The sequence below is a fragment of the Nyctereutes procyonoides genome, unplaced genomic scaffold (genome assembly GCF_905146905.1).
Source record: "Nyctereutes procyonoides isolate TBG_1078 unplaced genomic scaffold, NYPRO_anot_genome, whole genome shotgun sequence".
In the NCBI taxonomy this organism is placed as follows: domain Eukaryota; kingdom Metazoa; phylum Chordata; class Mammalia; order Carnivora; family Canidae; genus Nyctereutes; species Nyctereutes procyonoides.
This window is the reverse complement of record NW_026575147.1, coordinates 17,611,546-17,682,715: the sequence shown is the minus strand read 5'-3', so window position 1 is coordinate 17,682,715 and position 71,170 is coordinate 17,611,546. Positions and strand designations below refer to the sequence as shown.

The 71,170-nt window shown below is 46.7% G+C and overlaps 2 protein-coding genes and 2 non-coding genes across 4 annotated transcripts in view; 1 reads left to right on the top strand and 3 right to left on the bottom strand.

Annotated features, from left to right (window-relative positions):
• Window positions 1-16,382: 16,382 nt before the first annotated feature.
• LOC129501580 (U1 spliceosomal RNA) lies at window positions 16,383-16,546 on the top strand. Its single transcript, XR_008662769.1, has one exon. It is a non-coding gene; the product is annotated as a U1 spliceosomal RNA (small nuclear RNA).
• A 4,475-nt stretch (window positions 16,547-21,021) lies between these two features.
• On the bottom strand, window positions 21,022-21,185 carry LOC129501570 (U1 spliceosomal RNA). The gene has a single exon (XR_008662762.1). It is a non-coding gene; the product is annotated as a U1 spliceosomal RNA (small nuclear RNA).
• A 12,782-nt stretch (window positions 21,186-33,967) lies between these two features.
• Window positions 33,968-53,785, bottom strand: LOC129501227 (neuroblastoma breakpoint family member 6-like). Its single transcript, XM_055312174.1, has 15 exons — window positions 53,747-53,785; window positions 51,547-51,628; window positions 51,092-51,445; window positions 49,329-49,425; window positions 48,351-48,565; window positions 48,113-48,164; window positions 46,913-47,127; window positions 45,860-45,911; window positions 44,958-45,073; window positions 41,770-41,821; window positions 40,558-40,771; window positions 39,468-39,520; window positions 38,524-38,714; window positions 36,366-36,605; window positions 33,968-34,176 (listed from the first exon to the last, which is right to left on the bottom strand). Exons 1-15 carry the CDS (start codon window positions 53,783-53,785, stop codon window positions 33,968-33,970), a joined length of 2,181 nt encoding a protein of 726 aa, XP_055168149.1.
• An 11,714-nt stretch (window positions 53,786-65,499) lies between these two features.
• Window positions 65,500-71,170, bottom strand: part of LOC129501190 (regenerating islet-derived protein 4-like) — a 9,289-nt gene continuing 3,618 nt past the window's right edge. The window contains exons 3-5 of the mRNA XM_055312143.1: window positions 68,627-68,764; window positions 67,533-67,638; window positions 65,500-65,567 (exon numbers count right to left, since the gene is read on the bottom strand). Coding sequence (XP_055168118.1) covers window positions 65,500-65,567; window positions 67,533-67,638; window positions 68,627-68,764 — 312 coding nt within the window. The remainder of the gene's footprint in view (window positions 65,568-67,532; window positions 67,639-68,626; window positions 68,765-71,170) is intronic.

The window sequence follows — 71,170 nt, the reverse complement described above, 5'->3', positions numbered from 1 at the left end:
AGTAAAACCCATTTCCCATTTGTTCCCTCTCGGGCTATTTTTTGGACTTCCCTTCTGGGAGAGTATTTGGATTGTTAGCAGAATTTCTTTGCTCTTCAGATCACCTGAGGGCCCACATGGCAGGGAGGAGGCACGGCCCCGACTGAAGCTGACCTGCTCTGGTGTGAGGGTGTTGCAAGTGTCTGGTTAGCCCCCTTTCTGAGAACACATACTCCCATCACAGTGGAAACCTGAGCGTGTTTGATTACGGAGTGCTGCCCACACCTCCCCGAAGGGTGTGTGATGCTGGGACTGGGTGCTATGTGCCCTCCCTGAAGACCCACAGAGTCTGACCCTGGAGCACTTCTGGCCCTGGAATTTCCTACGGGACTCAGACCTCTGCTACATTCCTCACACCTGTCAGCGCCTCCTCCGGGTGGCAATAGAACATACAGGTGTGGGTGGGTGGAAGGGCAGTCAAAAATTGTACATGAGAAAGTTCCAAAGGCTCCAGAGCCAAGAAAGGTGCTCCTGACTTGGTCCATGGTACTTTTTCCCCCGAGTCCCTTTTCTAGTGGTACCTGAAGCCTCAAGGCCAAACGTCTTCCATTGTTCTGTTATCTTTCGGGTACACACTGACATCTCCTTCTCCCCGTGCCCCCAGGCCTCTCTAGAATGTTTTCTGTAGGCTATAGGACGAAGGTTACAGGATAATAAGCATGAGTTCCTGCGCCCATCTAAAGGCCCTCTGGAGTCAAGGGGGTGATTTTTGCTTCTGGGACTTCGCAGCCTGGGCACCTGCCGTCCCAGCGTTCCCAGGCACAGACATAATGGTGACATCTTCATACACATGATATCTGCTTTTGTGCCCGCTCCCGGGGTGATCTCACGGACGGGCGGGGACGTCAGAAATGGGTGTTCTGGGAGTGCTCAGCTAAGGAACACTGGGGTTTATCCCATTGACATCTCTTCTTGCTTCAGCTCCCATGCAGGTGCCCTGTCACCGGGGGCTATTGAGTGGAAACTTGACTTTCCTAAGGGCAGAGGTGCAAACTTCAAGAGCACAGCCACAGCCCAGCACCAAGGAGGCCAATTCTCTGCAGTTGCAGCTGGGCCAGCAGTTGGATCGTGGTGACAACAGAGCCAGGCTCGACCTCTCCCCCACCATCTGGAGCCTGGCAGCCAAGATGGGTTCTGGGGACCAAAGGCCACTCTCCCAAGGTGAGAGGGAAGGGAAGTAGGAAGCTCTAGTCTCTATGTTGGACTCACAGGCTTGTGGCTGGAGGCAACAAAGGGGGTAGGTCAAATCTCACGATGCTCCAATACAGGGAGTGAGCAAGAGCCTGGTGTTTAGTATCCATTCTGCCCCGTGTCCAGGGGCTCTTAAACTGGACAAGCTATTCATCTTCTTATGTATTTTCCCTTCAGTACCTTCATCTGAAACCCCTGACAATGGTGTCCCACCCATCGAAGCTGGGAGCGTGATACAACATTATTTTTAAGGGGCCTGATCCAACAACCACTGCTTGATAACATCTCTGAATTTGTAATGTCTAATTCTTGTGTCTCTGTGGTGCTTTAATGCTTGGGAAATGGTTTCATGGCATTGTTACACGTGGGGTGGAGCAATTTTTCCCCGGCTCCACTTTGGCTGGACCCCATCTTCCCTGGCTTTCTCAGAGGCTCGTGTGCCAATTTTTCTCCTCTTCCACATCTTCAAGCCAATTTTCCCTGTTAAGCTTTCACAGCCACAGTGGAAATACTGACTCACAACACAATCTCTTGTTTATTTTTCTCTTTTTCTAAAGAAATAAGGGACCACTCTCTTAGATAAAGTGCACACGTCACTCTCTTCTCTCATCTTCCCTCCAGCTCATCATCTCCTCTCATCTCCATCGCCTCCTCCCCAGACTCCTGCTCATAGGATCCACCTCTGTTCAGATTTCCTTAAGACCGAACTTTTCAACCCTCCCCTGGGTCATGGTGTCTTTACCCTCCCTCCCTTTACGTGTCCCTTCCTGGAGCCTGGGGTGTCCCGGGGCTCCCCTGTCAGGCTCAGAACTCATCTGAGAAATGAGGTGATCCAGTACCCATGTGGAGGTAACAAAAGGAGCAGCACTGTCTCACCGGGGAGAGGCCCGAGAGAAAGAGCTCAGTGAGTGTTTGGGGAGGCACAGCTTTGACAAGGGCCTTAGAAACTGAGGTACTTATTGTCTTCTCCCTCTAGCTTCTCTGTCACCTCTCCTTGGCTCCCACAGTCCTGGCCCTGACTCCACCTGCTGGCTTAGTCCCTCTCTCTGCGACTCACTTTCCACAGAGACCTGAGCAGGAAACCAGGGTCATGCCAGATTTTTTTTTGTCCATTCTGGCTTTTATAACAAAAAATGCCCAGACAGGCTGGCTTATTAACGTCAGAAATTAGTATCTCACTGTTCTGGAGACTGAGTAGAGCCACAATCCAACAGGTGCACATTCAGTGCCTGGTGACACTTCCTGCTTGGTTCACAGGTGGCTGCTTCTAGTTATGTCCTCACTGGGTGGAGAGGTGAGGCAGCTCTGTGGGGTCTCTTTTATAGGGTAGGAATCCCTTTAATGGGGGGCTCTGCCTCCCACGGGTTCACTCCGCAATACCATCATAGTAGGGATCACGTTGCAACATATGAATTGGGGGCAAATACATTCTATCATTCTATAGGCAGATGGTTTTACTCTGTGTTGTTCCCACTTCCTCCACCTCATAATTCTTCCCCGATGTTTAAAGGCTCACCTGTTTCTTGCAAAAGCTTTTCTCATTCTTCTTGAATTTGTGTATTTTTTCCAATTTCAACTGCCAAGAAGGGAGGTTTCACAATACTCTGTTGCATGTCCCCCAGCCCCTATGTAATCATTTACTCATTAAATACATACGGACATACAGATACACACATTTATATCTTATGGCACAACAGATGGGTATTTGGTGTGTATATGATACATAATGTACATATATGAAATATATGTTGAGGCATGTTGGAGAGATTCCCTAGCTTTCTCATTCCTTGTTGCTTCCCAAAGCTTCCCTTCATCTTTGACTTTGGGTGAGATCTCTACAATATCCTCTCTAATAGTACAGACATGCTTTCCTTGCCTTTGTCCTCTCTTCCCCGTAACTCTTTGTTTTTACCAATTCTGCTTTTCCCCATTTCGCTTTCATCCATTGCGAGCCTATTGACCTCCTGGCCCTCTTGGTAGGGTAAGAAAGATGAACAAAACAGGAAATAATCAAAATGTGTCCATTGGCTTCTCCTCACTCGTGAACATTCAGATGGCCTCTCTCGTCCTGCCCACTGGCCTTCTTTGACGTCTTATTGGTGGAGGCTCAGAAAGATCCTGAATGACAACGGATCCTGTTGATGTGCTTTTGTTTTCAGAGCTGGGTTTGGATGCATCCGTGGGCATGACAAACCACACTCTCAAGCTGGAAGGTGAAACTGCTGAGGGCTCGGTGGCCAGTCAGTGTGAGTGTCAAGTCTTTGACCCCGTGAAGGCCCTAGGTGTCACGAAACACAGGATTATCAAGAGGAAACTGCAGTTCATCCAGGGGCAACTTGCATGCAGATTTCCCCGCCTTCAAGCTTAGGGCGCAGAGGTTATCACATCTGTGTTGTTGGGGCATGGGTTCCTATTGCTCTTCTTCAGATTACAGCGCCATCCTCTCCACCCCTGTTTGTGCTCTTCCTCCTTTGTTCGCTCCCATAGCTTCTTTTGTTTGCTCTTATCTCTGTTTCCCACAAGGGCTGCCGCCCTGCCGGCCCTTCCATCTCCATCACCTGGTTGCATCTGAACTCTGCTGTGTTCCTGCTGGGGCTGTCCTGAGGTACAGCCCTCTCCCCTCTCCCCTCTCCTCATGACAAGGGGGCAGCAGGCCCCATGGGCCTCCTCAGCAGAGCAGCGTCATCTACACATGTCACCAAACACGCAACAGTCTGCCGGAAATCACACAGTTTCTTGGCTTCTTTGCCACCACCCCCACCCCCCACCCCCAAGTCCCCCCCCCCCCCAACCCCGCTTCCCCAACTCCATGGCCTCTTTCTCCCAGGAGCATTGTCTTATTGAGCCATTACGCAAGGATTCTCCTCCTGGGTCTTTCAGGGAATCTGACCTCGGATGACACTTAACCCGCATCTTCTCCATGTGAATAAGAAGTATGAAAACAGAGGAGAAAGATCCCCCAGGACAAAAGCTAAATGAGAACCTGAGTCACAGCTGGGAGTGCCACACTGGGCTGCCTGGAGTCAGGTTTCTCCTCAGCCCCAGATGAGAAGGGAAGTCCCGTATGGGGCTTCCGGGAACTTTGTGTCCCCCACCTTAGGGGGGACATGGTAGTTGGCATCAGGTGGAGGACAGGAATGGCACTTTTCTAAAGAGACATCGGCCAAAGGTAGAAGCTAATGCCAGGTTTCCAAAAGGAATAGAACATGAGGTGCTTAGGCATCAAGACGTCTCCCCTTTTCGCGGTCATCACCATGTCTCCACGCTCAGTAGGAATCAGCGAAAAGGTAACAACTGGGTTGAATTTCAGGCAAGAGAACATACTAGAGCATTGTACTGAATTCACTTTGGGCTGCTTTTGGAAGACCCGGGGAGATGCACAAGAATCGAGTCCAACAGAGAAAGAAAGTCATTCATGGCAGGTTGTCAGAAAGAAGACCAACATTCTTAGGGACAGTGTCCTCCTGGTGGAAGAGATGAGGTCGAGAAAACACTGGTGTGAATTAGGGTAGCTTAGCGAATACTTCTAAATCAATCATGCTAGGATAAAAGAAACACTGAGTCAGCTTTGAACTAACATGAGTGCCTTCACCCAGTACCTTAAGATTCTGATTTCAAGATTGTGAGGTGGAATTTGGGTAACAGGATTTTTTAAAAGCTCCACTAGTATGCTCCTAGAAATTAGAAGGGCCATGGATCCAGTAGGGTCTCCGTGAGCAGTATAGAAGGGCCCCGTGTGGGTTCTACTTCCTAGAAAAGCTGTTTATCAGCCATTGACGGAATTGGCATTCCTCCGTCAACACCGCAGCCTAGAGAAAGCAGAGGAAAAAGATACGCAGAGGAACTAGATGGATGATCTCTCTTTCGGATCTTAGTTTCCCACAAATTTTATAATATGGGATACAGTAGGAATAAAACCCTGCGTAGGAACCCAGTGTCCAATATAGAATCTCTTCCCTGATCAAAAGTAAAGGAATTTAGTGCTTTCTTTGCTCCTCTGACATTGAAAACGCCAATTCACTAGTCACTAAGGGGATTTGAAAGCCCCCGTCAGAGTCACTGCAGCTTGCAACAAAATATTTTAATCAAAGTTTGTGCTTATACAAAATCTCAGTAGGGAATTTTAGGTCTCATTCTCCTGTGTTAATCCACTTGCAGGCCCTTCTGCACACCAGTGTAAACACTGAGAAACTTTTTTACTTAGGGAAAGTTTGGAAAAGAAGGGATGAGAATCTAGGGAGCTAAAACTAATGCTTTTTCATTTTCACTTCAGAATTTGGTGAGTCCATCTACTGAGGATATTCCTGGAAATGCCCTAAGTTCTATCCTGTGGGACATTACCTTCAGAGAATGTTGGTGTACCTGAGTGAAAATGAGTAGGGCCTTGGTTACATGCCCTGATGTTTTTGTTAATTCCCCTTGAGTCTCTCCTTCTTGGGATCCTCCCTCAGCCCCTTTGGGCGGCTTCCTGTCAGGCCACGTGACCAACAGCATCTACTGCTTGCACACACCTCCAGAACTGAGGCTTTCTTCTCCCTTCCCCCACATGTTTGGGCAGGGCCTGAGCCTGTGTCTCAGTCTCCAGGGTTTTCAGGAACAGGTCACATGGCTCGGGTGGTCCTTAGCCTCTTGGACCACGTCTCCTCATCCGCACATGGCAAAACTGAACTTGGGGACATTCTGAGGCCCCTTCCGGCTCTCACATTCTAGGACTCCTTCTATAGCCTGGCCTCCTCCTCAGAAGACTGGGACAAGGGTGAGAAGGGGGAGTGTTTGTCTGCCAAGGGTCCCCTCCTTCCTATGGAAGACTGTTTGTGCATATGTGTGTTAGGTGCTGAGTGCCTCCCTCCCTGGGAAGCATGAGAAAGCCACCACTTGGCTTCTGCTGAAGCAGGTTCAAGCATGAAGTGGCTGCTGAGGAGGAGGTAGTCAGGATCTGGCAAAAGTTCACAGCAGCCTTGAGCTTGGGTTCAGCAGGTTCCTTCTGGGTGGAGCACAGGGGTCCCTGGGTCCTGCAACACAGGCTGGCTGTAAGTTTAGTGAGGTGTTACTTCTGACCTGTGGCTCCTACTCTCCAGCTCGGCCTGCTTGTGGGTCCCCCTTCAGCTTCTTCTCTGCACAGGAGCTCAGCTTGCTCCTGGCCTCCGTGACCACGTAGCCACCCCTCCAGGCTCAGCTATCAGCAGCATCTGACAAAGACTCACATTCCATTTCTCTCTCTCTCTCTCTCTCTCTCTCTGTCTCTCTCTCTCTCTCTGCCAGACACCAAGTACCTCAGGAAATAAGAGAAGAGATTCCTCATGTGAATGAAATCCTACCATAGAACCCCATCATTTTCCACTTGATGAAAAGAAATCTAAAACAGTGCAGCAAGGAAAAGCCCCAATAGAGCACGGAAGGGATCCTTTGCTGAGAATCAACATCACAACCACAAGCCACTCTGTGATTTTGACTGCAAAACATGGTTTGACGAGAGAAATTTTAGCCCTTCAGCCTCCACTCGTGATAAATCGCCAAGGAGACCAATGCCTGACTGGATCACGTGCAGTTTTGAGAGACCTTAAGTCTTGCTCCTCTCAATTCCATCCTGCGATGAACCCGAGGACTCGGGAGCAACGTGGAAAAAGAGCACATGTCAACCTGCACATTCTGGGCCAACGGATGGGCTGCGCTAGGAGCAGACAGCATCAACTTTGCAGTGTTCTTGCCGCAAAGGGTTAGCCTGAATTTGAGCACAAGGTAGTCATCAGTCAACTTCAGGATGTAGACCATTGAACAAGACGCCTGGCCTGTCTTTCTTCAAACAGTCATTGTCACCACAAATAAGAGACAACAAAAAGGAGAAGAGATCTTTTGGGTTCCAAAGCACTTAAAAAATGTGTCACTGTTTAGTCCTTTCAAGCCCTCTTAAGACATCTCCTCACCTTTAGGTGGCTGTCTCTGATGGTGGTGACATTTCCTTGTTTGTAGGGGACAGGTCAGATATCTGTCTTAATGGTCTACATCCTGAAGTTGTCTGATCCTGATTAGGACCAGGAAATTAAATTCCTCCTGATTAAATTCAGCCTAACCCTTTTGCCAGGGCACTCCATAGTTAAGGCTGTGTGTGTCCCAGCTCAGCCCACCCGGAGACCGAGAGCGCCAGTTTGCTGTCACCGTTCTTGTGAGAGCAGCATTGGTCACGTGCTATGGAGGGGCCTGTGAGATCTGTTCACAGGAACACATGGTTTTCTTTCTAAAACTAGTAATGTGGTGGTGAGTGGAGCTCTGAGAATGTATGAAGATCCTTTTCTGTAACGTTTTTCTCTGAAATGTTGTCATCTTGTAATGATCCCTGTGGTGTGTCATCACCGCATCCGTGTGTGTACATTGGAAGGATTCTAACTTTATCATTCCTATACAACGTGTATTTGCTGGCATTGTGCTGTGGAAAACATTCCCTCCCCGTTCTACATCATTAGAGTTTTTGTTTTGGCGATCACTGTGGCCTTGTGAATTTTTGTATTCGATGCTCTAATCCCTCACTCTCCTGGTTGATTTGGTGGATATGGATATAAAGTGATGTAAATATTCTGGGATTTCATCATATTTAATGCAAAGTCTCCATCTCTTGTAGGCTATACTTACTCTATGGGGAAAAATTTTTGACCATGTTCCTCTCTCTGTGGTATTTTCTGTTTTCTGTGAGTGCACATATGTGGGCCTACATGTGCCTTTGGTGTTTAGGAAGCTTGTCATAGGCAGGGCCGAACATTGCACCAACCGTTCTTGGACACGTTTGGTTCCGTATTAATTTGTCATCCTTTTCACATCCAGTCTCTAAGTTTTAAGTGGTCTCTCAACCTCAAAGTTTTGACATTACTCTGTTTTCTCTTTTCTTCTGTCTTAACCTGCACTCTTATTGTATTGTTTCCACCCAGTAAACAGATGCCATTTACATCCTATTTTTCTCACCTGCTCCATTTCCAGATTTTTGTTTTAGATCCGCACTTAAGTTTATTTAATGTTCACCATCTGTTCGAAAGTCAAAATGTCCCCAGTCATCTCTCCTTGGGTGAAATCTTTAAATGACTCCTAGTGATGGAATGGGGACTCCCTGAGTGTTGCTGGAATTAAAATTTTTTAAAATTTAAGAACAATTTTAAAAAGATGAAACATTGCTTTGTAGATTGCATTGACTTGACTTCATGTCATTGGCCTGTGGTTGTCTTCCTCTAACCAAACATGGGCAGTTCAAGGTCATGGGTCAGTGGTGCTTGATGTCCACGGTGGATGTGTCCGTGCTGTTCAGTGACATAGAAGCTGAGGTTGAGAAGGCAGGGGAAAGTGATGCCCTGAAGCACCTCCTCACTTCTTCAGCATATGTTCCCACCTACTACGTCTTATGAGCCAGAGACTTAGGAGGTCCCTGAGAAAGGGGCCCTGATAAAGGACATTTTCAACTTCTAATGTTTGTGGGTCCTGCTCCCGGGCTCCAGGGAAGCTATGCCTTCACACTTACGGAGGTCAAAATGACTCCACAAAAACTCAAAGCCTGGACTCTATGTCTGCCCCAAGCACACGTTGTACGTCTGCTTTATTAAGGAAGATAACCAAAAAGGACCCTCCTGGGAAAGATAAGAAAACAGGAAGAAGTGTACCTGGTTCCCATAAGATTAAAATTATTATCATATATCATCACTGCATATAATGGAAACTTAGCACCAGGAACTGCAGTGTCTCTGCAAAGTCTTTGTCTTTGTCTAACAAGTTTTAAATTTTTATGTAAAAAATGTAGATAACCCTACACCAAATATTCATTTTCCAGAACACTCTCTTCTTTGTGAAGATTGCCCACCCCAGGCCACTGTCTTTTGGGCTCAAATAAAATTCCCTTCCTTTTTTAAAAAAATAAATATTAAAAAATATTTATTCATTTTGCATGGACAGCTCAATCTCTTCAGTTTATCGTCTGGACTTGCCTGAGTTGAAGGTGCAAGGGTGTGGCCACATGGCACTGAGCGCTCAAGGTAGAGGACAGAGGACTGGATCGATCACTTCTTTTTTTTTTTTTAAGCATCAGTTTTAAAATCTAAATTCAGAGCAATAACATGTAACGTATCATTAGTTTTAGAGGTACAGTTCAGTGATTCATGAGTTCCATATAATACCCAGTGTTCATTCCATCACGTGCCCTCCTTAATGCCCATCACCAGTTACCCTATTCCCTACCTGCCTCTCCTCCAGCAACCCTCAGTTTGTTTCCTTATTTATTTTAATTTTTTTATTTTAATTTTTTTCTCATTTTGTTTCCTATGATTAAGAGTCTCTTATGCTTTGTCTCCCTCTCAGATTTCATCGTTTTATTTTTATTTTTCCCTCTCTTCTCCCATGACCCTCTAGTTTTCTTACGATCCACGTATGAGTGAGATTGTATGAAAATTGACTTTGACTGACTTACTTCACTGAGCGTGACACCCTCTAGTTCCATCCACCTAGTTGCAAGTGTCAAGATTTCATATTTCAATGGCTGAGTAGCATTTCATTCTCTAACCATTCATCTGTCGATGGACATCTGAGTCCTCTCCATAATTTGGCTATTGTGGACATTATTGCTAAACACTGGGGTGCAGGTGCCCCTTCGGATCACTACATTTGTATATTTAGGATAAGTCCTGACTAGTGCATTTGCTGGGTCGCAGAGTAGTTCTATCTTCAAATTTTGATGAACCTCTGCACTGTTTTCCAGGGTGGCTGCACCAGTTTGCATTCCCACCCACAGTGTAAGAGGGTTTCCCGTTCTCTGCATCCTCACCAACATCTGCCGATTCCTGGCTTGTCCATTTTAGCCATTCTGACTGGTGTGGGGTGGGATCTCATTGTGGTTTGATTTGTATTTCCCTGATGCCGAGTGATGCAGAACAGTTGTTCATGAGTCTGTTGGCCATTTGTAGCTCTCTTTGGAGAAATGTCTCTTTCTTCTGCCCATTTCAGTTTTTAAAAAGGATATTTATTCGTTCGTTCGTTCGTTCGTTTATGTGCAGGTACAAGCAAGGGGGAGGAGTACAGACAGACGCAGTCTCCCCTCTGAGCAGGGAGTCCACTGCGGGGATCGATCCCAGGACACTGGGATCATGACCTGAGCCAAAGGCAGATGTTTAACCCACTGAGCCACCCAGGCACCCCTGCCCATTTCTTGATTGGATTATTTGTTCTTGGGTGTGATTTTGATAAGTTCTTTACAGATGTGGGATCCTAGCCCTTTATCTGATAAGACATTTGCAAATATCTTCTCCCATTCTGTCAGTTGTCTTTTGGTTTTGTCAGCGGCGTCCTTTGCTGTGCAAGAGCTTTTTATCTTGAAGTCCCAACAGTTGGTGTTTACTTTTGTTTCTCTGCCTTTGGAGACATGCCTAGCAAGAGGTTGCCGAAGCCGAAGTCACAGAAGTTGCTGCCTGTGTTCTCCTCTAGAATTTCGGTGGATTACTGTCTCACATTCAAGTCTTTCACCCTATTGAGTCTATTTTATGTGTGGTGTAAGAAATGGTCCAGTTCCCTTCTTCTGCATGTGGCTGTCCAATTTTCCCCCCAAGCCATTTTGTTGAAGAGATTATCTTTCTCCCATTGGATGTTCTTTCGTGCCTTGTCAAAGATTACTTGACCATAGAGTTGTGAGCTCATTTCTGGGTTCTCTATTCTGTTCCATCGGTCTATGTGTCTGTGTTTGGGTTGTTTTTTGTCTGTCTGTCTGTCCGTTTGTTTTTTGCCAGTACCATACTGTATTGATGAGTACAGCCTTGTCATAGAGCTTGAAGTTCGGAATTGTGATGTCACCACTTTTGGTTTTCTTTTTTCAACATTCCTTTGGTTTTCGGGTCTTTTGTGGTTCCATACAAATTTTAGGATTATTTGTTCCAGCTCTGTGAAAAAAGTTGGTGGTATTGTGATCGGGATTGCATTGAATGCGTACGTTGCTCAAGGTAGCATAGACATTTTCACAATATTTGTTCTTCCAATCCATGAGCATGGAACATTGTTTCATTTCTCTGTGTGTTCCTCAGTTTCTTTCATGAGTGTTCTATATTTTTCTGAGTAGAGATCCTTTGCCTCTTTGGTTAGGTTTATTCCTAGATATCTCACGGTTTTTGGTGTAATAGTAAATGGGATCGACTTACTTTCTCCTTCTTCTGTCTTATTGTTAGTGTACAGAAATGCAATCGATTTCTGTGACGACTTTATGTCCTGTCACTTTGCTGAATTTCTGTATGCATTCTACCAATTTTAGGGTAGAGTCTTTTGGGTTTTCCATATAGAGAATCATGGCATCTGTGAAGAGTGAGAGTTTGACTTCTTCTTGGCCAATTCAGAAGCCTTTTCTTTCTTTTTTGTTGTCTGGTTACTGAAGCTGGGTCTGGTAGTACTATGCCAAACAACAGTAGCGAGAGTGGACCCCCTTATAGTGTTCTTGACTTTAGGGGAAAGGCTCTCGGTTTTCTTCCTATTGAGAATATTTACTGTGGGCCTTTCGTATAAGGCTTTTATGATATGAAGGCATGTTTCCTCCATCCTTACACTGTGAAAGGTTTTAATCAAGGAAGCATGCTGTAGTATGTCAAATGCTTTTCCTACATCTATTGAGAGGATCATACGGTTCTTGTCCTTTCTCTTATCAACGTAGTATATCCCATTGATTGATTTGAGATGTTGGACCATCCTGGCAACCCAGGAATAAATCCCGCTTGGTCGTGGTGAATAATCCTTTTTTAACGGACTGTTGGATCCTATTGGCTAGTATGGTGGTGAGAATTTTGGCACCCATGTTCATCAGGGATATTGGTCTGTTACCTCCTTTCTGGTGGGGTCTTTGTCTGGTTTTGGGATCAAGGTAATGTTGGCCTCATAGAAAGAGTTTGGAAGTTTTCCTTCCATTTCTATCTTCTGAAACAGCTTCAGAAGAATAGGTATTCATTCTTCCTTAAATGTTTGGGAGAATTCCCCTGCGAAGTCATTCGACCTTGGACTCTTGTCTGTTGGGATATTTTTTGACTGCTTCAATTTCCTTGCTGGTTTTGAGTCTGCTCAAGTTTTCTATTACTTCCTGTTTCAGTGTTTGGTAGTTTATACATCTCCAGAAATGCACCCATTTCTTCCAGATTGCCTAATTTGTTGGCATATACTTGTTCATAATAGGTTCTTATAATGATTTGTATCTCTTTGGTATTGGTTATGACCTCTCCTCTTTCATTCATGATTTTATCAGTTTGGGTCCTTCCTTTCTCTTTTCTGTTTGACGAGTCTTGGCCAGTGCTTTATTAACCTTATTAATTCGTTCAAAGAACCAGCTCCTAGTTTCATCGATCTATTCTAATGTTCTTTTTCATTTCTATTTCATCGATTTCTGCTCTAATCTTTATTAGTTCTCTTCTCCTGCTGGGCTTAGGCTTTCTTTGCTGTTCTTTCTCCAGCTCCTTTAGGTGGAAGGTAAGGTTAGGTGTAGTGGAGACCTTTCTCGTTTCTTGAAAAAGGCTTGTCTGCCCTATCCTTCCCTCTTAAGACCGCCTTTGCTGCATCCCAAAGCTTCCATGAATCTTTAAAATTCTTCTCTAATTTCCTGGTTGAACCCATTCTTTCTTTAGTAGGACGCTCTATAGCCTCCATTCCACGTATATGACTTCTGTCCCAATTTCCTCTTGTGATTGAATTCAAGTTTCAAAGCAGTGTGATCTTACAATAATACGTATGCACGGAATGATGCCATTTTGTGGTACTGGCTGACACCTGATTTATGACACGGTATGTGATCTATTCTGGAGAATGTTCCTTGTGCACTTGAGAAGAATGTGTATTCTGTTGCTGTAGGATGGACTGCTCTGAATACATCTGTGAAGTCCATCTGGTCCAGTGTGTCATTCAAAGCCTGTGTTTCCTTCTTGATCTTCTGTTTAGTCGATCTGTCCACTGCAGCGAGAAAGGTGATAAAGTCCCCTACTATTATCGTATTGTGATCAACATGTGTTTTCAGTTTAATTATTAAATGGTTTATATAATTGGCTGCTCTCATTTTAGAGGCATTAATATTAAAATTCTTAGAGCTTCTTGCTGGACAGACCCTTTAGTTACGATACACTGTCCACCTCATCTCCACGTACAGTCCTTGTTGTAAAATCTAAATTGTCCAATGTAAGGATTACTAAACCAGCTTTCCATTGATGTCCATTAGCACGATAAGTGGTTTTGGACCCTCTCACTTTCTATGTGAAGGACGTCCCTTTGGGTCTAAAGTGTGTCTCTTGCAGAGCGCGTATCAATGGGTCTTGCTTTTTTATCCAATCTGATACCCTGTGCCTTTTGATTAGGGCATTTAGCCCATACATTCAGAGTAACTATTGAGCGATATAAATTCAATGACATTGTACTACCTGTAAAGTCACGGTTTCTGTATATTACATCTTTTTCTTTCTAGTCTTCTAATCTGTTGATTCCACTGCACGCTATCAGGCTGAGAACAGCTATTCTATTTTCATATTTATTTCCTTTTCCAAAGAAAACCGTTGGTTTTAATCGACCTAAGAGTGAATTTGATGATAAATAAAAATGTAACTTGAGGGAAAACATGTTACCTATATGACAGGCATTATGTACGTTTATTGAAAATACTAACACATTCCCCAGCAAGTTCGCGGATTAATAGCAGGTGGCTTGCAAATCAGGAACTAAACCTTTCACATGGACTTTAAAGCTCTGCCACGAGCAATGGGGCCTATTCTTAGGATGGCTCCTTGATGGTAACCTGAGAGAATGCTGATCCCACAGTGTGAAAATGGGGTCAGGCCATGAGTTCACCCTCCCTATTTTTTCTTTTTCATTTTTTCTTTGGCTAACTCCCTTTTGTTCTTCTCTGCTGACTCCTTTCTTTCCTGAGCCTCTATAGAAGAACACTTACAAGATGGTCTCTGCAAAGCCTTGTGGCTGTCCCAGCAAAGGTAACCCTACAGCCCCACACACGGACTGGCTTCTCCTTGTTTGGAAGTTTCCTCTGCACTTCCCAGAGACCAATGGAAAGGGCTCAAGGCCTGGTGTCTAACCCTGGCCCCATGGCTTTGGGTGGCCCCTCCTCATCTCTAAGAGGGGGCACTAGACTCAGGGGATTCTGAGCTCCTCAGTGCATTGCAGCCCCAAGGGGAATAGACGGATCTGACCTTAGACGGGCTTGACATTTCACATGGTTAGCCCTCTACTGACCCAGCCACAGTAAGAAACGCCAGCCTTGTTTCCCCAGGGAGGTGTCAGCCCACTTCCAATTCACAGTTCACCCCTGTGACTTTTAGAACAGCCTTCCAGACTGAGCCCTTTCATCCAGAAAGAAGAGCTTCCCTCCAATTTGTTCTCAGGACTTGCCTATGATCTGGCCACAACTTGTTTGTCCCAGATTGCCTTTCCCTTAAGATTCCCACGGATCCCAGTTTTGCTGGTAAAATACCTGGCGGTCTCTCTTTTTTAGGTTTCCAGACAGTGTGTCCCTTTGCCTGCTGCAGCTTTGAGAGCCCCCCGCCCCCATCCTCGGCCCCAGCAACAGCAGGCAGAGTCCTCCTCACACAGCATCCCCCGACCTCCTATTTGGCCTGTTCCTGTTGAAGGGCCCCTGTCATTCCAGGCAGGGTCATCTCCCCATCTCAGGGTGCTTACCACCATCAGCACCTCTGCAGGGGCCCTCGCGCTGTGTGATGGAGCACCACGTTCCCAGGTTCCCGGCATCAGCGTGGGGACCTCCTAGGCAGGGGGCATTATCGTGCCCACCACCACCCTATTCACTCAGGTGACTAGTGGACGCCCCCTACCCCCCAATCCTTCGTGACTTCAACAATTCGGTAAAAGTAAAACACACCTCAAGGCGCAATCGGAACAAGGCAGATCAGGCCCCTCGGGCGCTCCACGGATGACCATAAGATTGCCCAAGTACTAGTCTCTTCGGAGGCGCGGCTTTGCCCCGTTTCCCAGACCTGGCTTTTTCCCTGGAAGGCTGATTTGATCGCAGAAGTCGCATCCAAGGGGACGCGCCCAGCGGTGGAGGGAGGGAGGGAGGGAGGGAGGGAGGGAGGGAGGGAAGGCGGCGGCAGAAGGCGCGCCTGGGACCCCACTCCCCCCTGCTCTGAACTGTGAGTCTGGTCCCAGGGAGCAGAAGGGATGGTGCCCTCGGCCCTGCCCTTGCCTCTCAAGCAGGGGGACCCTTGTGCGCCTCCCCGGGCGGCCACGAGGGGGCGCACTCCCTCCCCGGATCCCGCCTGGGGAACCGGCAGGCACCTGGGTGTTTTCAGCCTGGGGGACCTGGGGGGCAGGTGTCCGTCAGCCCGAGGGCCCGGAGGTTCCTGACGTTGGCCCCACCCCGGGGGTGTCCCTGCCGGGAGCGGTGGGGGTGGGTGGGCAGCTGGCCGGAGGCTGAGGTCCTCAGGTGCAGGCATCGCAGTCTGTCTCCTCCACACCAGGTTCTGGACAGAGGGAGGGAGAGGGAGAGGGAGAGAGGGAGAGAGAGGAGAGAGGGAGAGAGAGAGAATGTGTCTGCGGCGGCGCTTCCCTGGCTGGGGGAAAGTCCTTCCTCACGGTCCTCTCAGGCTGCGCAGGCTTGTCTGTGCTGAGGGCTGGGTGCGTGCGTGCGTGTGCGTGTGCGCGTGCGCGTGCGCGTGCGTGTGCGGAGGGGTCCTGAGGCCGAGCTGAGGGAGAAGTCGGAGGAACGGTAACAAAATCAGGCTGGAGGGAAGGAAACGGGGGAGACTGGGAAGGTGAGGAAGAAAGCCACGGCAGGGAGGGGGCGGAGGGGAGGAGCTGGGGGAGGAGCAGCTGGAGCAGGAGCAGGAGCAGGAGCGGCAGCGGGAGCCTCTGCTGCGATCCCAGGAGGGACCCAGGCGGGGGGGCGAGGCCGTGACGTCACGAGGGGCGTGTCGGATGCAAACGAGGCCCCGGCGGGCTGCGGCCCCCGGCGCTGGACTCCCCCCGGGCGGTGGCGGCGGCGGCGGCGGCGGCAGCGCCCTCGCTCGCGCTGTGTTCCGCAGAGTTGTGCGGGGGCTGAGGATGCTCGGGCCGGAGTGGGTGCGGAGGGTTTTGGGGTGTCGGCCGGGTGAGCGTGTGTGTAAGGTGGAAGGCGCGCGGGGCTGCTGCGGGGCGGGGCGGCGCGGGGCATACTTACCTGGCGGCGGAGACACCATGATCCTGCAGGTGGTTCTCCCGGGGCGAGGCTCGGCCACTGCACGCGGGCCGCGCTGACCTCTGCGGCTTCCCCCAACGCGGGAAACTCGGCTGCGCAATTTGTGGGCGTGGGGGCCTGCGCTCGCGCTCGCCCCCGGCGGCGGGGTCTAAGTGAAGATGACGCTACTTTTGTTACGGGTTTTTTGATTTTTCATGAGTGGGAAGCGGCTGCTGAGCAAAGAGCCTGATAGGGGCTCCGGACTCGTTTGTTGTGTTCTTCTTGGGTTCTCGCACGGGTGGCCCCTGGGTACACGCAAACCCACATCTGCTTCTCCGGTGGTTTAGTTAAGCTCTGGTTTCCTTTTTTTTTTTTTTTTTTTTTTAATATTTTGTTCGTGAGTGGTCAGCAGAGAATGGAGGCAGACACACAGGTGGAGGAAGGAAGCTCCATGCAGGGACCCCGAAGTGGGACTCGATCCGGGTCTCCGGGTCACGCCCTGGGCTGAAGGCGGCGCTAAACCGCTGACCCACTCCCCGGGCTGCCCCTTGACCGGCGTTTAGAGGCACGTCTGTCCACTCGCAAAGGATCCCCCCCACACACACACTTTTAGATAAAATTTACATATCGTCAACACTTGTTCAGTACCACCTGTTGTTCAGACGCTTTTTTCACTCACCCACGTTCCCTTCAGCGGCTCTCAAGACCCTCCCCGCTGCCCCCTCCAGCCCCCAGCCACTTGGGCTGCTTTGTGTCTCTACACATTGTTCTTGGCTGGATATTTTATGTTAACCGCGTAAGACAGTACGCAGTCCTTGGTGACTGGCTTCTGAACTTAGCATGCTTTGAGGTTATTCCGTGCTGGAGCTTAGTCAGATTTCTCTGCTTTTTCTTATTGCTTATTAGAATTCCATGTGACTCCTAGGCCACACTTTGGCCATTCTCCACTTGACAGACCTTTGTGCTGTTTGCCAGGTTTTTTCCTAATGTCAGGAATGCTGCCCTGGACATTTCTGTAGGACTCTTGAGTGGAAGTATGTTTTTACTCCTCTCAGCTAGGTTTCTAGCCGTGGGATTGCTGGATCCTATGGGAAGCTTTTGCTTAACTTTTAAGGAACCCTCAAAGTGGTTTCCAACGTGGCTCTTGTACGTTATGTTCTCAGCAATAGAGGAGGCTCCCAGGCTCCACATCCTCAGCAACACTCGGTGGTGTCTTTTGAACATAATCTCACTAGCTGGTGTAAAATGGTTCCTGGTCTTAGCTGCATTTCCAATTTACCAACATTTAGTATAACACCCAGTGCTCATCCCATCAAGTGCCCTCCTTAGTGCCCGTCACCCAGTTACCCCATCCCCCCACCCACCTCCCTTTCCACAACCCCTTGTTTCCCAGAGTTAGGAGTCTCTCATGGTTCCTCTTCCTCTGATGGCACAGCTGGAGTCCAGGATCACTGCCAGTGCCTTCCACCTCGGCCGCTGGCAGTTCCTCTGGACTCCACAAGGTGGCCGATGACTTAGGGAGGAAACCTCCAGGTGGCACAAGGAGACCAGGGGGCAGCAAGCAAAGATGGAGGGGACCAGCTCTCTGGAGATTCTGGGAGGAAGTGAGGGCTGCAGGACACACGAAAGCAGTTGGCAGGATCTGGATGGATCTTAAGTAGGCTTGGTCCCTGGGTAGGCTCTACCCATCAACCTTTAGGTTAACCTTTGAGGCTTCCTCCTGCACTAGCTTGAGGCTCCCACCCCACTTCCCCTTCTCATCAGCAGACAGAAGAGTGCCTGTGGCACCATTAACCTTCTCCTCTAACTAGGGGAGTTTGGGATGGGTTTTGGGGGACTCTACCCCTTTCTGGCCACCTCTCTTGGGGCAACTACTTGGGGATGAGCCATCCCCGCAGGGACCTAGAAGGGGCCCCGTGTCCTTCAAATTGGAGCTGGGCTCGCAAAGAAGAAGGGCTCCCGCTGATCTGTATTTCCCTGGCCAAGGCTGAGCATCCTGCTCCAGGACTGAGGGGCTGAGATGACCTAAAACAGAGAACCTCCTAAGGTGGCCTGTGGTGGTGGTGAGGAGAGAGGTAGGGCAAAGAATTCTACACTGTCAAAACATCTTCGAGTGAAGATTTTTAAAGATAGTTAAGAGGGTAGATCTCATATTATCTACTTGGTGGTATAGTTAATAACTGCATGGTGGCAGAGGGTAGCTACACCTCTAGAGACCATAACACAATTTATGGAGTTCTCCAGTCACTGTGTTGTAGATGTGAAATTGATGTTACATTTGTATCAACTAGAAATCGATTTTAAAAACCTAAAGGTGAGGGGAAACATTTGAAGAGGCAGCAATGAAAGTATACTTGATTGTGGAACAACATGAGTTAGAATTGATGTGAACAACGTGGGTTCAATTTGAAGTGAACATACGTCCACTTCTACATATAATTTTTTTGAATAAATACAGTATAGTACTGTAAATGTATTTTCTCTTAGGATTTTCTCAATGACATTTACTATCACTGAATCAAATGAATAAACAACATGCAAAATATAAGTTAATCAACTTTTTTTTTTTTTTTACATGTAAGGCTTCAGTAGGCTATGAGCAGATAAGTCTTTGTGGAGTCAAAGTAATACACATATTTTAATTGTGGGAATCTGTACCCCTAACCTCCAGGATTTTCAAGGGTCCGTTGGTATCTGTATTTGCAGATGACATGCTCCTATAGTGAGAAAAAAATACCAAATACTGACATGGCCCAACTCCATAACCTAATTCTACAGAGTGTCAGGATACAGGACAGACCACATTGCTAGTGTTTCTACACACTAGCAATGAACAATCAGAAAAGGAAATTACGAAAACCATTCCATTTACAATAGCGTCCACCAGAATAAAGTATCTAGGAATAACTGATTCAAGGAGAACAAAATCTGTACACTGAAAATGACACAACGTTGCCGCAAGAGATTCAAGACCTAAAGAAGTGGAAAGACATGCTGCATTCCCGGATGGGAAGGAAGCAAGGTGTATGCGGTTAAGATGGCAATACCGCGGCCCGCAGATTCCCATAGGATTGCTATCAAGCATTTTCCTTCTGCCTTCTCGAATCGCATTCAGCCCTTGCTATACAATTCCTTTCAGACTTTGTGGTTCTCATCTCTTAACGTGAGATTGGATCTTTTTTCACATTTTCCATATATCTGCTGAATATTTTGAACCAAAGGAATGAATGCACTTGTAACAAACAAACACTTTCTAGTCCCGCTCTGGTGGTTCTCACATATGTGTCAGCTTTGGGTTGTTTTCAGAGGATTGATCCTGAAAGGGGGTCGTATCCTGCAAGAGTGCCAGGCCCTGGTCCTATGATTATCCTCAGAGGTGCTGTCGTCGTGTCTCAGGGAGGACCCTGTTGCACGCCACGCAGGCCCCTCCACAGCTCTTCCATGGTTCCTTTCCGCAGTTCTATCCTCCCCGGATGCTGTCCTGGGGTCTCTCGGCTCAGAGTCCTAAACTCCAAGATGTCCACAGGGCTCCTCTTCCAACGCCACCCCTGCTGGCTTGGATAAGATCTGGAGGCAGTACCTTGGAGCAGCTGTAGGGCTCAGGTCACCTGTGTCTCCGTATCTCCAGGAGTACTGTCCTCTTTGCCTGACCCGGTATTTTGGAAATAAATCTGCATTTCGTGCATCTTGTGTGCTTCTGTCCTGTTTTGTTTTGTTTTTTCAGGCAAGAGAGTGAACAAGTCCCTGTAAGTCCTTTTTGGTGTGGCTCCTATGTTAACTTCAAATTTGGAAAACCTCTATGTCGACCCTGAATAGAGAGAGACACCTTGCAGAGTAAAGAGCCCCAGCTCCTGTGAACGCATAAAGCCAGAAACCGCTTAAAACCCTTAAAGCTTGGATTTAGGAAGCAAGGCTCACACAGCTGTAAGGGCAGTTTTTGCTTCAGACCCAGAGGGTGGAGAGGGCGAAACGCGCCTTGCTTAAGGGTTAACCTGCTGTTTGTGAAATTTCTGTGGTGTCAACCCAGTGAAGTCTTTGCGAATGGACACAGGTGCGTCTTTAAGAGCCCTAACGGGGCGCCTGGCTGGCCCGTCTCCATCAGGTGAGCGGAGACTAAACAATCTTACAAACGTAAAGCTGCCGAGCTCGACCGTCTCCATTCCCCCAAGGGCCCTCCGGAGGAAGGCTCTGCGGGTAGGGCAGGAAGGGCCTATCCTCATGAGGGGTAGAGCCTGGAGCTTGGGTGAGGTCCCGCAGGGGGCCAGGAGGAAGCGGGGAGGAGAAAGAGAAACAGACTCGGACGCAGACGTGTGTCCCGCAAAGCTGCGGGGACTGAAGCACCTTTGCCAGACAGCGGGACTGCAAGCCCCGTAGGGAGACGCAGGCAGAGGTGCGGAGAGCTCTGGGGCGCTGCGCTCCCCGCTCTAGGAAGGAGCCCAGGGGAAGCGGGGAAAGCCGAGCTCCGCCTCCAGGCTCGCAGGTAGGAGCAGCCGAGACCTTCCATAGATAAGGAACAAGCACAGCTCACCACCTGGCGAGGCCTCAGAGCAAGAACATCTTCGGCAACCAGTCGCCACAGAAAAACGACAGCAGAGGAGAGCAGAGGACCTCGGTCTTCCCTTAGACCCCGCCGCCGGGGGCGAGCGCGAGCGCAGGCCCCCACGCCCACAAATTGCGCAGCCGAGTTTCCCGCGTTGGGGGAAGCCGCAGGGGTCAGCGCGGCCCGCGTGCAGTGGCCGAGCCTCGCCCCGGGAGAACCACCTGCAGGATCATGGTGTCTCCGCCGCCAGGTAAGTATGCCCCGCGCCGCCCCGCCCCGCAGCAGCCCCGCGCGCCTTCCACCTTACACACACGCTCACCCGGCCGACACCCCAAAACCCTCCGCACCCACTCCGGCCCGAGCATCCTCAGCCCCCGCACAACTCTGCGGAACACAGCGCGAGCGAGGGCGCTGCCGCCGCCGCCGCCGCCGCCACCGCCCGGGGGGAGTCCAGCGCCGGGGGCCGCAGCCCGCCGGGGCCTCGTTTGCATCCGACACGCCCCTCGTGACGTCACGGCCTCGCCCCCCCGCCTGGGTCCCTCCTGGGATCGCAGCAGAGGCTCCCGCTGCCGCTCCTGCTCCTGCTCCTGCTCCAGCTGCTCCTCCCCCAGCTCCTCCCCTCCGCCCCCTCCCTGCCGTGGCTTTCTTCCTCACCTTCCCAGTCTCCCCCGTTTCCTTCCCTCCAGCCTGATTTTGTTACCGTTCCTCCGACTTCTCCCTCAGCTCGGCCTCAGGACCCCTCCGCACACGCACGCGCACGCGCACGCGCACACGCACGCGCACGCACGCACCCAGCCCTCAGCACAGACAAGCCTGCGCAGCCTGAGAGGACCGTGAGGAAGGACTTTCCCCCAGCCAGGGAAGCGCCGCCGCAGACACATTCTCTCTCTCTCCCTCTCTCCTCTCTCTCCCTCTCTCCCTCTCCCTCTCCCTCCCTCTGTCCAGAACCTGGTGTGGAGGAGACAGACTGCGATGCCTGCACCTGAGGACCTCAGCCTCCGGCCAGCTGCCCACCCACCCCCACCGCTCCCGGCAGGGACACCCCCGGGGTGGGGCCAACGTCAGGAACCTCCGGGCCCTCGGGCTGACGGACACCTGCCCCCCAGGTCCCCCAGGCTGAAAACACCCAGGTGCCTGCCGGTTCCCCAGGCGGGATCCGGGGAGGGAGTGCGCCCCCTCGTGGCCGCCCGGGGAGGCGCACAAGGGTCCCCCTGCTTGAGAGGCAAGGGCAGGGCCGAGGGCACCATCCCTTCTGCTCCCTGGGACCAGACTCACAGTTCAGAGCAGGGGGGAGTGGGGTCCCAGGCGCGCCTTCTGCCGCCGCCTTCCCTCCCTCCCTCCCTCCCTCCCTCCCTCCCTCCCTCCCTCCACCGCTGGGCGCGTCCCCTTGGATGCGACTTCTGCGATCAAATCAGCCTTCCAGGGAAAAAGCCAGGTCTGGGAAACGGGGCAAAGCCGCGCCTCTGAAGAGACTAGTACTTGGGCAATCTTATGGTCATCCGTGGAGCGCCCGAGGGGCCTGATCTGCCTTGTTCCGATTGCGCCTTGAGGTGTGTTTTACTTTTACCGAATTGTTGAAGTCACGAAGGATTGGGGGGTAGGGGGCGTCCACTAGTCACCTGAGTGAATAGGGTGGTGGTGGGCACGATAATGCCCCCTGCCTAGGAGGTCCCCACGCTGATGCCGGGAACCTGGGAACGTGGTGCTCCATCACACAGCGCGAGGGCCCCTGCAGAGGTGCTGATGGTGGTAAGCACCCTGAGATGGGGAGATGACCCTGCCTGGAATGACAGGGGCCCTTCAACAGGAACAGGCCAAATAGGAGGTCGGGGGATGCTGTGTGAGGAGGACTCTGCCTGCTGTTGCTGGGGCCGAGGATGGGGGCGGGGGGCTCTCAAAGCTGCAGCAGGCAAAGGGACACACTGTCTGGAAACCTAAAAAAGAGAGACCGCCAGGTATTTTACCAGCAAAACTGGGATCCGTGGGAATCTTAAGGGAAAGGCAATCTGGGACAAACAAGTTGTGGCCAGATCATAGGCAAGTCCTGAGAACAAATTGGAGGGAAGCTCTTCTTTCTGGATGAAAGGGCTCAGTCTGGAAGGCTGTTCTAAAAGTCACAGGGGTGAACTGTGAATTGGAAGTGGGCTGACACCTCCCTGGGGAAACAAGGCTGGCGTTTCTTACTGTGGCTGGGTCAGTAGAGGGCTAACCATGTGAAATGTCAAGCCCGTCTAAGGTCAGATCCGTCTATTCCCCTTGGGGCTGCAATGCACTGAGGAGCTCAGAATCCCCTGAGTCTAGTGCCCCCTCTCAGAGATGAGGAGGGGCCACCCAAAGCCATGGGGCCAGGGTTAGACACCAGGCCTTGAGCCCTTTCCATTGGTCTCTGGGAAGTGCAGAGGAAACTTCCAAACAAGGAGAAGCCAGTCCGTGTGTGGGGCTGTAGGGTTACCTTTGCTGGGACAGCCACAAGGCTTTGCAGAGACCATCTTGTAAGTGTTCTTCTATAGAGGCTCAGGAAAGAAAGGAGTCAGCAGAGAAGAACAAAAGGGAGTTAGCCAAAGAAAAAATGAAAAAGAAAAAATAGGGAGGGTGAACTCATGGCCTGACCCCATTTTCACACTGTGGGATCAGCATTCTCTCAGGTTACCATCAAGGAGCCATCCTAAGAATAGGCCCCATTGCTCGTGGCAGAGCTTTAAAGTCCATGTGAAAGGTTTAGTTCCTGATTTGCAAGCCACCTGCTATTAATCCGCGAACTTGCTGGGGAATGTGTTAGTATTTTCAATAAACGTACATAATGCCTGTCATATAGGTAACATGTTTTCCCTCAAGTTACATTTTTATTTATCATCAAATTCACTCTTAGGTCGATTAAAACCAACGGTTTTCTTTGGAAAAGGAAATAAATATGAAAATAGAATAGCTGTTCTCAGCCTGATAGCGTGCAGTGGAATCAACAGATTAGAAGACTAGAAAGAAAAAGATGTAATATACAGAAACCGTGACTTTACAGGTAGTACAATGTCATTGAATTTATATCGCTCAATAGTTACTCTGAATGTATGGGCTAAATGCCCTAATCAAAAGGCACAGGGTATCAGATTGGATAAAAAAGCAAGACCCATTGATACGCGCTCTGCAAGAGACACACTTTAGACCCAAAGGGACGTCCTTCACATAGAAAGTGAGAGGGTCCAAAACCACTTATCGTGCTAATGGACATCAATGGAAAGCTGGTTTAGTAATCCTTACATTGGACAATTTAGATTTTACAACAAGGACTGTACGTGGAGATGAGGTGGACAGTGTATCGTAACTAAAGGGTCTGTCCAGCAAGAAGCTCTAAGAATTTTAATATTAATGCCTCTAAAATGAGAGCAGCCAATTATATAAACCATTTAATAATTAAACTGAAAACACATGTTGATCACAATACGATAATAGTAGGGGACTTTATCACCTTTCTCGCTGCAGTGGACAGATCGACTAAACAGAAGATCAAGAAGGAAACACAGGCTTTGAATGACACACTGGACCAGATGGACTTCACAGATGTATTCAGAGCAGTCCATCCTACAGCAACAGAATACACATTCTTCTCAAGTGCACAAGGAACATTCTCCAGAATAGATCACATACCGTGTCATAAATCAGGTGTCAGCCAGTACCACAAAATGGCATCATTCCGTGCATACGTATTATTGTAAGATCACACTGCTTTGAAACTTGAATTCAATCACAAGAGGAAATTGGGACAGAAGTCATATACGTGGAATGGAGGCTATAGAGCGTCCTACTAAAGAAAGAATGGGTTCAACCAGGAAATTAGAGAAGAATTTTAAAGATTCATGGAAGCTTTGGGATGCAGCAAAGGCGGTCTTAAGAGGGAAGGATAGGGCAGACAAGCCTTTTTCAAGAAACGAGAAAGGTCTCCACTACACCTAACCTTACCTTCCACCTAAAGGAGCTGGAGAAAGAACAGCAAAGAAAGCCTAAGCCCAGCAGGAGAAGAGAACTAATAAAGATTAGAGCAGAAATCGATGAAATAGAAATGAAAAAGAACATTAGAATAGATCGATGAAACTAGGAGCTGGTTCTTTGAACGAATTAATAAGGTTAATAAAGCACTGGCCAAGACTCGTCAAACAGAAAAGAGAAAGGAAGGACCCAAACTGATAAAATCATGAATGAAAGAGGAGAGGTCATAACCAATACCAAAGAGATACAAATCATTATAAGAACCTATTATGAACAAGTATATGCCAACAAATTAGGCAATCTGGAAGAAATGGGTGCATTTCTGGAGATGTATAAACTACCAAACACTGAAACAGGAAGTAATAGAAAACTTGAGCAGACTCAAAACCAGCAAGGAAATTGAAGCAGTCAAAAAATATCCCAACAGACAAGAGTCCAAGGTCGAATGACTTCGCAGGGGAATTCTCCCAAACATTTAAGGAAGAATGAATACCTATTCTTCTGAAGCTGTTTCAGAAGATAGAAATGGAAGGAAAACTTCCAAACTCTTTCTATGAGGCCAACATTACCTTGATCCCAAAACCAGACAAAGACCCCACCAGAAAGGAGGTAACAGACCAATATCCCTGATGAACATGGGTGCCAAAATTCTCACCACCATACTAGCCAATAGGATCCAACAGTCCGTTAAAAAAGGATTATTCACCACGACCAAGCGGGATTTATTCCTGGGTTGCCAGGATGGTCCAACATCTCAAATCAATCAATGGGATATACTACGTTGATAAGAGAAAGGACAAGAACCGTATGATCCTCTCAATAGATGTAGGAAAAGCATTTGACATACTACAGCATGCTTCCTTGATTAAAACCTTTCACAGTGTAAGGATGGAGGAAACATGCCTTCATATCATAAAAGCCTTATACGAAAGGCCCACAGTAAATATTCTCAATAGGAAGAAAACCGAGAGCCTTTCCCCTAAAGTCAAGAACACTATAAGGGGGTCCACTCTCGCTACTGTTGTTTGGCATAGTACTACCAGACCCAGCTTCAGTAACCAGACAACAAAAAAGAAAGAAAAGGCTTCTGAATTGGCCAAGAAGAAGTCAAACTCTCACTCTTCACAGATGCCATGATTCTCTATATGGAAAACCCAAAAGACTCTACCCTAAAATTGGTAGAATGCATACAGAAATTCAGCAAAGTGACAGGACATAAAGTCGTCACAGAAATCGATTGCATTTCTGTACACTAACAATAAGACAGAAGAAGGAGAAAGTAAGTCGATCCCATTTACTATTACACCAAAAACCGTGAGATATCTAGGAATAAACCTAACCAAAGAGGCAAAGGATCTCTACTCAGAAAAATATAGAACACTCATGAAAGAAACTGAGGAACACACAGAGAAATGAAACAATGTTCCATGCTCATGGATTGGAAGAACAAATATTGTGAAAATGTCTATGCTACCTTGAGCAACGTACGCATTCAATGCAATCCCGATCACAATACCACCAACTTTTTTCACAGAGCTGGAACAAATAATCCTAAAATTTGTATGGAACCACAAAAGACCCGAAAACCAAAGGAATGTTGAAAAAAGAAAACCAAAAGTGGTGACATCACAATTCCGAACTTCAAGCTCTATGACAAGGCTGTACTCATCAATACAGTATGGTACTGGCAAAAAACAAACGGACAGACAGACAGACAAAAAACAACCCAAACACAGACACATAGACCGATGGAACAGAATAGAGAACCCAGAAATGAGCTCACAACTCTATGGTCAAGTAATCTTTGACAAGGCACGAAAGAACATCCAATGGGAGAAAGATAATCTCTTCAACAAAATGGCTTGGGGGGAAAATTGGACAGCCACATGCAGAAGAAGGGAACTGGACCATTTCTTACACCACACATAAAATAGACTCAATAGGGTGAAAGACTTGAATGTGAGACAGTAATCCACCGAAATTCTAGAGGAGAACACAGGCAGCAACTTCTGTGACTTCGGCTTCGGCAACCTCTTGCTAGGCATGTCTCCAAAGGCAGAGAAACAAAAGTAAACACCAACTGTTGGGACTTCAAGATAAAAAGCTCTTGCACAGCAAAGGACGCCGCTGACAAAACCAAAAGACAACTGACAGAATGGGAGAAGATATTTGCAAATGTCTTATCAGATAAAGGGCTAGGATCCCACATCTGTAAAGAACTTATCAAAATCACACCCAAGAACAAATAATCCAATCAAGAAATGGGCAGGGGTGCCTGGGTGGCTCAGTGGGTTAAACATCTGCCTTTGGCTCAGGTCATGATCCCAGTGTCCTGGGATCGATCCCCGCAGTGGACTCCCTGCTCAGAGGGGAGACTGCGTCTGTCTGTACTCCTCCCCCTTGCTTGTACCTGCACATAAACGAACGAACGAACGAACGAATAAATATCCTTTTTAAAAACTGAAATGGGCAGAAGAAAGAGACATTTCTCCAAAGAGAGCTACAAATGGCCAACAGACTCATGAACAACTGTTCTGCATCACTCGGCATCAGGGAAATACAAATCAAACCACAATGAGATCCCACCCCACACCAGTCAGAATGGCTAAAATGGACAAGCCAGGAATCGGCAGATGTTGGTGAGGATGCAGAGAACGGGAAACCCTCTTACACTGTGGGTGGGAATGCAAACTGGTGCAGCCACCCTGGAAAACAGTGCAGAGGTTCATCAAAATTTGAAGATAGAACTACTCTGCGACCCAGCAAATGCACTAGTCAGGACTTATCCTAAATATACAAATGTAGTGATCCGAAGGGGCACCTGCACCCCAGTGTTTAGCAATAATGTCCACAATAGCCAAATTATGGAGAGGACTCAGATGTCCATCGACAGATGAATGGTTAGAGAATGAAATGCTACTCAGCCATTGAAATATGAAATCTTGACACTTGCAACTAGGTGGATGGAACTAGAGGGTGTCACGCTCAGTGAAGTAAGTCAGTCAAAGTCAATTTTCATACAATCTCACTCATACGTGGATCGTAAGAAAACTAGAGGGTCATGGGAGAAGAGAGGGAAAAATAAAAATAAAACGATGAAATCTGAGAGGGAGACAAAGCATAAGAGACTCTTAATCATAGGAAACAAAATGAGAAAAAAATTAAAATAAAAAAATTAAAATAAAATAAAGGAAACAAACTGAGGGTTGCTGGAGGAGAGGCAGGTAGGGAATAGGGTAACTGGTGATGGGCATTAAGGAGGGCACGTGATGGAATGAACACTGGGTATTATATGGAACTCATGAATCACTGAACTGTACCTCTAAAACTAATGATACGTTACATGTTATTGCTCTGAATTTAGATTTTAAAACTGATGCTTAAAAAAAAAAAAAGAAGTGATCGATCCAGTCCTCTGTCCTCTACCTTGAGCGCTCAGTGCCATGTGGCCACACCCTTGCACCTTCAACTCAGGCAAGTCCAGACGATAAACTGAAGAGATTGAGCTGTCCATGCAAAATGAATAAATATTTTTTAATATTTATTTTTTTAAAAAAGGAAGGGAATTTTATTTGAGCCCAAAAGACAGTGGCCTGGGGTGGGCAATCTTCACAAAGAAGAGAGTGTTCTGGAAAATGAATATTTGGTGTAGGGTTATCTACATTTTTTACATAAAAATTTAAAACTTGTTAGACAAAGACAAAGACTTTGCAGAGACACTGCAGTTCCTGGTGCTAAGTTTCCATTATATGCAGTGATGATATATGATAATAATTTTAATCTTATGGGAACCAGGTACACTTCTTCCTGTTTTCTTATCTTTCCCAGGAGGGTCCTTTTTGGTTATCTTCCTTAATAAAGCAGACGTACAACGTGTGCTTGGGGCAGACATAGAGTCCAGGCTTTGAGTTTTTGTGGAGTCATTTTGACCTCCGTAAGTGTGAAGGCATAGCTTCCCTGGAGCCCGGGAGCAGGACCCACAAACATTAGAAGTTGAAAATGTCCTTTATCAGGGCCCCTTTCTCAGGGACCTCCTAAGTCTCTGGCTCATAAGACGTAGTAGGTGGGAACATATGCTGAAGAAGTGAGGAGGTGCTTCAGGGCATCACTTTCCCCTGCCTTCTCAACCTCAGCTTCTATGTCACTGAACAGCACGGACACATCCACCGTGGACATCAAGCACCACTGACCCATGACCTTGAACTGCCCATGTTTGGTTAGAGGAAGACAACCACAGGCCAATGACATGAAGTCAAGTCAATGCAATCTACAAAGCAATGTTTCATCTTTTTAAAATTGTTCTTAAATTTTAAAAAATTTTAATTCCAGCAACACTCAGGGAGTCCCCATTCCATCACTAGGAGTCATTTAAAGATTTCACCCAAGGAGAGATGACTGGGGACATTTTGACTTTCGAACAGATGGTGAACATTAAATAAACTTAAGTGCGGATCTAAAACAAAAATCTGGAAATGGAGCAGGTGAGAAAAATAGGATGTAAATGGCATCTGTTTACTGGGTGGAAACAATACAATAAGAGTGCAGGTTAAGACAGAAGAAAAGAGAAAACAGAGTAATGTCAAAACTTTGAGGTTGAGAGACCACTTAAAACTTAGAGACTGGATGTGAAAAGGATGACAAATTAATACGGAACCAAACGTGTCCAAGAACGGTTGGTGCAATGTTCGGCCCTGCCTATGACAAGCTTCCTAAACACCAAAGGCACATGTAGGCCCACATATGTGCACTCACAGAAAACAGAAAATACCACAGAGAGAGGAACATGGTCAAAAATTTTTCCCCATAGAGTAAGTATAGCCTACAAGAGATGGAGACTTTGCATTAAATATGATGAAATCCCAGAATATTTACATCACTTTATATCCATATCCACCAAATCAACCAGGAGAGTGAGGAATTAGAGCATCGAATACAAAAATTCACAAGGCCACAGTGATCGCCAAAACAAAAACTCTAATGATGTAGAACGGGGAGGGAATGTTTTCCACAGCACAATGCCAGCAAATACACGTTGTATAGGAATGATAAAGTTAGAATCCTTCCAATGTACACACACGGATGCGGTGATGACACACCACAGGGATCATTACAAGATGACAACATTTCAGAGAAAAACGTTACAGAAAAGGATCTTCATACATTCTCAGAGCTCCACTCACCACCACATTACTAGTTTTAGAAAGAAAACCATGTGTTCCTGTGAACAGATCTCACAGGCCCCTCCATAGCACGTGACCAATGCTGCTCTCACAAGAACGGTGACAGCAAACTGGCGCTCTCGGTCTCCGGGTGGGCTGAGCTGGGACACACACAGCCTACTATGGATGCCTGCAAAAGGTTAGGCTGAATTTAATCAGGAGGAATTTAATTTCCTGGTCCTAATCAGGATCAGACAACTTCAGGATGTAGACCATTAAGACAGATATCTGACCTGTCCCCTACAAACAAGGAAATGTCACCACCATCAGAGACAGCCACCTAAAGGTGAGGAGATGTCTTAAGAGGGCTTGAAAGGACTAAACAGTGACACATTTTTTAAGTGCTTTGGAACCCAAAAGATCTCTTCTCCTTTTTGTTGTCTCTTATTTGTGGTGACAATGACTGTTTGAAGAAAGACAGGCCAGGCGTCTTGTTCAATGGTCTACATCCTGAAGTTGACTGATGACTACCTTGTGCTCAAATTCAGGCTAACCCTTTGCGGCAAGAACACTGCAAAGTTGATGCTGTCTGCTCCTAGCGCAGCCCATCCGTTGGCCCAGAATGTGCAGGTTGACATGTGCTCTTTTTCCACGTTGCTCCCGAGTCCTCGGGTTCATCGCAGGATGGAATTGAGAGGAGCAAGACTTAAGGTCTCTCAAAACTGCACGTGATCCAGTCAGGCATTGGTCTCCTTGGCGATTTATCACGAGTGGAGGCTGAAGGGCTAAAATTTCTCTCGTCAAACCATGTTTTGCAGTCAAAATCACAGAGTGGCTTGTGGTTGTGATGTTGATTCTCAGCAAAGGATCCCTTCCGTGCTCTATTGGGGCTTTTCCTTGCTGCACTGTTTTAGATTTCTTTTCATCAAGTGGAAAATGATGGGGTTCTATGGTAGGATTTCATTCACATGAGGAATCTCTTCTCTTATTTCCTGAGGTACTTGGTGTCTGGCAGAGAGAGAGAGAGAGACAGAGAGAGAGAGAGAGAGAGAGAGAAATGGAATGTGAGTCTTTGTCAGATGCTGCTGATAGCTGAGCCTGGAGGGGTGGCTACGTGGTCACGGAGGCCAGGAGCAAGCTGAGCTCCTGTGCAGAGAAGAAGCTGAAGGGGGACCCACAAGCAGGCCGAGCTGGAGAGTAGGAGCCACAGGTCAGAAGTAACACCTCACTAAACTTACAGCCAGCCTGTGTTGCAGGACCCAGGGACCCCTGTGCTCCACCCAGAAGGAACCTGCTGAACCCAAGCTCAAGGCTGCTGTGAACTTTTGCCAGATCCTGACTACCTCCTCCTCAGCAGCCACTTCATGCTTGAACCTGCTTCAGCAGAAGCCAAGTGGTGGCTTTCTCATGCTTCCCAGGGAGGGAGGCACTCAGCACCTAACACACATATGCACAAACAGTCTTCCATAGGAAGGAGGGGACCCTTGGCAGACAAACACTCCCCCTTCTCACCCTTGTCCCAGTCTTCTGAGGAGGAGGCCAGGCTATAGAAGGAGTCCTAGAATGTGAGAGCCGGAAGGGGCCTCAGAATGTCCCCAAGTTCAGTTTTGCCATGTGCGGATGAGGAGACGTGGTCCAAGAGGCTAAGGACCACCCGAGCCATGTGACCTGTTCCTGAAAACCCTGGAGACTGAGACACAGGCTCAGGCCCTGCCCAAACATGTGGGGGAAGGGAGAAGAAAGCCTCAGTTCTGGAGGTGTGTGCAAGCAGTAGATGCTGTTGGTCACGTGGCCTGACAGGAAGCCGCCCAAAGGGGCTGAGGGAGGATCCCAAGAAGGAGAGACTCAAGGGGAATTAACAAAAACATCAGGGCATGTAACCAAGGCCCTACTCATTTTCACTCAGGTACACCAACATTCTCTGAAGGTAATGTCCCACAGGATAGAACTTAGGGCATTTCCAGGAATATCCTCAGTAGATGGACTCACCAAATTCTGAAGTGAAAATGAAAAAGCATTAGTTTTAGCTCCCTAGATTCTCATCCCTTCTTTTCCAAACTTTCCCTAAGTAAAAAAGTTTCTCAGTGTTTACACTGGTGTGCAGAAGGGCCTGCAAGTGGATTAACACAGGAGAATGAGACCTAAAATTCCCTACTGAGATTTTGTATAAGCACAAACTTTGATTAAAATATTTTGTTGCAAGCTGCAGTGACTCTGACGGGGGCTTTCAAATCCCCTTAGTGACTAGTGAATTGGCGTTTTCAATGTCAGAGGAGCAAAGAAAGCACTAAATTCCTTTACTTTTGATCAGGGAAGAGATTCTATATTGGACACTGGGTTCCTACGCAGGGTTTTATTCCTACTGTATCCCATATTATAAAATTTGTGGGAAACTAAGATCCGAAAGAGAGATCATCCATCTAGTTCCTCTGCGTATCTTTTTCCTCTGCTTTCTCTAGGCTGCGGTGTTGACGGAGGAATGCCAATTCCGTCAATGGCTGATAAACAGCTTTTCTAGGAAGTAGAACCCACACGGGGCCCTTCTATACTGCTCACGGAGACCCTACTGGATCCATGGCCCTTCTAATTTCTAGGAGCATACTAGTGGAGCTTTTAAAAAATCCTGTTACCCAAATTCCACCTCACAATCTTGAAATCAGAATCTTAAGGTACTGGGTGAAGGCACTCATGTTAGTTCAAAGCTGACTCAGTGTTTCTTTTATCCTAGCATGATTGATTTAGAAGTATTCGCTAAGCTACCCTAATTCACACCAGTGTTTTCTCGACCTCATCTCTTCCACCAGGAGGACACTGTCCCTAAGAATGTTGGTCTTCTTTCTGACAACCTGCCATGAATGACTTTCTTTCTCTGTTGGACTCGATTCTTGTGCATCTCCCCGGGTCTTCCAAAAGCAGCCCAAAGTGAATTCAGTACAATGCTCTAGTATGTTCTCTTGCCTGAAATTCAACCCAGTTGTTACCTTTTCGCTGATTCCTACTGAGCGTGGAGACATGGTGATGACCGCGAAAAGGGGAGACGTCTTGATGCCTAAGCACCTCATGTTCTATTCCTTTTGGAAACCTGGCATTAGCTTCTACCTTTGGCCGATGTCTCTTTAGAAAAGTGCCATTCCTGTCCTCCACCTGATGCCAACTACCATGTCCCCCCTAAGGTGGGGGACACAAAGTTCCCGGAAGCCCCATACGGGACTTCCCTTCTCATCTGGGGCTGAGGAGAAACCTGACTCCAGGCAGCCCAGTGTGGCACTCCCAGCTGTGACTCAGGTTCTCATTTAGCTTTTGTCCTGGGGGATCTTTCTCCTCTGTTTTCATACTTCTTATTCACATGGAGAAGATGCGGGTTAAGTGTCATCCGAGGTCAGATTCCCTGAAAGACCCAGGAGGAGAATCCTTGCGTAATGGCTCAATAAGACAATGCTCCTGGGAGAAAGAGGCCATGGAGTTGGGGAAGCGGGGTTGGGGGGGGGGGGGACTTGGGGGTGGGGGGTGGGGGTGGTGGCAAAGAAGCCAAGAAACTGTGTGATTTCCGGCAGACTGTTGCGTGTTTGGTGACATGTGTAGATGACGCTGCTCTGCTGAGGAGGCCCATGGGGCCTGCTGCCCCCTTGTCATGAGGAGAGGGGAGAGGGGAGAGGGCTGTACCTCAGGACAGCCCCAGCAGGAACACAGCAGAGTTCAGATGCAACCAGGTGATGGAGATGGAAGGGCCGGCAGGGCGGCAGCCCTTGTGGGAAACAGAGATAAGAGCAAACAAAAGAAGCTATGGGAGCGAACAAAGGAGGAAGAGCACAAACAGGGGTGGAGAGGATGGCGCTGTAATCTGAAGAAGAGCAATAGGAACCCATGCCCCAACAACACAGATGTGATAACCTCTGCGCCCTAAGCTTGAAGGCGGGGAAATCTGCATGCAAGTTGCCCCTGGATGAACTGCAGTTTCCTCTTGATAATCCTGTGTTTCGTGACACCTAGGGCCTTCACGGGGTCAAAGACTTGACACTCACACTGACTGGCCACCGAGCCCTCAGCAGTTTCACCTTCCAGCTTGAGAGTGTGGTTTGTCATGCCCACGGATGCATCCAAACCCAGCTCTGAAAACAAAAGCACATCAACAGGATCCGTTGTCATTCAGGATCTTTCTGAGCCTCCACCAATAAGACGTCAAAGAAGGCCAGTGGGCAGGACGAGAGAGGCCATCTGAATGTTCACGAGTGAGGAGAAGCCAATGGACACATTTTGATTATTTCCTGTTTTGTTCATCTTTCTTACCCTACCAAGAGGGCCAGGAGGTCAATAGGCTCGCAATGGATGAAAGCGAAATGGGGAAAAGCAGAATTGGTAAAAACAAAGAGTTACGGGGAAGAGAGGACAAAGGCAAGGAAAGCATGTCTGTACTATTAGAGAGGATATTGTAGAGATCTCACCCAAAGTCAAAGATGAAGGGAAGCTTTGGGAAGCAACAAGGAATGAGAAAGCTAGGGAATCTCTCCAACATGCCTCAACATATATTTCATATATGTACATTATGTATCATATACACACCAAATACCCATCTGTTGTGCCATAAGATATAAATGTGTGTATCTGTATGTCCGTATGTATTTAATGAGTAAATGATTACATAGGGGCTGGGGGACATGCAACAGAGTATTGTGAAACCTCCCTTCTTGGCAGTTGAAATTGGAAAAAATACACAAATTCAAGAAGAATGAGAAAAGCTTTTGCAAGAAACAGGTGAGCCTTTAAACATCGGGGAAGAATTATGAGGTGGAGGAAGTGGGAACAACACAGAGTAAAACCATCTGCCTATAGAATGATAGAATGTATTTGCCCCCAATTCATATGTTGCAACGTGATCCCTACTATGATGGTATTGCGGAGTGAACCCGTGGGAGGCAGAGCCCCCCATTAAAGGGATTCCTACCCTATAAAAGAGACCCCACAGAGCTGCCTCACCTCTCCACCCAGTGAGGACATAACTAGAAGCAGCCACCTGTGAACCAAGCAGGAAGTGTCACCAGGCACTGAATGTGCACCTGTTGGATTGTGGCTCTACTCAGTCTCCAGAACAGTGAGATACTAATTTCTGACGTTAATAAGCCAGCCTGTCTGGGCATTTTTTGTTATAAAAGCCAGAATGGACAAAAAAAAATCTGGCATGACCCTGGTTTCCTGCTCAGGTCTCTGTGGAAAGTGAGTCGCAGAGAGAGGGACTAAGCCAGCAGGTGGAGTCAGGGCCAGGACTGTGGGAGCCAAGGAGAGGTGACAGAGAAGCTAGAGGGAGAAGACAATAAGTACCTCAGTTTCTAAGGCCCTTGTCAAAGCTGTGCCTCCCCAAACACTCACTGAGCTCTTTCTCTCGGGCCTCTCCCCGGTGAGACAGTGCTGCTCCTTTTGTTACCTCCACATGGGTACTGGATCACCTCATTTCTCAGATGAGTTCTGAGCCTGACAGGGGAGCCCCGGGACACCCCAGGCTCCAGGAAGGGACACGTAAAGGGAGGGAGGGTAAAGACACCATGACCCAGGGGAGGGTTGAAAAGTTCGGTCTTAAGGAAATCTGAACAGAGGTGGATCCTATGAGCAGGAGTCTGGGGAGGAGGCGATGGAGATGAGAGGAGATGATGAGCTGGAGGGAAGATGAGAGAAGAGAGTGACGTGTGCACTTTATCTAAGAGAGTGGTCCCTTATTTCTTTAGAAAAAGAGAAAAATAAACAAGAGATTGTGTTGTGAGTCAGTATTTCCACTGTGGCTGTGAAAGCTTAACAGGGAAAATTGGCTTGAAGATGTGGAAGAGGAGAAAAATTGGCACACGAGCCTCTGAGAAAGCCAGGGAAGATGGGGTCCAGCCAAAGTGGAGCCGGGGAAAAATTGCTCCACCCCACGTGTAACAATGCCATGAAACCATTTCCCAAGCATTAAAGCACCACAGAGACACAAGAATTAGACATTACAAATTCAGAGATGTTATCAAGCAGTGGTTGTTGGATCAGGCCCCTTAAAAATAATGTTGTATCACGCTCCCAGCTTCGATGGGTGGGACACCATTGTCAGGGGTTTCAGATGAAGGTACTGAAGGGAAAATACATAAGAAGATGAATAGCTTGTCCAGTTTAAGAGCCCCTGGACACGGGGCAGAATGGATACTAAACACCAGGCTCTTGCTCACTCCCTGTATTGGAGCATCGTGAGATTTGACCTACCCCCTTTGTTGCCTCCAGCCACAAGCCTGTGAGTCCAACATAGAGACTAGAGCTTCCTACTTCCCTTCCCTCTCACCTTGGGAGAGTGGCCTTTGGTCCCCAGAACCCATCTTGGCTGCCAGGCTCCAGATGGTGGGGGAGAGGTCGAGCCTGGCTCTGTTGTCACCACGATCCAACTGCTGGCCCAGCTGCAACTGCAGAGAATTGGCCTCCTTGGTGCTGGGCTGTGGCTGTGCTCTTGAAGTTTGCACCTCTGCCCTTAGGAAAGTCAAGTTTCCACTCAATAGCCCCCGGTGACAGGGCACCTGCATGGGAGCTGAAGCAAGAAGAGATGTCAATGGGATAAACCCCAGTGTTCCTTAGCTGAGCACTCCCAGAACACCCATTTCTGACGTCCCCGCCCGTCCGTGAGATCACCCCGGGAGCGGGCACAAAAGCAGATATCATGTGTATGAAGATGTCACCATTATGTCTGTGCCTGGGAACGCTGGGACGGCAGGTGCCCAGGCTGCGAAGTCCCAGAAGCAAAAATCACCCCCTTGACTCCAGAGGGCCTTTAGATGGGCGCAGGAACTCATGCTTATTATCCTGTAACCTTCGTCCTATAGCCTACAGAAAACATTCTAGAGAGGCCTGGGGGCACGGGGAGAAGGAGATGTCAGTGTGTACCCGAAAGATAACAGAACAATGGAAGACGTTTGGCCTTGAGGCTTCAGGTACCACTAGAAAAGGGACTCGGGGGAAAAAGTACCATGGACCAAGTCAGGAGCACCTTTCTTGGCTCTGGAGCCTTTGGAACTTTCTCATGTACAATTTTTGACTGCCCTTCCACCCACCCACACCTGTATGTTCTATTGCCACCCGGAGGAGGCGCTGACAGGTGTGAGGAATGTAGCAGAGGTCTGAGTCCCGTAGGAAATTCCAGGGCCAGAAGTGCTCCAGGGTCAGACTCTGTGGGTCTTCAGGGAGGGCACATAGCACCCAGTCCCAGCATCACACACCCTTCGGGGAGGTGTGGGCAGCACTCCGTAATCAAACACGCTCAGGTTTCCACTGTGATGGGAGTATGTGTTCTCAGAAAGGGGGCTAACCAGACACTTGCAACACCCTCACACCAGAGCAGGTCAGCTTCAGTCGGGGCCGTGCCTCCTCCCTGCCATGTGGGCCCTCAGGTGATCTGAAGAGCAAAGAAATTCTGCTAACAATCCAAATACTCTCCCAGAAGGGAAGTCCAAAAAATAGCCCGAGAGGGAACAAATGGGAAATGGGTTTTACTCTGCACTCTTGTGTGACAGGGCCCCCAAGGGGGTCTTGCTCAGCAGGCAGCACTTCTCTGAAGATTATGGAGAGGGGATCGCCTGTGCTGAGGCCAATACCCACCCTAGGCGCACAGGCCACTGATCATTTACACGACATGGTGCCACAGAGAGTAGATACGTGACTGAAACCATATCCACACGTGGAAAAATCACTGATGCTGCACAGAGGGTGCAAAGTACTCCATCCATGGGGGATGAAAAACCAGAGCTAGAGCCTTAGCTTCACTGAAACCACAAGATCCTGGGTGCTCAGGATCTTCTATCTAAATGCTACAGAGGGCAGCTCAGGAGCAAATCTTTGGGATCAGCAAAAATATAATAGATGGTGCAAATATGGAGCTGACTGCAAACCTGTGTGGACAGCAGGAGAGATTATAGGAAGCAACGCAACTGGCAATAGAATTTCATGAGTAGCAGAAGACTCTAGTTGATAAAAGAAAGCGGTCTGTTACCCAGGTGTCTCCAGGTGACATAGTGGCGGCTGGGTTTTTGCCTTTTTCCCTCATTTCTCCTCTCTCCTGTCTTGGTACCAGTGCCCGCACCAGTGAGGGCGCAGGCGGCAGAGGGTAGTCTGGGACAGAAGGAAAGGGAAGTTGTCTGACCCACACGATGCCTTTTCTTATTTAAGGAGGCTCCATGCCCAGTGTGGAGCCCAACATGGGACTTACGTCACAACCCTGAGATCAAGACCTGAGCTGAGATCAAGAGTTGGACACTTAACCAACAGAGCCACCTGGGTGCCCCAGTGTTTTTAAAATTAAATCCAAGAGCAGAGTTCAAAAAAACCAGTATGAGTCTACAAGGCCTGTTGGCAAGCTTGCATGTCTCAGCCTATTTAGGTGGTTGGAGAGAAAGCAGAGAGGCTTCCTGGGGCCTCCCCAGGAACTTTATGGCCCTCACAATGGGAGTACGTACCGTCCACATCCAGACCCAAGAAGAGTTCCTGCTTATCAGATGTGAATGAGGCACTTGTATAAGGCCTGCAGGCGTCTGGCAGGTCATGGCCAACTGAAGGAGTCCAATAAGATTCATCCAGTGAGTCCCGTGGGACTTCATTCTCTTCTGCCACTGGCAGCTCCCTGTGGAGCCTCGTGTTCCAGGGAGTACTGAAGATGCAAGAAGAAGGTTGAGTCAACAGGGAGTCCCAGCTGGTCTTGGTGGTAGGGAGGAGGGAGTGGTGACAGAAAACAAATGGGAAGTCCCCATAAAGGGACATGAACCAGTCTGCCTCCATCTGGGGCCAGAGTGTGGATGCGCTGGGGATAGATCAGGGAAGTGCTCACAGCAGAATGGGAGCTTATGGGGAAGGAGTTTGAACCACCCAGTGCACAACAGTTACCACATACAGAACACTCAGAAAACAATAAAACCAGCATCAAGACGTTTGCAAACATTTTGTTGAAATTGGCAGAAAGCACCATCAGAACCCCAGGCTACGGCAGCATGGTAGATTCCTAGAAAGCTCCTGTGTCCAAGGCCTACTTCCCTAAATACTGAGGCATGAATTTTTTTCTAAATACTGTGTTTGCCATGAGTTCTTGCCAATGTTGTAATGACAAACTGGCAGAGACAGAGGGGCATCTCGGGCTGGACCCAACACAAAGAGACACTGTGAGAGTGCAAGACATCCTCTGATTGCTTAGTATCCTGCATCAATGAACTATATTTTCCCACATTTGAGAGGGATCAACAAAGGGGCCTGTATGAGTACCATAGTGAAACAGAGAACAGGGCTAGCGGATCATTGTGTGGGTGTCTGAATGGGTGAAACAGGTACATGTAGCACTGTCTAGATTTCCCTGGATCCGAGATCACCTGATGTCACCACCGAATTAAAGCCCATGATTCTTCAGAGTTACCTGGGGGCATATCTGGCCTTGGTCTTCTTCCTCCCAACAATCATTATGATTTCCTACAAATAAATACAGACGGGGCCAGGCACAATTAAACAGAACACCATCTTTACAGTAAAATTAAGTATCCAATCCAATGCAATTAGTGCAAGGGCATGTTTATCCTTAGTGGGGCAGCAAGAAATTGTAAGAGAAATCATCCAAGAGGACGCAGGTATTGTCTTGGGAAGAGACCTTGGTTTGCTTTCCTAAACCATGTGGCAGAGGCACATCTCAAGAGTCTGTGTCCAGAGTGAAACATCGGTTTTTCCACAGATTCTGGGGAACAGCTTACCTGCATCCAAAAAGCTTACTGCAACCTTCTCCCATTACCTTCTCCCATGAGATACTCTAGGTGTGATGGTTTAAGGGAATTTATATCCAGAGGCCAGACTGATGGATGGAATCTGCAAACCCTCAAATGAAAAGGAATCTTTGTGTATAATCCTTTGTGCTACATGTGCTACAGACATATGAGCCATGGGTGGGATGGGGCAATGCTCGGGCTCAGCTTGTCAGGGAAACATAACAGGCAAGCTGATGGTGGGGGTGTTTGATGTCCTGAGGCTCCAACGATGACTCATCAGATGAAGACAGCCAACACAGAGGACACAGACACTGGGGATGAGAATAGTCAAACCAGGGAAACAATCATCCAAAGATATAGGTAAAGCTAACAAATCTTTGGACAGGCACAACAATTCAAAGGACATTGTTCGAGTGTGAAAATGTAAGCACTGCAGATGAGGAGAGACACTTAATGGAAATCAGGAACAAAGACAGACTCCCCTGCATGTGCAGCGCAACTGAGTGTGTGCTTGTCACGTCTGCCTTGACTCTAATGTCCTAACTTCTGTGTCAGAAGCCTTAAGCTTGACCTGAGAAGAGGAGAAAAGGGCCAGTCCCTGACTCGCCTGATATCTGTTCTTAAAAGGCTATCCTAGAGCCAGACTCAGATCCTCATGTCTACCGGGCTTATACACAGCGATGACACATCTCAGCATAAGCAGAGGTGGGGATACCAAAGCTAGGGGGGTGGACTTGGGAGCTTTATCACCTTGATGATGGAGGACTCACTAGCTACTTCCAGAGCAGAACAGATGTCCACATCTTCAAATGAGTTCATGTTGGCCCTCAAGGAAGTCTTGTGGGAGTCAGACAGGTCAGGAAGGGCTGAATAAGTCAGATAGCATTCATCCAGGGGGTCCCGTGGGACATCCTGCTCTTTCACCTCTGGCAGCTCCCTGCTGAGCCTGGTAGGGTGGGGAGATCTGAAGATTAAAGCAAGCAAAGTAGACACCGCAGCATCCTACCGGTTTTCATGGGAGGCAGGGAAGTATAGTCATAACAAAGGGGCACACCCATTATTGACAGAAAAAAAACTCTCCTCCTGTTTCAGGGGCAGAGTGTGGCTACTGTGGGGGCAGTAGAGACAGATAGACAGCAGAAGGCGCTCAGGGCAGTGGCCACAGAACTAAGCTTCTGATCAACAAACTGAGCTATTGTGGAAGGGAAGTCATGGCTCATAGCACACATGCGGAATCCTAAAGGTGGCTTTAACACCTTTGCATCAGTTTTGTTGATATGACATTCAGTGACCAAGTGAACACAGGCTTTAAAAGGCATAATCAACATGGAGAGATCTTGTGTCTTCCACACTTCTTTCTCTTACTGCTGTGACATGATGTTTATTATATTTTAGGTAGTTTTTTATTTTTTTTTAAAATTTAAAAAAAATTTTTTTTTAATTTTTATTGTTTTATGATAGTCACAGAGAGAGAAAGAGAGAGGGCCAGAGACATAGGCAGAGGGAGAAGCAGGCTCCATGCACCAGGAGCCCGATGTGGGATTCGATCCCGGGTCTCCAGGATCGCGCCCTGGGCCAAAGGCAGGCGCCAAACCGCTGCGCCACCCAGGGATCCCTAGGTAGTTTTTTAGTGTAATACATCCTCAGCGTGGTGACACCAAAAAGGCTTATTTGCCTCTCACTCTGGTTTTATCAATAGGAGAGAACAGGGGAATGCCGAGAACCCGAGTGACTGGTGAATTCACCTTGTTCAATGGACGGCAGGTTATTGAAATGGAGCAGTCAATAAAAGGAACTTAGCCGTGTTAACACAGAGAAGGCATACACATCATGGTTAGAAAAGATACTTTGTGATTGGGGAATGGATGAAATAGGTACATTTGGCAGTTTCTGTTTTTTTTCCTTGAAATGTACCCTTGAATTTAACCACTGAAAAAGCCACCTATGATTCTTCAGAGTTACCTGGGGCATATCAGGTCTTGGTCTCCTTCCTCCTCATGATGGATTGGATTTTCTGTAAACATACACAGACCGGGCCAGTCATTAAGCAGATCCCTCTTTGTACGTTAATAATTCAGTGCCCAAAGTTACACGGGGACTCAGATATGATCAGTGTGAGAACAGGTTTAGTGGCAAGAATATTTCAGGGTGCCTCTGATAGTCTCTTCTGATAAGTGGCTTGATTTCCTACCTGTGCCATTGGGAAAATTTTACTTTATCTGAGAGACTATCATCAGAGTTTCCCCCTGTCTTCAGTCTTTTAACTTCTCATTTTTTCACAGTTTCTGGGGAGCCAGCTTCCCTGCTTCTAAAAGGATTACTGCCGTGTTCAGCCTTCTCCCATCAGACAGCCTGGTTGTTGAAGGCTTAGTGGAATTTATAGCCAGAGATGGAACAGATGGAATGTAACTACAAACCCTCAGATCAAAGTGAGTCTTTGGGGCTACACAGAATATTGGCCCAATTCATGTGGTGGGGGAATGCCAAGGCGCAGCTCCGCTTCTGAAAACACACCAACAAGCTAACAGTGGAGGTACTTATGGTGGGTTTTTAAACACCTGTTTAGGAAGACCAATCAACCCAAAGGACATAGAGACAGGGCTAAGAACAGCAAAACCACCGGAAAAGAATGCAGATTGACTGTGGCAGGCATAGATTCGTAAAGGACCTGGCTCAAAGATGAAACATAGAGCATTAAATGTGCGAAGGGACATTTCAACCAAATTAATTCTGACAGACACCTTCTACCACCATGTTACTGAGGTAAGTTGAGTTGGGCATGCCTGCCTTGGGGCCGATGACCTGACAGAGAAACCAGGTGACCTGGGCATGCCCTGGGACTAGGAAGAGAGCAAAGCTGCCTGGCCCATCTGATGTCTGTGCTTAAAACCCAGTCCTAGAGCCCAGTTCAGATGAATATTTCTCTACAGGGCTGCACACGGGGACGACCTCTTCTTGGAGAGTGGAGGTCTGGGGTACAAAAAACAGGAGATCTCTGTGGGTGTCCAGTTGGAGCTTTAACACCTTGACAGTGGGGGTACTCACTGGCCACTTCTAGAGGAAAACAGACTTCCAGTTCCTCAGGTGAGAAGATGGTGGCACTCCTCTAAGGCCAGTAATAGTCAGACAGGTCGGGAAGAGCTGAATATGTCAAGTAGCCTTCATCCAGAGAGTCCCATGGGATGTTCTGCTCTACCACTTCTAGCTGCAGTCTGCCGAGCCTGCAGGGTGGGGACACCTGAAGATTAACCTAAGAGGGATCTGGAATCCTATGTCCTGTCTGGCATTGATGGAAAGCAGGAAGGAGTGGTGAAGAAAGCAAAGAGGTTGTTGACCCATTAAGGAAAGAAAATTCTTCTTCTTCTTCTCCCTCTCCTTCTCCCTCCCCTTCCCTTTTCCCTTCCCCTTCTCCTTCTTTTCCTTTTCCTTCTCCTTCTCCTTCTTTTGTGGGACAAGGTATGTTTGCCACAGGGGCAGCCGATAGAAAGTACAGTAATTGCTCAGTGCACAGGTCAAATAGCAAGCTTGTGAAGGAGACTGAATTATCTCTGTGGCATCCAGTCATGACTCACTACATTCAGAGCCCCACAATGGTGGCTTTCTCCCTTCCATTCAAGTGGCAGTAAATTCTGCATGTAGTGGCCAAGCATGTACAGCCTTGGGGCAGTTGACTGTCCCAGAAATCTCATGTCATCAAACCCTCTTTCTCTCAATATCGTGACATGATAGAATATTTTTGCCTGTGTGCATTCTTGCTATGCACACATGCTTACATGCTAAATCTAACAGGCCTCTGCTTAGGGTAGACATGCACCTCTCTCTAAAGCACGGAGGAGAGAATGAGTGTGCTCAGCAAGCCCTGTTGACATAGGAGTGACCCACACCTGGGTCAGCTGACTGTGGGTTTCTCTTTTTTTTTAATTTAATTAATTAATTAATTAATTAATTAATTAATTTATGATAGTCACAGAGAGAGAGAGAGAGGCAGAGACACAGGCAGAGGGAGAAGCAGGCTCCATGCACCGGGAGCCCGATGTGGGATTCAATCCCGGGTCTCCAGGATCGCGCCCTGGGCCAAAGGCAGGCGCCAAACCGCTGCGCCACCCAGGGATTCCCTGACTGTGGGTTTCTCAACCAGAGTAGTAATTAAGAAATGGGAAGCAATACAAGTACTGCAAGGAAAACAGAACACATTGTGAAAATGGATAATTTGTCACTGACCAAATGGATACTGTAGTTCTCTTCAGCACTTTCTGCTTTTCCCTGCGTTGACGTCTACAGATGCCACCTTGGAATTTTCAGCCCCCAGTATTAAGAATTACCTGGGGGCAACTCATTCTTGTCCTTTCAGCTCCTCGTGATCAAGTTGACTTTCTGCAAATAAATGAAGAGAAAGACTTACAGTAAGCAGATTCCCCTTCACAAATGCCCACTCCTATCTCCCGAGTAGCACAGGACAGAAATACAGAGTATTGAGAGGAAACTGGGGGGAAAAAAATCACTGGGATGGCTCTCTCGAGCCATTGAACAAATGTCCCTGATATGACAGGCCAACACCACAGCCTCCTAAGTCTTGAGTCTATGCAGTGAATTGATCCTTTTCCCCCACAGATCCTGGCTGCTTCCTAGAGGATTGCCGCAAGATTCAGGCATTTCCAATCTGCAATGCTATTGGCTAATGGTTTAGAGGAATCAGCCATTGGGATTAAAACAATGAGTGCAATCTACGCACCAAAACCTGTAAATATTCTTCAAAGCTACAAAGAAACAGGGGCCATTCGTTCATGGAGTACAGAAGTCCCAGGACCCCGGGCTGGAGAGGCATAGGAGTCTAGCAGAGTTGCCTTGAAAGCAATGATTGACAGTGGCACAGCCATTGAAGTGCTACGGCTTACACAGAAATCGAGCAAAGCTCCCTGACTCGTGGAATGTCTTTTTTCAAACTCAACCCTACAGCCTGGATCAAAACAGTTTGTAAGTACACGAATTACTTATGGGGATTAAGCCTCTGGGTCTACACAGGTGTGGAGAACAAGCAATATGGACACTACCTGGGGGACCACGTGGAGTTTCAGCCCCTTTGGACTGGCAGCATTCACAGGGTAGATCCACAGCAGAGTCGAATTCTTATTCATCAGATGGAAATTCACCATCACCGGAAGCCTGGTGGCTCTCACTCCCGTCTTGGAGAATTGAAGGAGTCAAAACACATTCATCCGGTGGGTCCTGGAGGACCTCCTTCTTTTCAACTTCCTGCTGCTCTAGGCTGTGGGAGGTAGGACAGGAATGACAGAAGATCAAACCAGGAGGATCCCACACCATGGCTTCCTAGCTGGTTTTCAGTGGAGTGATAGGGAGTAGTCACAGAAAGCAACATGGCTGTGTTCTTGGAGGGAAAGAACTATCCTCCTACATTGCCTCCTACATGAGGAACACAGAGAGACACAGCAGAAGATATTCTGTGCACTGCCCCCATAACCAGGTGATGCAGGAGGAGACTAAAGTCTTCCTGCGTGTTGTTATAGGCATGACTCCCACACACAGGGAATTTTAAAAAGTGGCTTCCACCCTTCTGCATACATCGCAGTGACTTTTATATGCGGTGTCCAAGTGACTAAAGTTCCTGAGGCCTTATGGACTCGCAGACATTCTGACTACAAGGACCATTCTCTCAGTATTTTGATATAACATGCATTTGTTCTTCAATTTCCTCTCTTGCTATCAAAAATCCTGCCAACGCAATGATGCCAAACAGGCACAAAGCCGATACGCATCTCACCTTGGTTTTAACCACAAAGGAGAGAACAGCTGATTACAGGAATCCCTAGGTTTGGTCCATTCGTGTCTGTCTATTCACTGTACTCAACCTGTGAGGGAGTAAGAAATTGAGACCTACATAACTACCACATGGAAAGATGACATGGCTGAAGGGGATGTTCAGCTATTGGCTGAATGGATGAAATAGTTACATGCAGCTCTTTCTCTTTATCCCTAGATGTGAGGTCTCCACAGGTCACCAGGGAAATTCATACACCACAATCTTGAGAGTTACCTGGGGGACATTGGGTGGTGTCCATTTCCTTTCCCAAGATCTTTTTGATTTTCTGCAAATAAGTTCAGAGACAACAGGTCACGCTAAGGAAATCGCACTTCCCACATGACCAACACAGTGACCACGCACACTGCAAGGATGTTAAATTTCCCAGCGCAAGACCATTCTGTTCTGGCAGGGATATTCCAGGATCACAAAGGTTAAGTGTTATGGCCAGTAGACAGGACTGCTTCCTCACCTGTTGGGGAAATTCTCTTCCTCGTCTGCTACAAATTATCCCAATACCCTCCTCTGATGTGGGTCTGTGTAAAGAGTTCAGAATATACTTTCCCCAGAGGTCCTATGGAAGAGCCCAGGCAACTTCTAGAAGCGTTGCTGCAAAATTGGGTTGTTCCATGAGATACCAGGATTCTTGATGGTTCATAGGAATTTATACTTGAGACTAATGAATCGATTGTAGAGACCCTCAAATCAAAAAGAATCTTTGGCATTCTACTGAAACAAAGTCTGTCTGTGGTTTGAATGATGTCAGAGCCCAGCCTTGCTTCATAGAAACGTGCACTCAAGGTAATGACACAGTTGTATTCAGATGACTGCTTAGCTAAGTTGACCCAACATAGAGAAGATAGCGACTGGGACTGAGAGCAGTGAAACCAGGGAAAGCACCTCTCCTAGTAGGCAGGTATGTCAACCAACGACTTTGTACAGGCTTAGAAACTCGAGAGATATTGACCATACAGGAAAATTATCGTTGCGGGTAACAGAAGACATTTGATCCAAGTAGGGTATCTGACAACACCTTTGTGGATGTCCTACTGAGGTGGGTAAGGTTTGTCACCCCTGACATAGGTGCAATGGCCTGACACCGGGGTCGGGGTGGCAGAGGCATGACCCCTGCCTAGGACAGTTGAAGGCTCCCTGAACCACCGGATGTCTGTGTTTCCGAATCCATTATCTCCTGATTTAAACCAATATGTGTCTATAAGGCCTGTGCAGAGAGGTGACCTTTCTCATTCTAGACAAGATGTACGGAACACAGAATATGGACGCTACCTGGGGGACCACGTGGAGTTTCAGCCCCTTTGGACTGGGAACATTCACAGGGTAGATCCACAGCAGAGTCGAATTCTTGTTCATCAGATGAAAATTCACCATCACCGGAAGCCTGGTGGCTCTCACTCCTGTCTTGAAGAATTGAAGGAGTCAAAACACATTCATCCGGTGGGTCCTGGAGGATCCCCTTCTTTTCAACTTCCTGCTGCTCCAGGCTGTGGGCGGGTAGGACAGGAATGACAGAAGATCGGACCAAGAGGATCCCACACCATGGCTTCCTAACTGGTTTAGAGTGGTGTTATAGGGAGTGGTCACAAGAAGCATAGGGGGGGCATTGCCTTGAGAGGGAAGAAGCGATCCATCCAGTAAGAGACAGAGTGTGGCTGCCAAGGTATGGCAGAGCCGCAGCAGCAGATACTCAGTGCACCGGTCACCGAGGGACTGACTAGGAATGAGAGCCAGCCATCCCAGTATGGTACAGTCCCAACATGAAGCAGAGATGGAGACCAGGCCAGGGGCAGCCACCACGTGCCTGAGTTGTGTGGGCTTTAACATAGATTGGTCAGGCGGCTACAGCTCTGGAGTCCGTGCAGACTGGAGAAATTTGTGCCTTCTAGGCACCATGGTATTAGTAGTGTCACATGACACTGCAAGTTTGGGTTAAGTGCTTCTCTTGGTTTTTAATTTTGCCGGTTGTCTGCTTACTAATTCCTTTGCTACTCACCTGCCCACCAAGGACCTTAGAGAATCGTGTAGGAAATAGATACGCACCTCTTCCTCGTGTTCATTTACAGGGAAGAAGGGTATTTTGTAGCTACAGGGCATCTTAAGGCTAGTGAATTCATCTTGATCTTACAAGTACCACAGAGACAACAGACGACCAAGTTAACGGGGCCATCCATTGTTTGCATGTCTAGTTTTGCTTCTTGCATCTGGCACGCGAGACTCTCTAGACTTCACTTAGAGTCCTTTCTGAGGCCCTGTGCATTTTTTTAAAAAGATGCTATTTATTTATTCATGAGAGACACAGAAAGAGAGGCAGAGAAACAGGCAGAGAGAGAAGCAGGCTCCCTGTGGCGAGCCCAGTGCAGAACTCGATCCCGGGACAGCGGGATCACGCCAAACCACTGAGCCACCCAGGCATCCTGGCCCTGTCCATTTTTACCCACACATTACCGGTGCCTGAATACTCATGGTCACCTGGGGGTGAGTGTTTCTTGTTTTTCTTCATCCTCCTCATCGTCATAATTTTCTGCAAATAAATTCAGAAATGTCCTGTCAGCTATGTCCCACATCAGCACTAGACACCCAGTGGGCTTATGTGTCCCTAAAGACATAAGGACAGCTGCTGCAAACAGTGTAAGGGCAGGTGGGGAGTCTCCTGTGAGCCCAGGACCTTGGAGCGGCCTAGTGCAATCAGGGCCTGCGGCCGCCTTACCTGCACTGGGCTTTCGGGCAAGGCGCTTGGCCAGCCTGCCTCCCTCAGTCAGCTGCTCTTGGAAACCCTGCCCTCGAGAATGCTCAGGGTCATCGTGGGTGAGGAGGTCCTCGAGGTGCTCATTGAGGCGTTCAGAAATATCTGTCCCTTCCCGTAACTTTTGATACAACCGGGTCAGCTCTTTAGCATGATCTTTAATTAGGATATGACATTGCCTAGGGTGGGACAGAGAAAATTTGTAAATGCAGAGTTGAAGCAAAGATTAGAAGAGCTTTTGTGGAGACTTCTGGGAGAATTTCCCCAAGGAGTCCTGGAAGGCGAATTTGGGCATGTGTGTGGCGATCTGCCTGTGGCAGAGAAAGAAGGCAAAACAAGGCCTCCTCTATCAGAGGGCGCTCCTGTGAGCCTCCTTGACATCCCTTGTATCTTCTCTGTCTGTAAAAAAGCCAGGTGTCTTCCTAAACACACATCGGAGAGACGTCCCTTCAGCTTCTCACTTAGGGCACACTCATTTTCTGGTAAAACTACATACAGTGCATCAGGCACTGAATGGACATAGCTCCACACACACAAGCATGAACGTAATCAGCTGGTGTTAACTGGCAAGCCCAGGAGAACGGCAGGGTTGAGATGACTGTGTGTTCTAAAAGAAGGGATGACACGCTGTGGTCAGGAAGGTCGTGACGGTGTTAAACAGAAATGAGGGGGTGAACTCACAACATCGTGAATGTGCTAAATGCCATGAACTGTCCACTTGAATCTGATGGCGTTGACATGTTTTTTAAAAAGAGAAGATGGGGCTCTGAGTCATTGGAGTCCATAATCTACCAATTACTATGGCCTTAATGGTGTTACAACTATTTGTGTAACGTGCCTGCCGTGACCGTTTCTGCCCTTCTCCTGGCCCAGACCCGTTGCAGCCCCAAGTCAGAGATGCCCTCAGCTTCCCTCCAGCCTCCCACATGGAGCCCTCCTTACCTGAGCTTCTCAGCTAACACCTCTGTCCGCTTCCCCTCCTCCAACTGCAGCTTCTCCCCCAGCACGGATTCGATGATGTCGGTGAGCTCTTTACACCCTGAGAAACAGAGATGCCTGCCTCAGTGGAAAGCTGGACATGCTGCCGTGCTCGCTGCCTTCAAGGGAGGGGGCAGGGTCCATCCCAGGACAAATGTAACCCCGGCGACCAGGCTCTGCAGTGGGAGCTCCACGGCTCATTCCTCAGCCTCCCAACTACGGGGCGTGTGATTAGTCCCCGTTCTAGAGCCGAGGAAGGAACAGCCCCAAGCCACAGACAGTGACTAGACACGGTGAGTAACTGCTATTTGGTAGAGTCAAAATTCACATCCCCTCACAGCGACCCTGATCATGGCCACTCTAGCAAGCCTTGCAGCCTCTTAAGTAGACACTGAGCAGGGACAGGAAGTAAGGCCCCTAGGACGACAGGACTGATAGGTCCCCTGAGCTGGGATTTCTCTGTTGAACAAGTATACCAAGGGTAAAAATTCATGCAGATGCACTTGTGTGAAGTATAATGCATAAAGCCAGAAGGAACTGAAACGAATATGTCCAAACCCTAATAAAGTTTGTGATTAGAAGCAGCAGAATTATGAACAGGGTTTACACAGTGCCAGGCTCTGCATTAAGAGCTTTTCAAGAAATTACTCAGTACTGTGATTCAAAGAAGTAGGTGCCACAACAATAATAACCCGGGAAGGCTGGCCCAGAGACCTTGCTCTTCACCCCTGTTTTGAGGTACCCCCACTCCAAGCTCTCTAGTGATATCTGTTTTCATCATCTTAACAAAGGTTTCCCACAATTTTGTGATTCGTATTAGGAGAGATGTTAACAAAGCTTTGCTTGTGCTTTCCTGAAAGCTCAGTAACTCTTCACTTTCCTAAATAGCAGGCTTCAATTATCACCTTTCCCTGCATCAATCTTTTTTCATTTTACCTCCCCTTGCTGTACTGAAAGCCAGTTGTGAGAACATGACAAAAATTAGGGCTCAGAGCATCAGGATTCGTTACATCCCTGCAGCCCCCTCCTAAGGCCAGGCAGCTGAGCTCCCCATTTCAGGCTGACTGTGGGGGAGGGCCTACCCCCCACTCTAGCTCGGGGGGTTACTGGGGCCGCGGTCTCTCCCAGTCACCCTCATCCTCACTTGGCCACATGTTTCTTGGCCCAGACCTTGACCTGCTCGCCATCCTGCATCACTGAAGTTTCCCCAGCGTAGGGAGAGATAGATGGAGGCAGCACAGATTGTCTGAAATTCTCTGAGACACCCTCAACCTTACCACCGGGTATCAAATGGTGGCCTCCGTGGGCTCAGGAAGCAGAGCCTGTGCCCAGGTTCCCTCTCACCAGGGGAGTCACTGTGGATGGCGTCACTCATGGATACCACAGTTTCAGGGAAAGGAGGCCAACCTCCATCTCCTTGAAAGCAGGTACTGTCACCTGCTACCCGCCCCCCCCCCCCACTCACTGTGTGTGTACCATGTTTCCCCAGTGTAACTAGCTCAGCGTTTGCCAGCGGGACCCGGAGAAGCATAACCTGATGGGAGTTCCTCAGTCTCAGACACTTAGGCCGACAGTGAGCAGGACTGAGACAGTACAGAGAGGATCCCGAGAGGACCAGGCATTTCTGTGTCGGCACCAGGAAGCGATAACTGGAAAGCTAACTCTAACCCAACCCTGCAGTCTCTAACCTCTTGGTCTTCAGTTTTCCCATCCTGAGGGTAAAATACCCACTGCTACCTCTCCTGGATTGTGGCCAGAATGAAATTTATCGTGACAACGGAAATAGAGAAGATTACGTTTGGAGAGTTTTACTGTCTCAGAAGGAATACACACAGTCATCACGTTGGAGACCATAACCTTGTAGGACTTACTGTATTTCTGCAGCTGGTTGGCCTGGGAGTAGGCAGTAGCTTCGGACATAAGGAATTTCTCCTTGAGGTCTCGGAAGTCCTGCTGGCTTTTTTCCAGCTTGGATTGAAGCTCCTGGTTGATTTCCAGGAGGCTGATTTCTGCCCTCGGATCAGATGAGGGCCAAGAGGCACTGCCTTGGCGACCAGTGGCAGACGAGGTAGAGCTGGGGACTGGGGAGAAGAAACCCAAACACATGATGGGTTAAAAACAAGTGAAATCAAGTAAGTTTAATCAGGCCTGAGGGGTGAGGATACAGGAATTCTTTGCTTACTATTGGCAACAATTTGTGCAACACCCCACAGCACTCGAGAGTCGGTAACCACAACAACAAGCTCTGATGCCAGAGCTGAGAGCTGAAGGCAATGCCCGTAGCTCAGACTCCGATTGGAATGACAGGGGGAGCACCCAGCATTCTAGGTAACGGTCTGCAGTTGCAAGAACAGAATTGGAACCTGGTGGGGATCAAGGAACCTTGGGAGCCACTGATACACAAGGCTGCCTCGTCTCCCTGAAGGTCACCACTGATGGGGACCACCCCTCAGCAGCCACTCTCAATAGTTGTCTACCCTTGTGCTGACACCACAGATCCCATCTCTTTCTAAAAGTATATCTCAGCATAGTTCTCATTGTTCATTCTTGTGTGTGGATAGAGTCATCAAGGCAGAAATAGTTTCCCAATAAGTTTTCTTTTTTAAAAGATTTATTTGTTCAGTTGAGAGAATGAGAAGAGGGGTAGAGGGAGAGACTCTGACACGGAGCTCAATGCAGATCGTGTCCGTAGCTGAAACTACCCATCAGATCATGACCCTAGCGGAAACCAAGAGTCAAGCCCTCAACCAAGGGAAACACTCAGGCGCCTCACGCAACAGGTTTTCTTAAGGGTTGTCGTGGAGTCATTCCATTTCTCTTTCGGGTAAAATAGGTCTTAGGCTTTTCTAATATGTGAACGATTCCAAAGTCTTAAACTGTCATGATGTGACATGGGTCTCCTCTAGTTTTTTTCACTAGTAAAAACAGGAGAAAGACCAGAGGTAATTTACGCAATTAATTTTTAAAAATATTTTCTGTCTGAAATCTCTCAGTATTATTCTTCTTGCATTTCTGTGTTGTGTAGGTTTCTTTTCCCCATATATTTTCAATTTTCTTAGTCATACACCTACCTAGGAGTAGAATTGCTGTGTCACATGTAACCCTATGTTCAACTTTTTGAGGAACTGCCAAACTATTTTCCAAAGTAAAGGATCTACACGATTTTACATTCTCACTAGGAAAGTGTAAGAATTCCATTTCTCTACAACCTTCACAACACATGTATTGTTTCTTTTTTTTTTTTTAAGTCCTACTGGAGGGGTTAAGTGGGATCTCACTGTGGTTTAGATTTGTATTTTCCTCATGACTAATGATATTGAGCCCCTTTGTGTTCATTGTTTCATTGAAATTATCCTTTAGAACAGCTTAACAATAACCCACAACCCTTGGACCAACTTCTCCAGGATCATGCCTGGGCTGAAGGTGCCGCTAAACCGCTGAGCCACCCGGACTGCCCTAAAAATAAAATCTTAAAATTTCTTTTCATAATATGGAGAACCAGGGTGGCTCAGTTGGTTAAGACCCCAACTCTTGGTTTCAGCTCAGGTCATGCTCTTAGGGTCTTAAGATTGAGCTGGGGCTCAGTGTAGAGTTCTCTTGAGATTCTCTGCCTCTCCCTCCCTTTCTGTCCCTCCCCACTGCTTGCAGGCTTGTGTGGGCGCTCTCCCACACTTTCTCTCCTCTCAAATCAATAAACAAATAAATAAAATCTTTTAAAAATTTAAAGAGTTAAAAATAAAATAGAGATTGAGGAAAAGGTTGAAAGAAGCTATCTAAGAGGGAATGTGTAGTACAGTTTCACTTAATATGGCCCTGGATCAGTTAAAACCCAGTCAGTATTCCTAGTTGGGCTTGAAGCTCAAACCCCTCAGCTCCCAGATGAATGAGCTCTCTGGTTACCCAACCAAAGGCAGACACTGGTCCTCTATGGGGTCTCTCTAACCCAAGCTGCTACTCTGGGCTCTTTCACCTTGTCTAACTGTATCAGCTCAAAAGACATTGAGCCCAAAAATCATGTCACGGTGTCCACAGCTACATGATATCATAGAATCTGAAATGTGTCAGGGTCAAAATTACCAGACTCTAGCGTGCCCCATTCAGAAGGAAATGCTACATTTCTTTCAGAGATGAGTCGATAGAAAGATGTCATCATCCCACCCAGTATAAACAAATGCTGTTTGGAATGCATTTCTCTGGATCATGTCCCCAAGGCTGACTTACCAGTTTTGGTGCCTATTGGTCCTCACCAAATGCTCCCAGGACTTAGCAGGCTCTGTGGAGTCCCCTTCCACATCAGTGCATGGCCATTCCCCCCCTCCTCTTCCCACCATACTGTGGGATGCTGGTCCTCATGCCTTCCCCCTGGTTAGTGGGAGACTCACATAACATTGCTTGTTCCTCTGGAAATCCTGTTCCTCCATTTTGGACCTAACAGACACTTCATTTGAATCTATCTTCCTTCTCCTTTTGTTCCCTATACAATCTGGGCTCTGATTTCCAGAATATATCCTTAGCATGATCCTGAGACTTTTTTTTATTGTTGTTCTTATGCCTAGTGTTATAGTTTTCATTTTCAAGAGCTAATTTCCTACACTGCTCTGCTAATGAGGCCTCAGAATTCACAGGAGGCCTGAACCCAGAGGGTGATTATGTCACTTCCTGCCTGGTCAACCTGCTGGCCATTGGCGCGGCCAATGGGGTGGGTGGGGAAGATGTTGCATGCGGGGCATGGATCAGAGGGGAAGTAGCAAGGCAGGGCATCTCCTAATGGTCCTGTCTTATGTAGAGGAGGCAGCAACAGGGGCTGCTGTTTAGGCATCTATTGCTCACAGGCTCTAGGACCTACTACTCTAGGACTACCACCTGATTTATTCCAAGTTCTGTGTAGAAGGACTACAAGAGTGTGCATGTGTGCACACAAGTGCGTACCCTTGCACTTTTCCGTGGGTCCCAGAGATCCTGAATTTGTGGCATACAGAGTACAAGGCTATGCCTGGCCCCATAGGCTAGTTTTCTGTATATGCTCTTGTGGGTATACAAAAATTGCCCTATTTTTTCAAGGTAAGAATGCTCTGTTGGCACTTCATATTTTCCTGTTTAGTCCTCTCCAAATGTCATGAAAGGCATGTTAACAGCACATTTGACTATATAGGCTATTTAGTCCACCAATGTCATAAGCCTTACTTAATAGGAAGTTTTACATACATGTTGAGGATGAAATTGGGAGGCACAAGCAAAGAAGTCCAATTTGAGGCCCCAACACTTTTTGCAGGAAACTTTTTCTTACGTTAGGACATGCTTTGGCCCAAGTTGAACATATGTGGTGTCTGTGGTATATGAGGTCATCACTTACACATACCAAGCTGTTTAGGGTCATCTCCTATGCTTATAGTTACATAACTGATGTGACAGGTTCCAACTGGGCCACATAAATCCATAGATTCTAAGTTTGATTCCTTAACGGGTTCTACACACACCAGATACATCCTATTGTAAGCATGAATAGGGAAGGCCTCTCCCAGTACTAACTACCGTTAATGTGTTTGCCAAGAGGTCCCTTACCAGATGTTTATAAGAAAAATTAACTAGGATCTGTTTGTCACCCAGGCCAGCCTCACTGAAGGGAATTAACAACACCTGAAAGGAACATGGTTGTTCTTCTATTTCCCAAACTGACTAGATGGAGTTTTTAGGCAACTTATAAATCAGCAGGAACTCAACTTTATTTCTCTGAGAAAATATACAGTGTTTCTCCCAGTCTTGCTTATTAGTCAGAGCCAGATTTCTGAGAGAGAGAGAGCTATACAGATTTTTATAAGAAATAGCATGAGGAATTAAACCTGAGATGTAAAGAGAGAACAGTTGGAATGCTACAGAGAGAAAAGTGATCACTTCTTACAAGGTAGGAGTTCAGAGAAGAAAAATGGAGGGGATATATCAGAAGATAAACAGCGAGGGGGAGGGAGTCTTGGTAAGCTGCTGCAGGAAAGTGCTATAGCACACACTTTAGAAATCTGCTCCTGAGAGTCTTCCCTGACTGAAAAGTGCTCAGGGGGGAAATAGGGCAGAATCACAGGAGGGCAGGGAAGTCTCAATATTCTCAGAGATACAGGAAGAATAGGGATTCCTGGGAGAAAGCTCAACCTATGCCTAAACTGCAAACTGTAGTAGGATCACAGGACCAATGCCTCCAAGGTCCTGGTAAAGGGCTGGAACGCAGCAACCTTCTTGGGACATCTGGGAGGCAGGCTGGGTTTGCAGTTCAGTAGCGCAGGTCTCTCTGTCCCAGGGCCCGGCAGCAGACAGAAGCCGGCTATCCTCTGTTCCCTCCAGGAGACGTGGAAACGAGGAGGGGACAAGTCAGTGAAAGCTCTCTCGCAGCTCGGTGCCCTTCAATTTATATGAATCAGTGCCCCTACACCTACCCCCAGGAGGATCTAAGCCACTGTGCACTGAGAGATTGCAGTTTAGTTCTCATGGGGAAGTCTTGGTTCTGGGGCTGGAGGTTTGGCTGTTGTCATTTTTTACCCCTCCTTTTACCTGGGAGAGGTGCAACCTCCAGGGAACTAAGGCCTTACAGGACAAACAGTTCACACTAAGCTTAACCACCTGGCAAGGGGCGGGGCATCTCCTCCCAGGGACAGACACCTGAGTATCAGCACAGCAGGCTCCTCCCACAGAAACATCTGGAAGAACAGGGTAAAAGCAAGTTCACTTACCAAGCAGCACTGAAAAGTTCCAGGACTAAGGGAAAATAGTATATAGAACTTGAGGTTTTTTCCTTATGATTTATCTTTCAGGTTAAAAATTTCCAAAATTTTTTCTTTTTTCCTGCCTTAACTATATTTTATCAACTCTTCATTTTCAAGTTTTTTTTTCCTTTTTCCTTTCATATTTTTACAATTACATGTCATAGATATATTCTTCATTTTTGGATTCCTTTCAATGTATTTGATTTAATATTTGTAGATATATAAGTTATGGGGTTTTTTGGTCTTGTTTTGTTTTATAATTTTGGAATTTATATCTTCTAATATATGGACCAAAATTAACTCAGAACCAAGTGAAGCACTGTGTTGGTCCACTCTGTGAGACTATTCTCTCTTCCTTTCCATTCTGTCCCCCTCTTTTGTCTTCTTGTTTTTGTTTCTGTGGTTGCTGTTTTTCTCTACATATGTTTTGCTGGTTTATATAAATTTGTAATTTAGCACCTTCTAATATACAGAACAAAATACACTTAGAACCAAGAGGATCATCCTCTTAGTCCACTCTGTGAGACTATATTCTCTCTCCCCCACCTTCTTTTTTTTCACTTTTGTGGTCTTTTATCTCTTTTTTTCTTTTCCTATTTTCTTTTCTCTTCTTTCTTTTCTCTTACTTTTTCTTTTATTTTCTGGTCCCTGACCTCTTTGGAATTGTCTATGGTGTGTTTTACTTAGGTTGTGGTTGCTATTTTTGACTCTGCTAGCTCATACAGCCATTCTGCACCAGACAAAATGACTAGAAGGAAGAATTCACCACAAAAGAAAGAACCAGAAGTGATACTCTCTGCCACATATCTAATGGATATGGATTTAAGTCATGTCAGAGATACAATTCAGGGGTACAATTATAAAATTACTGGTGTCTCTTAAAAAAAGCATAAAGGACTCTAGCGATTCTCTTACTGCAGAATTGAGATCTAATCAGGCCAAAATTAAAATTACTTTAACTGAGATGCAGTCTAAACCAGATGCTCTAATTGCTAGGGTTAATGAGATAGAAGAGAGAGTGAATGACATAGAAGACAAATTGGTGGAAAGGGAGGAAGTTGATGAAAAAAGAGAAAAACAAGTAAGAACCCACAAGGAAAGGCTTCAGGAAATAAGTGATAGTTTGCGAATGAATAATATTCATACTGGAATTCCAGGAGATGTGGAGAGATGGAGAGAGAGAGAGAGAGAGAGCCACAAAGTATATTTGACCAAATCATAGCTAAGAATGTCCCTAATCTGGGGAAGAAAACAAGCATTCAGGTCCAAAAGATAGATAAGAGGACCCCCCCAAATCAACAAAAACTGATCAACACCCCAACATATAATAGTGAAGCTTGCAAATTTCAGACATAAAGAGAAAATCCCCAAAGCAGCTCAAGACAAGAGGTCCCTAAATTATATGGGGAGAAATATCAGATTCACAGCACCTCTCCACAGAGACTTGGCAGGCCAGAAAGGGCTGGTGTGACGTAAACAGCGTACTAAATGAGAAAAACATGCAGCCAATAATACTTTATCCAGCAAGGCTGTCATTCAGAATAGAAGGAGAGATAAAGAGCTTCCAGGATAGGCAGAAACTGAAAGAATATGTGAACACCAAACCAACTCTGCAAGAAATATTAAGGAGGACACTATAAGTGAAGGAGGGAGCCCAAGAAACAATCCACAGAAAAAAGGACTGTATAGGTAATACGATGACACTAAATTCATGTCTTTCAATAGTTACTCTTTTTTTTAGATTTATTTATTTATTCATAGAGACAGAGAGAGAGGCAGAGACACAGGCAGAGGGAGAAGCAGGCTCCATGCAGGGAGCCCGACGTGGGACTCGATCCAGGGTCCCCAGGATCGTGCCCCGGGCTGCAGGCGGTGCTAAACCGCTGCGCCACCGGGGCTGCCCTCAATAGTTACTCTTAATGTAAATGGGCTAAATGATCTGATCAAAAGACACAGGGTATCTGACTGGATAAAAAAAGCAAGACTTATCTGTATACTGTCTATAAGAGACTCATTTTAGACCTAATGATAATGAAGATGGGTAGAGACTGAAAATGAAGGGGGTAGAGACCATTTACAATGCAGATGGTCCTCAAAAGAAAGCTGGGGTAACAATCCTCATATCAGATAAATTAGATTTTAAACCAAAGACTGTAATAAGAGATGAAGAGGGACACTATATCATACTTAAAGGGTCTATCCAACAAGAATACCTAACAATTATGAATATTTATACCCCTAATGGGGGAGCAGCCAAGTATATCAATTAATAACCAAAGTAAAGGGATACCTAGATAATAATACATTAATAGTAGGAGACTTCAGTACGGCACTCTCAGCAAAGGACAGATATTCTAAGCAGAACATCACCAAAGAAACAAGGCCCTTGAATGATACACTGGACCAAACGCATTTCACAGATATATACAGAACATTCTATCCTGATGCAGCAGAATACACATTTTTCTCAAGGGCACATGGAACTTTCTCCAGAATAGACCACATACTGGGTCAGAAATCAGGTCTCAACTGATACCAAAAGATTGGAATTATCCCCTGCATATTTTCCAACCACAATGCTTTGAAACTGGAAGAAGAAATTTGGAAGAAACTCAAACAAGTGGAGGTTAAAGAGAATTCTACTAAAAGATGAATGGGTCAACCAGGAAATTAGAAAAGAATTAAAACGATTCATGGAAACTAACAAAAGTGAAAGTACAACTATTCAAAATCTTTGGGATACAGCAAAGACAGAGTCCTAAGAGGGAAATACATCACAATACAAGCCTCCCTCAAAAAATTCGATCGCATCTAAAGGAACTGGAGAGGGAGCAGCAAATAAAGCCTAAACCAAGCAGAAGAAGAGACATAATAAAGGTTAGAGAAGAGCTCAATGAACAGAGACCAGAAGAATTGTAGAACAGATCAACAAAACCAGGAGCTGGTTCTTCAAAAGAATTAATAAGATAGATAAACCATTAGCCAGCCTTATTAAAAAGAAAAAAGAAGAGACTCAAGTTAATAAAATCATGAACGAAAGAGGAGATATCACAACCAATATCAAGGAAATACAATTTGGAAACCTATTATGAGCAACGATATGCCAACACATTAGGCAATCTGGAGGAAATGGATGCATTCCAGGAAACCTACAAATTACCAAAACTGAAACAGGAAGGAATACAAAACTTGAACAGATCAATAACTAGCAAATAATCAATCATCAAAACTTCCTAAGAAACAAGGTTCCAGGGCCAGATGGCTTTCCAGGGGGATTCTACCAAACATTTAAAGAAGAATGAATACCTATTCTACTATAGCTGTTTCAAAGGATAAAAATGGAAAGAAAATTTCCAAATTCATTCTATGAGGCCAGCATTACCTAGTTCCCAAAAAGTAAATAAAGACCCACCAAAAAGGATAATTACAGACCAATATCCCTGATGAACACGGATGTAAAAAATTCTCACCAAGATGCCAGCCAATAGGAACCAATAGTACAGTAAGAGGATTTATTCACCATGACCTACTGGGCTTTATCCCTGGGATGCAAGAGTGGTTCAAGACTCATAAAACAACCAATGTGATAGAGCATATCAATAAAAGAAAAGACAAGAACCATATCATCCTCTCAATAGATGCAAATAAAGCATTTGAAAAAATAGAGCATCCATTCCTGATTAAAACTCTTCAAAGTGTAGGGATAGACGGAACATACCTCAATATCATAAAAGCCATTTGTGTTTAACTGAAGACCTTCATTTTATAGATAAAGTTTGAAAGAGACATGTGCCCAAGGTCACAAAGACTTAAGATGGCAACAAAACAGAGAGATGTGCCAAGGGCTCTAGCAGTTAGGAGGAAAAAGACTTCTTAAATAACCTTTGAAAAACCAGCGGAGACTCCTAGAGGAGGTGGGAGCACTTGGTCGGAGGCATGTGCAGACATCAGTTAGCAGATGAAGGGGTTCTAGGCTCTGATATGTTTGAAGGGAGGGAGAGTGGTTAATCCCACTGCTCTCTCACTTTATTGGGGCCTTTCAAATGTTAGCCAATTACAGAGTGAAGTGCCTTGGTATTGGATTAAGAAGGTAGTTGAAACGATAAAGAGAATGAGTGATGGAATGAGGAGGGAGAGAAGGAAATAAATAATTGTGATAAGGATGATAAGGATGGGGTTGGGAGAAGAGACTCAGGGGACGACCATGAATGTGAGGGGTTTTGTAAATAAATAGGTTTAGATTTAGAGTTTTTCAAAGGTGAGCTTTTGTGGGATTAACTCAGCTCTGTGGCTCTGCAGAAGCAGAGGAGTCACTGAACATGCTTTCTGGCTGAATCTCTTCCATCCCTTTTGGGAAGGTTTTCCATAATTTTAAGTCAGTTATTCACCCTTTTGAGGTATACAGTGTGATGCGATGACTATACAGTTGCGTGACCACCACCACAACTGTGATCTAGAACATTTCCGTCACCCCAAAGCATTCTCTGATGGTCCTTGGCAGCCAAACCCCTTGCCACGTGTACCTGCTGGCCAGCACTGCTCTGCTTTCTATCACTACAGTTTTATCTGTTCTAGAGTTTCCGATAAGTGGATGGTACCTTACAGCACGTAGTCTTTTATGCCTGGTTTCTTTTATGTAGCACAATGATAGTTTTTGAGATCTGTCCATGTTATGTGGGTCTATAGTTGGTTTCCCTTTATCACTGAGCAATATTCCATTGTATGGATATGCCTCAGTTTGTTTATCTGTTCACCAGTAGATGAGTCAGTACCTTTGGATTCTTCCCGGGTTTGTGCCATTATGAATTAAACTATCACAAAATAAAATGTAGTGAACAATTGCATGCGGGTCTTTCTGTGGACATGTGGTCTCATTACTCTTAGGTAAATAGCCAGGAAAAGACTGTTGGGGTATTTGTTAAGCATGTTTAACTGTATAAGGAACTGCCAAACTGTTTTTCAAAGTGACAGCACCTTTGTGCATCCCAGTTATATATCTGTGAGGCTCTGGCCTCTGCTATGCCTCCTCACCAGAGCTTGTTTTTTTTTTTTTTTAAGATTTTATTTATTTATTTGAGAGAGAGAAGGAGACAGAGATAGAGAGAGAGAGAGAGAGAGAGAGAGAGAGAGAGAATATGAGCAGGAAGGAGAGGGAGAAGCAGGCTCCCCACTGAGCAGGGAGCCTGATCCCAGCCTGATCGAGCAGAACTCGATCCCAGGACCCTGGAATCATGACCTGAGCTGAAGGCAGATGCTTCGCCGACTAAACCACGCAGGCGCCCCAGCACTCGGTATTATGAGTCTTTTTCATTTTAGCCATTCTAGAGGATGTATTGTGGTATCACGCTTGGTTTTGTTGCTGCTGTTTGGATTAAATTTTGAAGTATGGTTTCTCAGGTTTTTTCTCTTATGGTTTTTGCTGTGTCTAGGATGTCTAACCCAAGATCATGAAGTTGGCTGCCTGTATTTACCCTTAAAATTAAATGCTTTCTGGCTTAATCTTCGTGCCCTCAGCTTAACTCTCCTCTGTCTTTATGCACAAAGTGAATACAAACACTTCACATATCATAGTAAATGTGATGAAAATGTGTGTTACAGTTTTAAATTAATCCCTGGTGTGTACCTCCTTTACTACCTTGTGTCTGCATTGCCTCCTATGGGCGTGTTTGTGCACGGCCAGACAGGCACATAGAATTTTCTGGAGTCCTCTCTCCTACATAGCTGTCTCCTCATGCTCCAGCAGGGGGCGTTAGTTTATGTTACAGCAGTCAAGCAGCTAATTATGACTGCTGATGTGACTTTCACATTGGACAGTGACATTTGTTAAGTGCGTAGGCCAGGCCCCTGTCCAAAACCCTTTTATAGATCTTAACCAACTTAATCTTCAAATCCCCAAGGAAGAAAATGAAGGCTCCAAGACTTCACGCTCCGTATGATAGCAAGTTTGAGGCAGGGTCAGTGAGATCCCGAGCGGCTTAATGCCGGTGCTTTGCTCTTCCCACTGTAATAAACTACCACAGGCTGTGGCTGGAGTCTTATGTGATTGAACACATCCTGGGAAACAATATCCACCTGATTGTTGTCTTTCTCAAATCAGATGCTTCTCCAGTCTCAGTTCAGACACCTGATTCTAAAGTCCTGCAGTGGGGGCCTTCCAATAGTTTCCCAAAGGATGGCCCTTAGCCCATAGATAGAGACCCACCCGTATCAGCAGGGCCACAGAGGAAGGCTGTGTAGTTTGTGCACTGCTCAAAAGTACACAGCTAAGGGGGAGGTAGGGACTGAATTCCAGCCTGCTTTTGTCCTGTGGGTCCAGGAGGCTGTCTTCCGAGAGCATCCTCTTTAGTTCCCACAAGGGCACTGTGTCTGCGAGTAGTGGCCCTATCTTTCAGGTGAAGCTGGCTGACCCCTGCGATCCAGGGCATGCACATGTGCTGCACTTCACTTAGTCACTACATCCCACCGTCCTGGCCATAGCGATGGGCTGAGGCCTGAGCAAATGATGCACATCAGGGGATCCTTGGCCAATAAGGCTTTGTTTGGAGGCTTCTGTTTGAGGGCTGCGGGTGTCTTTTTTCCTAAGGTGAGCACTGGGGCTGTGGCTGCCAATCTTGCAACTGGATGGGGCTTGATAATGAGGTTCATTCCTACCAAAACGGGTCTAAAAATGCAGAGAGAAAACCCTGTTCTGGTGACTTTGTTGAGCTCTTGGTCGGGTTATGCCCGAAGCCCACATCTACCCACAGACAGTAGAGTAACATGTACCAACGCATCCTCTGTTTTCCTTAGACAGTCTGGCTGTCGGTTGTGACCAAGAGTGCACTAACTAGTCCATACATAGCACACTCAGGCCTGCTCCCCGTACCCCTTCCTGGCTCTGTGCTTCCATCACAGCACCTGTCACCCTCTCATACGACATTGTCTATTTATTTAGTTAATTGTGTTTATGCCTCCTCTCTTCAACCCTGCTCTTTAACAGCAAGGGATTCATCTAGTTTGTCCATTGATCGATGTACAATCCCCAAAACAAATTCTTAGCACATAGCATACGTTTAATAAGGTGCTGTTGAATGACATAGCTACTCGATGGATAATTAAAGATTATTAAAATTCCATATGCAGAACTGGAAACCAGCACAGTTCTAAAGTTAACCAAGGACCAGCCTTCTAATAAGACACGTGGCTGCTTGCCAGTGTTTGGGACCTGTGCTCACACACATGCAGCTTGTTGGCTTTCCAGCAATTTCAGGGAGAGTGCTTAGTTAGTGTTACGTCACCAAGAGTGTTTTAGGTTGGTGATGCTACTCAGTTGGAACTATTTTTATTTTTTTTAATTATTATTTTTATTTTTTTAGATTTAATTATTCATGAGAAAGAGACAGAGGCAGAGACACAGGCAGAGGGAGAAGCAGGCTCCATGCCGGGAGCCCAACGTGGGACTCAATCCCAGGTCTCCAGGATCCCACCCTGGGCTGCAGGCGGCGCTAAACCACTGTGCCACCTGGGCTGCCCAGTTGGAACTGTTTTTAAACATGCTTTAAGTATTTTTAATGTATTTACAGAATGATTGTTAGATTGTACTTTGCTTTCTGTTGGTATATCTATTATTAATCACTCCTTGGATTTTTATTTTATCTTTGCTTCTTTGCTATCATGAGCTCCTTTTCTGGAGGAGAGGATGAATGAATTAGGGGAGGTGGGCAGGCCATGGTGTCTTTTATCTCTCATATGTGCCATAGTCAGGAGACTTGGAGAATCTCTACTTTTTTGGGAAATTGTGACCCATGTTTCCCTTCTATTCTATTACTTCTTACAGGAAAGACCACAGAATCTGGTACTTAATCCAGCGAGGTCCTTACATGGATCCTATCAGTCTGGCATTTCAGATTTATCTTCCATCATAGAATCAGATACCTTTGTTTCTCTGATGGTGCCTTACTCAGAACCCTGGTAGGAGTTGGTGGTTGCTTTTTGCTGAAGCTAACTATCAGCCTGTCATCTTGTCTGAGCTCCCACCATTAAGACATTTATCGTTTGGGTTACCAAGCCTTTTTGCGACCTATAATTTCTGATGTCTTCCTCTTTGGTTCCAAAAGGGTGACAGGGGTGTGGAGGAAAGGAGGAAGAAGTGGGGTGGGAAAATCAGCTCTCTTTTCACTTCCCTTATCCTCATTGCACTCTTCTGTGAGCCAGCATGTCATAGCTAGTCTCAGCCTACTAATGTCACAGAGGAGCAGGGGAGCTTTCTCAGGTTCGGGTATAAGACTCTCTGTGGACTGGTTGGCAGAGCAATGTGGGGGGAAGCCAATGGCCATCCACACAGCCTGAAGTGCGTGGCTTGGCCACACAACCTCACTCTCTGGTGGTGCTTCTAAGAAATGCAGATGTGATCACACCAAAGCCATGTTTTCTGTAATTGTCAAGTCCATATTATTTCTTCTTATATAGCCAAGTAGATTCTTGACCTAGAGAGTCCCAAATCTGTACAAGGGAAAAATTACCTCCTGAGGATTAGAGCAACCACCTCATAAGGGATCTCAAACCTCACCAGGCAGAGAGGCTTGAGTGAAGAGATGGGGCTGTTAGTGGCTGGGGAGACAGGAGCACCAGGCCCGAGGCAGCTCCAGGCCACTGGCTGTGACTCTTGTCTACCCCCATCAGCTGCTGTACTCACTCTGAAATAACACCACCCATTCACCCCGACACAGAGGTTGGCCAGGCCTAGGGCCTCCCGCCCTCCTCTCATCAAACCAGGGCCACAGCTGGGGAGGAGCTATTCTGAGGGAAGGCAGGGTCTAGGAGGAAGGAGATGAAGAAACACATGGGTATATTTTTCATTCCCATCACTATTGAACTGGAACAGAGCAATCTTCTACGCAGACAGCTACTTACTAAAAGATGGCCCTGGCATCTGTGGTCCACATCAGCCTAATAGGAACCCTGCTGGTTGACATGCCCTGTTGCAGAAGGAAGACAAAGGAGGTGTCTGAGCAGGAGGATGTGGGCACTAGAGAAAGGGCAGAGGAGTTCAGAAGCTGAAAGGGGCTGGGAGCTCACTCCTCAGGTGACCTCCTGTCTTCCAACCTTTACACTTGATGGCCCAATGCCCAGGGACTTCACCAGTCCCCCTAGGTGGCCAGAAGTGGAGAGGAGGAAAACAGGACCACAGGGATGGATCCCAGGGTGACCTTTAGAACTGGAAGCCACTGTCACAAACAGCGTTGAGGACTTTGCCTCTAATAAACCTAAAAAGTGAGTGCAGTAAGGGCCTCATCAGCCTCTGTTGCCATGTTTACTCTGAGATCATGATCAAATGCAGCCAGCAAGCACAGAGGGAAGAGGACAGGGGCTTGCGAGGGGTGGGCACAGCCTCGATGCACGCTCTATGGTCGGTATTTGCACAGGAAATGCTGCTGCTTGCTGCAATCATTGCTCTCCCAAGTTAAAAAATCTGTAAGAGAATAAACAGATGAGAAGAACAAAGAAAAAAGAAAATAAACACGTTCAAACCCATCCGGTTCTGTACTGCACTTCCCTGTGTTACTTGAGTGCTTTGCTTGGAACCCCCGGGAAGGCACTGCCATGGTTAATCTCATGTGTCCACTGGGCTGGGATGTGTGCCCAGGTGTTTCATGTGAGGGAATTTTTTTATTTAGCTGTGATTAGTATTTAAATTAGTAGACTCTGAGTAGAGCAGATTACCCTCCATAATGTGCATAATCATCCAGTGAAAAGATGGAGTTTCCTCAAAGAGCAAGGAATTCTGCGTCCAGGGTGCCCCCCGGCCCAGGACTGTGACATCAGCTCTGCCAGGCTGACAATCACATGAGCCAGTTCCTTAAAAGAAATCCATCTCTCTAGGGGCGTGTGGGTGGCTCAGTCAGCTAAGCGTCTGCCTTTGGCCTAGGTCATGGTCCTGGGATCCTGCGATCAAGCCCTGCATTGGGTTCCCCACTCAGCGGGCAGTCTGCTTCTCCTTCTGCTCCTGATCTCTCTCCTCTCTCAAATAAATAAATAAAAACTTTAAAAAACAAATAAAATACAATTTAATAAAAGTGTTCTTCAGTCAATTCTCCATGTGCCTTGGAGCTTCTAACATTCTTAACAGCTACAATGTCCACTTTTGCTTGGTTAACTCCAGTGATGGGGATCTCACTACTTCCCGGAGATAGCCCATTCTATTTTTGAATAGTGTTAATTGTTCACAATTTTCTCCCTTAATTTAGACAGATATCCACATTTTGTTAGCTTCTACCTATTGATCTTGGTTGTGTCTCTTCTATCTGGACTGTCTTATGCCTTTCACAGCAGCGGTTGGGGTCTCTGCAAGTCTGGGAGAAGCCCTTCCTTCATCTGCGAGGAGACCTTCTCCTCGTGAAGGGTCAGGACCTGGCCTCAGAGTTTGTACCTTACCCACCATTCATCCTTTGCTGTTGAAAAGTTTTCTTGCTCTTTTTTGTGCATATAAACTTTATTCCTTAGAGGGCAGCCCCCCTGCCTCACATCCCTGAGTCCTCAGTCCAGGCCTTTCCCAGACTCACTTCCTGCCCAGGAGCAGTGCCCTGGTGACACCATGATGGCCCTTTTAAACCCAATGTCTTTGGCATCAAGTAGCCCCTTTATCTCTGATATTCTGTTTCCTTGTTTTATAAGGGAAATGTTCCACATGATTATCCGCCGTGGTTCTCAAATGTGAGGATTTTATGGGTTATGTAGCATCGTCTGGAGACATTTTTGGTCAAAACGACCTGGGGTGGTGGTGGATCTACTGACATCAGGGTATCCTGAACCTACGATGACAGGACAGTCTCCACAACAAAGAATTATCCAGCCCCAAATGTCATTGGTACAAAGGTCGGAGACTAACTTATTAGCATAAAAAGCCCAGAATGAAAGCAGACAAGAGAAACCAAGAGACTCACATGATCATGTGCAGCCTGCAGCTGAGGGTCTGGGCCCTGCATTTGGGGACAAAACCCAGGGGAAAAGAAGAGGGAAGAATGCAGGCAAAGATGAGGTCCTGTGCCCTCCCAGGGACCCCTGAGTATCAAGAAGTCCGAAAGGAGTCCTGCATGTTTGCTCCCGGTAGTCGGGGTTTCCCAAATTGTGGCATCTTTCGCCCTCATGGTATGAATATAGGATTTTAAAATAAGCCTATTACAGAAAAAAAGTGTGGATGTAAAGAACCTATTAAGTAAACAGCTGAACCACTGGGCCAGAGACGGCCAAGATTGTAAAGTGGTCACAGATGACTGAAGGTTGGTACAGCATGTCTGTGGCAAGACCACCGTCCTATAGAACACAGAGTTGTTGGTGTGGATGGGCGATGAGGAGCGGATGGTCCATATTTGCTCTTACAGGTAAAGGGCAGGGCTATGATTTAGGAAGAGGCAAGGGACAGCATGTGAGGACTTACTGTTCCTGGCGCTTATGTCCGCACAGTACTTGTTCTCGCCCACGGACTCGCCAGACCAGCTTTTGTATAAATAAAAGGCCCCATCGATCCACTGCCACTTCTGCCTCTGCAAGTGACCAGAGATGGAAGATAGTCAGCCAACAGGCCTCCTGCTCACGGGCTCATAGCCAGGGGCTCCTCTCCAGCCCTCTGAATACTTGTAAAAATTTGTCATTGCAAAAATAGGGGAAGCACAGAAATGTGCACAGAATGAAAAATAGAAAACTCATCCCATTTAATCAGTGAGAGGAAAACATTACTAATATTTTGGCATATTTACTTCTGGTATAAATGTTTTTCTCAACCACAACAGTTTTATGTGCTAAAATATGTGGTGAGCTTTAAGATACCTCTTCAACTGTGCATCTTGCTTCCTAAACATTTTGAAATGGGAATGATGTACTATAATTCTATTGATGATGATTATATTGTTTCTAATTTACAATTATTATAAAGAACATTGCCATGAACAACTTTGTTCTGAAGCTGTTTCTGTACTTAAACATATTTTCTTAGGTAGAAACCCAGAGGTAGAATGTTTGGGTCAAAGGGCATGAATATGTTGAGGGTACTGACATGCATTTTGTCAAACTACTTTCCAAACACTTTCCAGTTGTAGGAATTTAAGTCTCCATCTACTGGAAAATTTCTTTATAGCCTTAAAAATATTATTCACTGAGGGGCTCCTGGGTGGCTCAGCGGGGAGCCTGCTTCTTCCCCTTCCTCTCCATCTGCCCCTCTCCCTCCCCCTGCTTCTGCTCTTGCATGTTCACACATTCTCTGTCTCTCTCTCTCTCTCTCTCTCTCACTTGCTCTCTCTCTTTCAAATAAATAAATACATCTTAAAAAATTATTCATTAAGACAAAGCAAAAGCTTGATAATCTTACAAATCAAATTATATTGCTATTTTAATTTGCATTTCTTTGATAACTAGAGACATTGCACAAATTTTTCAGGATTTTATTAGCCATTTACTTTCTTCAGTTATGAATACAGAAAATTAAATCCATCCAGCTTTCCCAAGGGGGCATCTGTGAACCAACTCTGAAGTTACCTTTTGTGGGTCATGCAGGCCGATCCACACAGGCTGGTTTCTTTGGAAGCCCCTTATGTACTGTGCTACCATGTTGGCTTCCTTTATATTCTGGAGAGATGCCAGGTGGGCTCCATTTCCATACAACTGACAGTCGAGCTGTGGGCAAGAAGTTGTGCTAATCAACTCTTGAGGTTTAAAAGCATTGTCCTCATCCCAGAACCCTGGTGCACCAAGCAGCATGGAGTGTGCAGCCCCATCTCCTCCAGAACTTGAAATCTAAACCCCATAACACTTCCTGTCTCCATAGGAGAAAACACAACTGTCACGAGTGTGAGGTTTCAGAGGAAGAGGCAGCCCAAGGCAAGGTCGTGAACTTTGGGGTCAGTGGAAGTGCCTGGGCTCCTCCTGTTCTTGTGTCATGTCACCTCAACAAGTCATATGACCTCTCTGAACTTTTCTTACCTGCTACACAAGGGAGTTTGTGAGGATATAATTGCTATAATTACATATTATAATTCTGCATTGCAAAAAATCTAAGAAATCACTCATTATAAAATGTGCTTTTTTGTTCATGTCCCACCAGGAAAGAAAGAAAAAACCACTGCCACTGTATCTAAATAAGGGAACATCTGATTTTGGAGGTGTTCAAATGTGAACAGGATGTGGATAGGATAGGGTAGTGTTCTTCATGGAGCACCTTCAGTATGATGAGCATCTCACACATGCTCTTTTACTGAATCCTCACCCAGTCTTAACAAATAGGAGCCACCTTTAGTTTATGGTGGAGAAACGCATGATCAGAAAATGGTGTTAGACTTAATTGCCTAAGAATAGAGCCCAGGTCTGCATAACCCCCAAGTTTCATGTCTGTTTTATTTTAAATTATTCTGGCCCCTATATTGCACAAGAATAACACATGGTAAAGTGTAAACAAATGCTCTGTACTTTATTTTGTACCAAATAGGAAGAGTGTGAATTGTCTAAAAATGAGTGATGCCTCTTTCAGGAGAGAGGAGACTCCTCAAATGTTGGTTTAGAATTGAAGATCTTGTGTTAGCTACTTTTTCATTCTAGATGAATGTGCCTATCTGTTTGCTTTTCCTCAGCAGTAGCCACAGGACTTAACCTATTTGGATTTTTGAGTGTCTTCATCCCAGTAAAGGTAGACCAGGGACTGGTGTGGAAGCACATAACTATCTGTTCTGTTGCAACTTTAAAAACTCTCAGCTCCAGACCCAAGTTTATTTTACTCCTATATGCCTTTTTTGATCCCAAATTCTTGTTCTTCTTCTTCTTTTTTTTTTAAAATTCTTGTTCTTCAAAGAGTCTACCTTCATTCCTATTCAAGAGAATGTGATCTGGATTTTTCTTGTCCATTACTGAATGATAATCACCTTTTGTTTCAGGTACTGGATGGAACATGGGGCATAACCATAAACAGAAATTTATGGTCCAATTAAATAAAACAAACTTTTATATCTACACATCATATAGCTAGATAGAGATATATACTTATTTTATGCTCTTTTGTAACAGGATCTGCCTACATGATAGAACTTAATTTAATAAAGCTCAATTTAATAACAGGGTCTTGGCTGTGGTACCTATTCCAATGTTTCCCTTTGGTATCTTGCTCATGGTTAGATGTGGCTAGTGTTGAATGCTCATACAATTCTCACATTTGTCAACCACTTTACAACACCAAATGCTTTTATACCCCTAATTTTATTTGACTTTCAAATTTGTGAGGCACAGAAGCCAGATAACCAGTCAACATTTAGTGAGAGTACTGGTCACAAAGGATTCCTGGGACAGAAGAGGAAGCAGGCTCCAAGGGGCTTAGTGATATTTTGCTCCAAGTCCATGTTCCTGGTGGTGACGGAACCAGGCCTGGAACTCAGATCTCTCTCTTGTGTCCAAAATCAGATCCACCTGTCACTTTCTTGGGCCCTCCAGGCTAGGGGTCTCAAGCACTAAGACTGGCCCTCAATATTGGCAACTAGTCAAGCAGCAGCAGTGGCCATGGCAAAGGTTTTTTGAGTCCTTTTACAGCACCTTCTCTGTACTCTGTTCAGGAGTGGCTAACCCTGCTAAGGCTCTGTATCATTTCTGTGGACTGTTTTTGCCCAATAACTTCAACAGAGCACCCAGCATGTGCCAGAGGCAAGTTATTTTAACAAATACTTCTGACAAGCCCATGGGATAAAGTGTCATCCTCATTTTATTTTACTTATTTTTTAAAGATTTTATTTATTTGTTTATTTATTTGAGAAAGAGAGAACAAGTGGAGGGCAGAGGGAGAGGGAGAAGCAGACTCCACTGAACAGGGAGCCCCAAATGGGGCTCAATTCCAGGGACCCTGGGATCATGACTTGAGCCCAAGGCAGGTGCTTAACTAACTGAGCCACCGAGGTGTCCATGTCATCCCCATTTTAAAGCAAGAAACCAAGTAAAGTGAAGTATAGCTTAACTCTATAAGGCAGACTCATGATTTAAACTCAGGTCAATATTACTCCCAAGTCCCCAGGTATTTTCCTCTTTGTTTTGGCAGAATTCATGTTG

Coding starts and splice junctions, on each gene's coding strand:
- LOC129501227 (XM_055312174.1), bottom strand. CDS start 53,785: ATGGAGGAACAGGATTTCCAGAGGAACAAGCAATGTTAT. Junction 38,715..39,467: donor AAGGCCAGATATGCCCCCAG/GTAACTCTGAAG, acceptor TTGCATCTTCAG/TACTCCCTGGAACACGAGGC. Junction 36,606..38,523: donor CTTGGGTCTGGATGTGGACG/GTACGTACTCCC, acceptor TTCTTGCTTCAG/CTCCCATGCAGGTGCCCTGT.